The sequence below is a fragment of the Vicia villosa genome, unplaced genomic scaffold (genome assembly GCF_029867415.1).
Source record: "Vicia villosa cultivar HV-30 ecotype Madison, WI unplaced genomic scaffold, Vvil1.0 ctg.001486F_1_1, whole genome shotgun sequence".
NCBI classification, from domain to species: domain Eukaryota; kingdom Viridiplantae; phylum Streptophyta; class Magnoliopsida; order Fabales; family Fabaceae; genus Vicia; species Vicia villosa.
The window spans coordinates 108,871-180,959 of NW_026705636.1; positions in this window are offsets into that span (position 1 = coordinate 108,871).

Here is a 72,089-nt window from a genome sequence, read left to right on the forward strand (position 1 = left end):
ATTCCAGACTCTGACTGCTGGATTAAGAGTTATTGACAAGGGATACACAAAAGCTGATCACGTCAAGAAGATAATTAGAAGTCTACCTAGAAGATGGGGACCAATGGTTACAGCATTCAAGATTGCAAAGATTTTGAATGAAGTATCTCTTGAGGAGCTTATAAGTGCTCCGAGGAGTCATGAGATTGAGCTTGATGCAAATGAGCCTCAGAAGAAAGGTAAGTCTATTGCTTTAAAATCTAAAAATAAACATTGTGCTAATGCTTTTCAGGAAGAAGAAGAAGGATCTGACGAATCAGAGTCAGAAGAAGAAGATGAATTGTCTCTCATATCCAGAAGGGTGAATCAACTCTGGAAGAGCAAGCTGAGAAGATTCAAAAACTTCAAGAAACCTGAAAAAGGGAGAATCTTCTGAACACAGAAGATCTGGCAAGAAGAAGGTAGTGTGCTATGAATGCAAAGAACCTGGACACTTCCAGAATGAATGTCCTAAGCTTCAGAGGGAAAAGCCTAGAAAGAAGTTTGAAAAGAAGAAAGGCATGATGGCTACATGGGATGACTCTGATTCATCTGATCATGAGTCAGACTTTGAAGATGAACAAGCCAACATAGCACTCATGGCAACAATTGATGCTGAAGAAGAATCTACTTCTGATTCAGACTCTGAAGAGGTATTTTCTGAACTCACTAGAGAAGACTTAGTTTCTAGCTTATCAGAACTTTTGGAAGTCAAGAGTAAACTTAGTCTCAAATACAAAAAGCTCAAAAAATTTTTTGCATCTGAAACTAATAGATTTGAAATAGAAAACTCTGAACTTAAACAAAAGGTTTTAAAATTAACTAAAGATGTTGAATCTTTGAAAACATCTTCAAGTTCAGACATGTCTTTTCAAAGCACTAGCAATATTCTGAAAGAATATGACTTGAGCTTCAGAACGTTCTTATCTAGAGCTATAGGCAGAAGTTAGCTAGCCTCTATGATATATGGTGTTAGTGGAAACAAAAGGATAGGTATAGGTTTTGAGGGAGAAATCCCATATAAACTAGAACCTGTTGATAAAATGGTCATTGAAATACAAACCATTGTATAAACAGTTTAAGTATGGTCATTTTCATGATTTCAAACACACATCACACTCTAATAGTTTCCATATCACACACTCAAAGAAACATGCTGTTGCACATTCTAAAAAAAAATTTTGTAAAATCTCAGTTCAATCAGAACATGAGAAGGACGAACCCCAAAGGACCCAAAAGAATGTGGGTACCTAAGGATAAGATAATTCCTGTTGCAGATCTCTTTCAAAGTACAAAAGACAAACATGTCATGGTACCTGGACTCTAGGTGCTCACGTCACATGACGGGAAGAAGGTCTATGTTCCAAAGTCTGGAAGTTAGATCTGGAGGAGAAGTGAAGGTTGGATGGAACCAGAAGGGAAAAATCATAGGCTCTGGAACCATATGTATTGGTAATTCTCCCTCTATAACTAATGTTCTTTTAGTAGATGGATTAGCTCAAAATTTATTGTCCATAAGTCAATTAAGTGAGAATGGTTATGACATAATCTTTAATCAAAGGTCCTGTAGAGTTGTTAGTCAAAAGGATGGTTCAATCCTATTTACACACAAAAGAAAGAACAACATTTATAAGATTGATCTTTCAGATCTTAAGATTTCTCAGATTAACAAACTCAATCTGGTCAGAGGACTCCCCAATCTGAAATATAAATCAGATGCTCTTTGTGAAGCATGTCAGAAAGGGAAGTTTTCAAAACCTGCGTTTAAGTTTAAAAATGTTGTTTCCTCTTCTAGGCCTTTAGAACTTCTGCACATTGATCTATGTGGCCGAGTCAAAACAACATCAATCAGAGGGAAGAAATATGGATAGGTCATTGTAAATGACTACAGAAGATGGACATGGGTAAAGTTCTTTGACTTCTGCAATCAGATTCAATCTGAAAAGGAATGTAAAATCATAAAAGTCAGAAGTGATCATGGTGGCAAATTTGAGAATAGATTCTTTGAAATTTATTTCAAAGAAAATGGTATCGCCCATGATTTCTCTTGTCTTAGAACTCCACAACAAAATGGAGTTGTAGAACGAAAGAATAGGACTCTCCAAGAAATGGCCAGAACCATGATCAATGAGACTAATATGGCTAAGCATTTCTTGGAAGAAGCAATTAACACAACATGTTATATTCAGAATAGAATCTCCATTAGGCCTATTCTCAATAAGACTCCTTATGAATTGTGGAAGAACAGAAAACCCAACATTTCATATTTCCATCCATTTGGATGTGTTTGTTATATTCTGAATACTAATGATCATCTGAACAAGTTTGACTCCAAAGCTCAGAAGTGTTTCCATCTTGGATATTCTGAAGGCTAAAAGGGCTACAAAGTATACAATACTGAAACTTTGATACTTGAGGAATCAATCTATATCAGATTTGATGATAAGCTTGGCATTGAAAAGCCAAAGCAGAATGAGAATTTTGCAGATATAGACATTCCTGATCCAGATCATGAAGAGCCCAAAGGAAAGGAAGTGTCAGAAGATCAAGTTGCAGCTTCTTTAGAGAATCTCAGAATATATGGAGAGCCAACACTCAGAAGATCTTCAAGAATTAACTCTGCTCATCTAGAAGATGTTATAATTGGAAAGAAAGAAGATCCCATCAGAACAAGATCATTTCTAAAGAACAAGTGAAGGATAGAAAAACACTTAGAAAGGGGGGGATTGAATAAGTGTGACTTTAAATCTTGGACGATAAAAATAAAATGCACAATTATTTTTATCCTGGTTCGCTGTTAACGAAGCTACTCCAGTCGACCCCCGCAGAGATGATTTACCTCAACTGAGGATTTAATCCACTAATCGCACGGATTACAATGGTTTTCCACTTAGTCCGCAACTAAGTCTTCCAGAGTCTTCTGATCACACACTGATCACTCCAGGAACAACTGCTTAGATACCCTCTAAGACTTTTCTAGAGTCTACTGATCAACACGATCACTCTAGGCTTAGTTCACTCCTAAGACTTCCTCTAGAGTATTCTGATCAACCTGATCACTCTAGTTACAAACTGCTCAGCCAACTGCCAAGACTTCCTAGAGTATACTGATCACACGATCACTCTAGTTCCTTACAACTTAATGTAATCTACTCAAGAGTTTACAAATGCTTCTTAAAAGCGATAATCACAACTGTGATATTTCTCTTAATCGTTTAAGCTTAATCTCACTAAGATATTACAACAGCAATGTAGTGAGCTTTGATGAAGATGAAGATTCTGAGTTTAGATTTGAACAGCGTTTCAGCAAGTTTGATATAAGTTGTTTTGTTGCAGAATCGTTAACCTTGCTTCTCATCAGAACTTCATATTTATAGGCGTTGAGAAGATGACCGTTGAGTGCATTTAATGCTTTGCGTGTTCCGTACAGCATTGCATTTAATGTTATACGCTTTTGTCAACTACCTCGAGCCTTGTTCACGCTGTGTCTACTGACGTTGCCTTTAGTAGCTTTAACGTTCCTTTTGTCAGTCAGCGTAGTCTGCCACGTGTACTTCCTTCTGATCTGATGTTTGTGAATACGACGTTTGAATATCATCAGAGTCAAACAGCTTGGTGCATAGCATCTTCTGATCTTCTGACCTTGAAGTGCTTCTGAGCGTGATACCATCTTCTGATCTTCAGTGCTTCTGATCTCATGTTCTTCTGATGCTTCCATAGACCCATGTTCTGATTCTGCTTCGACCATCTTCTGATGTCTTGCCAGACCATGTTCTGATGTTGCATGCTGAACCATTTGAGACACAACTTCTGAGCGCTGAATTATGCGTACTCTTTATATATTTCCTGAAAGGGAAATTGCATTGGATTAGAGTACCATATTATCTTAAGCAAAATTCATATTATTGTTATCATCAAAACTAAGATAATTGATAAGAACAAATCTTGTTCTAACAATCTCCCCCTTTTTGATGATGACAAAAACATATATAAATGATATGAATTTGCGATCAGAAAGAGTAGACGGCAAAAGACAAATTACACAGCTATAGCATAAGCATATGAGTATGTCTCCCCCTGAGATTAACAATCTCCCCCTGAGATAAATAATCTCCCCCTGAAATAAATACTCGAAGAACTTTGATAAAAGACTTCCCTGATTATTTCGGTAGAGACGATCATATAAGCTTCTGCCTTCAGAGAATTCATAGCTTCTGATTTCTGCTTCCATTGGACAGCTTCAGGACTTGAATTTCTTTAGATCCTTATAACACTCACAGCTTCTGATTCCTGCTTCCATCGTGGACAGCTTCAGAACTTGAATTTCTTTGATCTTCAGAACATTCACAGCTTCTGATTTCTGCTTCCATTCAGGACAGCTTCAGAACTTGAGTTTTCTGGATCTTCTAGAACATTCACATCTTCTGATTTCTGCTTCCCTCGGATAGCTTCAGAACTTTGAATGTCTACCAACATCACTTCATGCTAGATTTGTATCAGAACATTGTTGAATGTACCAGAGCATCATCAGAGCATCTCTACATCCTGAAATGTTACAGAACAAAAAACTAAACGACAAAAGTCAGCATGAACGAGTTAAAACATAAAATGTATGTTTGAACACATTATATGTATCAGAGCCATATAGGCTGATATAATGTATCAGAGCAAATAATGTATCAGATCCATAACATTATATGTATCAGAGCAAATAGAATTTTGTCAGAACAGGATAGACAATGATATTCAAATTCTATTATCAGTGCTTCTGATTCATTCTTCTTTCTTGCTTCTGATCTCTGAAGCTTGACAGCACTCAGCTTGCTTCAGTTTCCAAGAGCTTATTCCTTTTACAGAATAACGCTTCTTATGGTTTTGCTTCTGAAGATTCACTTCACTTCTGTGTACCTGCAAAACTCTTAAACCATATAGAACTTGCAGTTCTTGTTAGTGAATGTGTGGGAGCCTTTACCCAGCCACTGATGGATTTAATCAAAACATTTATCATTTATCTTCTCCCCCTTTTTGTCATAACATCAAAAAGAATATTTAAAAAGATTCAGATGCATAAAACGACAAAAGAAAGCATTTACTGGAATGTAAAACACAAAGAAACTTTTCATTGATAATCAAAAGATATTACAAAAGGTTCCTATGTTTAACAAGATGAGAAACATTCCTAGCAAATACAAAGTAGAATTTCCAAAGAGGAAATGACTACAAAAATAAAAAATACAATATTCGGTCAAGAAACTCAACATAGAAGTTGAGCATATCTTCCCACAACTCAAGAAAGTCTTCTGTCTTTGGATGAAAGTTGATAACAACATCAAAGAAGGATCTGACTTGAGAGGTATTAGAAGAGTCATCCCGAGATGCACAGAGATCTGTCGCCTTTGAGTCATGGAGCTACAACAGGCTTAGGGTGAACGCTAGGTTTTGAGAGACGAAATGAAAAACGAGAGAGAGAGAGAGAGAAAAAAAAAACTTTAAGAGGAAAACAAAGAGATAGGAAACCAAAAACCATTTTGAAGAGTATTTAAAAGAAAATAAAATGAAACGAATGATGACTAGCATTTAATGTTACGTGACGTGAGGAGAGATAATAAAGACAAATGAGGTGACTAGCACAGATACCTATGGTCGGCGTCCCTTCAACTGCACGCGCGCTTATCCATGAATAGTAACGACAGGTTTACCATCCCGAGATAAAACGTAACAGCTGTTTTGCTTTAAAAGAGGTTCTGAATCAACTTAGACAATGAAACGTTAGTAATAACCGAATCATAATTTCTAAAAGAATTCAATCAGAACTTCTGATAAAAAAAATGTTCCACATTCATTTCAGAAGATACTCATACATGAGAACTTCTCATCTTCTCATTCTGGGCATAAATCCATACTGATGTTCTTCAGAATGAACTTAAACCTATCTTCAGCCAGGGGTTTTGTAAAGATATCAGCCCATTGATGGTCTGTATCCACAAAGTTTAAAGAAATAACACCCTTCTGAACATAGTCCCTTATGAAATGATGTTTTATCTCAATATGTTTAGCTTTTGAATGAAGAATAGGATTCTTAGATAAACATATAGCAGAAGTATTATCACAGAATATAGGAATGTTACTCTCAAATATCTGATAATCTTCCAACTGACTCTTCATCCAGAGCATCTGTGTACTACAACCAGCAGCTGCGACATATTCTGCTTCTGTTGTTGATAGAGCAATGGTTGCTTGCTTCTTGCTGTACCAGGAGATCAGATGACTTCCAAGAAATTGGCAACTTCCTGAAGTACTTTTTCTTTCAATTCTGTCTCCAGCATAATCAGCATCACAGAATCCTACTAAGTTGTATTCGTTAGATTTTCTGTAAACTAAACCAACATTAGTAGTACCTTTCAGATACCTTAGAATTCTCTTAACAGCAGTTAAATGAGATTCTCTAGGATCTGATTGGAATCTAGCACACAAACAAACACTGAACAGAATGTCAGGTCTAGAAGCAGTCAAATATAGAAGAGATCCAATCATACCTCTGTATAACTTCTGATCTACCTTCTTACTTACCTCATCCTTACCTAGGATGCATGTTGGATGCATAGGAGTTTTGGCTTCTTTGCAGTCCAGAAGATTAAACTTCTTCAGAAGTTCCTTCACATACTTGGTTTGATGAACATACGTTCCTTCTGATGTTTGATTTATTTGTATTCCAAGGAAATACTTGAGTTCTCCCATCATGCTCATTTCAAACTCAGCCTGCATAGACTTAGCAAACTCCTTTCCAAGTGTAGCATTAGATGTTCCAAAAATAATATCATCTACATATATTTGACAGATTAAAATATCCTTTTTAAAGGTTTTACAAAAGAGAGTAGTGTCCACTTTTCCTCTAGTGAAACCATTATCCAGAAGGAAAGAACTTAAACGTTCATACCAAGCTCTGGGAGCTTGCTTCAATCCATATAATGATTTCTTTAGTTTAAAAACATGATTAGGAGACATAGAGTCTTCAAAACCAGGAGGTTGGTGGACATAAACTTCTTCATCTATATAACCATTTAAGAAGGCACTCTTAACATCCATCTGATAGAGAGTGATGTTATGTTGAGTGGCAAAAGAAATTAATAGACGAATAGACTCTAACCTGGCCACTGGTGCAAAAGTTTCTGTATAGTCAATCCCTTCTTGCTGACTATAACCCTGAGCCACCAGTCTGGCTTTGTTCCTTACCACTTCACCTTTCTCACTGAGCTTGTTTCTGAAGACCCATTTTGTACCAATTATATTGAATCCATCTGGTCTAGGAACAAGATCCCAAACATCATTCCTTGTAAACTGATTTAGTTCTTCTTGCATAGCAATTATCCAGTCTGGATCTTCTAGAGCATGATCAACAGAAGTTGGCTCGATTAAAGATACAAGACCTAATTGACAGTCTGCATTGTTCCTAAGGAATGCTCTTGTTCTGATTGGATCATCCTTCTTTCCAAGAATGACATCTTCTGAATGACCAGAGATGAGTCTGGATGATCTTCTGACAGATGGTTCTTCAGAAATGCTTAGATCCTCCAGAGAAGCTGATACTTGATCTTCCGATTCTTTGCTTCTGAGAAGCTCTGCTTCTGATGCGTTGCTTCTTGGCTCAACAACTTCTGATATGTCAATATCATAACCTGCAAAATTATCAAACTGCTTTGGTTTTTCAGAACCAAGCTTATCATCAAACCTGATATTGATTGATTCTTCTACAACCAATGTTTCAGTATTGTATACTCTGTAGCCTTTTGAGCGTTCAGAATATCCAAGAAGAAAACACTTTTGAGCTTTGGAATCAAACTTACCAAGATGATCTTTAGTGTTCAGAATAAAGCATACACATCCAAAAGGATGGAAATATGAAATGTTGGGCTTTCTATTCTTCCACAATTCATAGGGAGTCTTATTTAGAATAGGTCTGATAGAGATTCTATTCTGAATATAGCATGCAGTGTTTATTGCTTCTGCCCAGAAATGCTTAGCCATATTGGTTTCATTGATCATGGTTCTGGCCATTTCTTGCAGAGTCCTATTCTTTCGTTCTACAACCCCATTTTGCTGTGGAGTTCTAGGACAAGAGAAATCATGGGCGATACCATTTTCTTTGAAGAATTCTTCAAAGGATTTGTTCTCAAATTCACCACCATGATCACTTCTGACCTTTATGATTTTACACTCTTTTTCAGATTGAATCTGAATGCAGAAATCAAAGAACACTGAATGAGTCTCATCCTTGTGTTTCAAGAATTTTACCCATGTCCAGCGGCTATAATCATCTACGATGACTAATCCATATTTCTTTCCTCTGACAGATGCTGTTTTGACTAGTCTAAACAGATCAATGTGCAAGAGTTCTAATGGCCTTGAGGTAGAAACAACATTCTTAGACTTGAATGCAGGTTTGGAGAACTTGCCCTTCTGACATGCTTCACAAAGAGCATCTGATTGGAATTTCAGATTAGGGAGTCCTCTGACAAGATTCAGTTTGTTAATCTGAGAGATCTTTCTCAAACTAGCATGACCTAATCTCCTGTGCCAGACCCACTGCTCTTCAGAAACAGACATAAGACAAGTCACCTTCTGACTCATAAGATCTTGCAGATCTGTCTTATAAATGTTGTTCTTCCTCTTGCCTGTAAATAGGATTGAGCCATCCTTCTGATTTACAGCCTTGCAAGACTTTTGATTGAAGATTATATCATAACCATTGTCACTTAATTGACTGATAGATAAGAGGTTATGTGTTAATCCTTCTACAAGAAGTACATTAGAGATGGAAGGAGAGTTACCAGACTTTATAGTTCCAGAGCCAATTATCTTGCCCTTCTGATCTCCTCCGAACTTGACTTCTCCTCCAGACTTAAGCACCAGGTCTTGGAACATAGACCTTCTTCCTGTCATGTGTCGCGAGCATCCAGAGTCCAGGTACCATGACATGTTGTGCTTTGTCCTTTTTGCAGTCAAGGATATCTGCAATAGGAATAATCTTATCCTTAGGTACCCACATCTTTTTTGGGTCCTTTCTTGTTAGATTTTCTCAAGTTCTGATTGAACTTGGATTTAACATTGTAAGTAATAGGAGGAACAGCATGATAATTCTTAATGTGAGTTTCATGATATTTCCTAGGTTGTGTCACATGCTTCTTAGTGTGTGTAATGTGAAAACTTTGTGCATGTGAAGTGTGCCTAATATCATGAGAGTGGCCATACTTGAACTGATCATACAATGGCTTGTATGTGAGTTTCATTTCATCAACAGGTTCAAGTTTGTATGGGGTTTCACCCTCATAGCCAATGCCAACTCTTTTGTTTCCAGATACGGCATATATCATAGAAGCTAGCTGACTTCTGCCAATACTTCTAGATAAGAACTTCCTGAAACTTAAATCATATTCTTTCAGAATATGGTTTAGACTGGGAGCGGATTTTTCTGAATCAGAAGGAGATCCAACATTATTGGATAGTTTTAAAAGTTTTTCTTTTAATTCAGAATTCTCCAACTCAAGCTTCTTTGTTTCAAATTCAAATTGCTTTTTCAGCTTTTTGTATTTGAGACTAATCTGAGACTTGAGTTCCAGAAGTTCAGTTAGACCGGAAACTAACTCATCTCTAGTAAGTTTAGAAAATACCTCTTCAGAATCTGATTCTGATGTAGATTCTGATCCGTCATCTTCTGTAGCCATCAGCGCACAGTTGGCCTGCTCATCTTCTGAATCATCTTCTGACTCATCCCAGGTTGCCATAAGACCTTTCTTCTTATGAAACTTCTTCTTGGGACTTTCCTTCTGAAGATTTGGACATTCATTCTTGTAGTGTCCAGGCTCATTGCATTCATAGCACATGACCTTCTTCTTGTCAGATCTTCTTTCATCAGAAGATTCTCCACGTTCAAATTTCCTTGAACTTCTGAAGCCTCTGAACTTCCTTTGCTTGGTCTTCCAGAGTTGATTTAGCCTTCTGGAAATCATGGACAGTTCATCTTCTTCTTCAGATTCTGATTCTTCAGGATCTTCTTCTCTAGCCTGAAAAGCGTTAGTGCATTTCTTGATATTTGATTTTAATGCAATAGACTTACCTTTCTTTTGAGGCTCATTTGCGTCCAGCTCAATCTCATGGCTTCTCAAGGCACTGATAAGCTCTTCCAGAGAAACTTCATTCAGATTCTTCGCAATCTTGAATGCAGTCACCATCGGACCCCATCTTCTGGGTAAGCTTCTGATGATCTTCTTCACATGATCAGCCTTGGTGTATCCTTTGTCAAGAACTCTCAATCCAGCAGTCAGAGTTTGAAATCTCGAAAACATCTTTTCAATGTCTTCATCATCCTCCATCTTGAAGGCTTCATACTTCTGGATTAAGGCTAGAGCTTTAGTCTCCTTGACTTGAGCATTTCCTTCATGAGTCATTTTCAAGGACTCATATATGTCATAGGCCGTTTCCCTGTTAGATATCTTCTCATACTCAGCATGAGAGATAGCATTCAGCAAAACAGTTCTACATTTATGATGATTCCTGAAAAGCTTCTTTTGATCATCATTCATTTCTTGCCTTGACAGCTTTGCGCCACTGGCATTTACTGGATGTTTGTAACCATCCATCAGAAGATCCCATAGATCACCATCTAGACCCAGAAAGTAACTTTCCAGTTTATCTTTCCAGTATTCAAAGTTTTCACCATCAAATACCGGCGGTCTAGTATAACCATTGTTACCGTTGTATTGCTCAGCAGAGCCAGATGTAGATGCAGGTGTAGGTGTAGACTTTTCACTTTCATCAACCATCTTTTAAATGAAGCGTTTTTCTCTTCCTGAATCTTTTCTAAACACGGTTAAGTGCTTGCACCTTAGAACCGGCGCTCTGATGCCAATTGAAGGATAGAAAAACACTTAGAAAGGGGGGGATTGAATAAGTGTGACTTTAAATCTTGGACGATAAAAATAAAATGCACAATTATTTTTATCCTGGTTCGCTGTTAACGAAGCTACTCCAGTCCACCCCCGCAGAGATGATTTACCTCAACTGAGGATTTAATCCACTAATCGCACGGATTACAATGGTTTTCCACTTAGTCCGCAACTAAGTCTTCCAGAGTCTTCTGATCACACACTGATCACTCCAGGAACAACTGCTTAGATACCCTCTAAGACTTTTCTAGAGTCTACTGATCAACACGATCACTCTAGGCTTAGTTCACTCCTAAGACTTCCTCTAGAGTATTCTGATCAACCTGATCACTCTAGTTACAAACTGCTCAGCCAACTGCCAAGACTTCCTAGAGTATACTGATCACACGATCACTCTAGTTCCTTACAACTTAATGTAATCTACTCAAGAGTTTACAAATGCTTCTTAAAAGCGATAATCACAACTGTGATATTTCTCTTAATCGTTTAAGCTTAATCTCACTAAGATATTACAACAGCAATGTAGTGAGCTTTGATGAAGATGAAGATTCTGAGTTTAGATTTGAACAGCGTTTCAGCAAGTTTGATATAAGTTGTTTTGTTGCAGAATCGTTAACCTTGCTTCTCATCAGAACTTCATATTTATAGGCGTTGAGAAGATGACCGTTGAGTGCATTTAATGCTTTGCGTGTTCCGTACAGCATTGCATTTAATGTTATACGCTTTTGTCAACTACCTCGAGCCTTGTTCACGCTGTGTCTACTGACGTTGCCTTTAGTAGCTTTAACGTTCCTTTTGTCAGTCAGCGTAGTCTGCCACGTGTACTTCCTTCTGATCTGATGTTTGTGAATACGACGTTTGAATATCATCAGAGTCAAACAGCTTGGTGCATAGCATCTTCTGATCTTCTGACCTTGAAGTGCTTCTGAGCGTGATACCATCTTCTGATCTTCAGTGCTTCTGATCTCATGTTCTTCTGATGCTTCCATAGACCCATGTTCTGATTCTGCTTCGACCATCTTCTGATGTCTTGCCAGACCATGTTCTGATGTTGCATGCTGAACCATTTGAGACACAACTTCTGAGCGCTGAATTATGCGTACTCTTTATATATTTCCTGAAAGGGAAATTGCATTGGATTAGAGTACCATATTATCTTAAGCAAAATTCATATTATTGTTATCATCAAAACTAAGATAATTGATAAGAACAAATCTTGTTCTAACAACAAGATCATTCCTAAAGCCACCAAACAATCCACTAAATCTCAACCTTCTGCTTCCACCCACTCTAAAGGCAAACAGCCTATTCATTCCTCTGAACCCATTCTTAATCCACAACCTTTGAACACCATTTTCCCACCTCTACCTAATGAAAACATTTTCTCTTCTGCTCAACCTCAACCTTCTCAACCCAAACCTTCTGAACCTCAACCTCAACCCACCTCACCATTATCTGATCCCCACCCAGAAGTTGACATTCCCACCTTCTGTAACTTTTATGACCTATCATCACCATCATCATCTGACTCTCTCATTCACAAACACCGCCCCTCTGAACCTACCCCTAAAAATCCTTCATCTGAACCAGTTGTTGTAGTCTTAGACTCTAACAACGAAGCAAAATCCTCTAACCCCTCATCCTCTTCAAACACTTTTTTTCTGTTTGAAAGACCCTCTTCCCCATATCTCATCTCTCACCCCCATGAAAAAATTTCCTTCATGAGACCCAACCTAACCCTACCTTCTGTTGATATGTGTTTTCAATTATTAAAACATAAGGTACGGACTGGGTTAAATTATCTAAAGGTTGCCTATGACTCCAAGCTGGATCATATGGCTGCTGGAAAGCTCTGGAAGGATTTCTTTGAGGATATGAAAATAGACTTTCTGGATCTCCAAAATGACTGTCTTGCTGCTGCTCCTGGTCCTGCTGGACTGGCTCTAGAGTATGGTAATGGGAGATATTTTCACCCCATCTTGAACTGGGAGTGTCATACCCCAAAATTTTCCCATCATGTTCCAAGATATTTTGACCCGCCTGACTCTCAATTGGTCAAGGCAATATATGAACTGAGCACACTTACTCCTTCCAAAGCAACAAGATCCAATTAGGGTTTTAGCTTCTCTCAAAGATCAAATCAAGTTCTAAGACCTCATGTGGACCTCATGGCCTCTCACATGCTTCAAAGGATCTTCATGCCAAATTTCAAGCCTTGATTCCCAAGATTACTCAATCAATAGCTCAGATAGTCAACAGTCGACTAGTTTTGCCTAAAAGTCAATTGTGGTCAAAGTACAGTCAAAACACCTGATTTTTTGTCAACATCCTTATTTTGAGGTATCATTCATCATTTGATCAAGGATTTTGCAGATATATAGGTCATTGTAAATGACTACAGAAGATGGACATGGGTAAAGTTCTTTGACTTCTGCAATCAGATTCAATCTGAAAAGGAATGTAAAATCATAAAAGTCAGAAGTGATCATGGTGGCGAATTTGAGAACAGATTCTTTGAAATTTATTTCAAAGAAAATGGTATTGCCCATGATTTCTCTTGTCTTAGAACTCCACAACAAAATGGAGTTGTAGAACGAAAGAATAGGACTCTCCAAGAAATGGCCAGAACCATGATCAATGAGACTAATATGGCTAAGCATTTCTTGGAAGAAGCAATTAACACAACATGTTATATTCAGAATAGAATCTCCATTAGGCCTATTCTCAATAAGACTCCTTATGAATTATGGAAGAACAGAAAACCCAACATTTCATATTTCCATCCATTTGGATGTGTTTGTTATATTCTGAATACTAATGATCATCTGAACAAGTTTGACTCCAAAGCTCAGAAGTGTTTCCATCTTGGATATTCTGAAGGCTAAAAGGGCTACAAAGTATACAATACTTAAACTCTGATACTTGAGGAATCAATCTATATCAGATTTGATGATAAGCTTGGCATTGAAAAGCCAAAGCAGAATGAGAATTTTGCAGATATAGACATTCCTGATCCAGATCATGAAGAGCCCAAAGGAAAGGAAGTGTCAGAAGATCAAGTTGCAGCTTCTTTAGAGAATCTCAGAATATATGGAGAGCCAACACTCAGAAGATCTTCAAGAATTAACTCTGCTCATCTAGAAGATGTTATAATTGGAAAGAAAGAAGATCCCATCAGAACAAGATCATTTCTAAAGAACAAGATCATTCCTAAAGCCACCAAACAATCCACTAAATCTCAACCTTCTGCTTCCACCCACTCTAAAGGCAAACAGCCTATTCATTCCTCTGAACCCATTCTTAATCCACAACCTTTGAACACCATTTTCCCACCTCTACCTAATGAAAACATTTTCTCTTCTGCTCAACCTCAACCTTCTCAACCCAAACCTTCTGAACCTCAACCTCAACCCACCTCACCATTATCTGATCCCCACCCAGAAGTTGACATTCCCACCTTCTGTAACTTTTATGACCTATCATCACCATCATCATCTGACTCTCTCATTCACAAACACCGCCCCTCTGAACCTACCCCTAAAAATCCTTCATCTGAACCAGTTGATGTAGTCTTAGACTCTGACAACGAAGAAGAATCCTCTAACCCCTCATCCTCTTCAAACACTTTTTTTCTGTTTGAAAGACCCTCTTCCCCATATCTCATCTCTCACCCCCATGAAAAAATTTCCTTCATGAGACCCAACCTAACCCTACCTTCTGTTGATATGTGTTTTCAATTATTAAAACATAAGGTACGGACTGGGTTAAATTATCTAAAGGTTGCCTATGACTCCAAGCTGGATCATATGGCTGCTGGAAAGCTCTGGAAGGATTTCTTTGAGGATATAAAAATAGACTTTCTGGATCTCCAAAACGACTGTCTTGCTGCTGCTCCTGGTCCTGCTGGACTGGCTCTGGAGTATGGTAATGGGAGATATTTTCACCCAATCTTGAACTGGGAGTGTCATACCCCAAAATTTTCCCATCATGTTCCAAGATATTTTGACCCGCCTGACTCTCAATTGGTCAAGACAATATATGAACTGAGCACACTTACTCCTTCCTAAGCAACAAGATCCAATTAGGGTTTTAGCTTCTCTCAAAGATCAAATCAAGTTCTAAGACCTCATGTGGACCTCATGGCCTCTCACATGCTTCAAAGGATCTTCATGCCAAATTTCAAGCCTTGATTCCCAAGATTACTCAATCAATAGCTCAGATAGTCAACAGTCGACTAGTTTTGCCTAAAAGTCAATTGTGGTCAAAGTACAGTCAAAACACCTGATTTTTTGTCAACATCCTTTTTTTGAGGTATCATTCATCATTTGATCAAGGATTTTGCAGATATATAGGTCATTGTAAATGACTACAGAAGATGGACATGGGTAAAGTTCTTTGACTTCTGCAATCAGATTCAATCTGAAAAGGAATGTAAAATCATAAAAGTCAGAAGTGATCATGGTGGCGAATTTGAGAACAGATTCTTTGAAATTTATTTCAAAGAAAATGGTATTGCCCATGATTTCTCTTGTCTTAGAACTCCACAACAAAATGGAGTTGTAGAACGAAAGAATAGGACTCTCCAAGAAATGGCCAGAACCATGATCAATGAGACTAATATGGCTAAGCATTTCTTGGAAGAAGCAATTAACACAACATGTTATATTCAGAATAGAATCTCCATTAGGCCTATTCTCAATAAGACTCCTTATGAATTGTGGAAGAACAGAAAACCCAACATTTCATATTTCCATCCATTTGGATGTGTTTGTTATATTCTGAATACTAATGATCATCTGAACAAGTTTGACTCCAAAGCTCAGAAGTGTTTCCATCTTGGATATTCTGAAGGCTAAAAGGGCTACAAAGTATACAATACTTAAACTCTGATACTTGAGGAATCAATCTATATCAGATTTGATGATAAGCTTGGCATTGAAAAGCCAAAGCAGAATGAGAATTTTGCAGATATAGACATTCCTGATCCAGATCATGAAGAGCCCAAAGGAAAGGAAGTGTCAGAAGATCAAGTTGCAGCTTCTTTAGAGAATCTCAGAATATATGGAGAGCCAACACTCAGAAGATCTTCAAGAATTAACTCTGCTCATCTAGAAGATGTTATAATTGGAAAGAAAGAAGATCCCATCAGAACAAGATCATTTCTAAAGAACAAGATCATTCCTAAAGCCACCAAACAATCCACTAAATCTCAACCTTCTGCTTCCACCCACTCTAAAGGCAAACAGCCTATTCATTCCTCTGAACCCATTCTTAATCCACAACCTTTGAACACCATTTTCCCACCTCTACCTAATGAAAACATTTTCTCTTCTGCTCAACCTTAACCTTCTCAACCCAAACCTTCTGAACCTCAACCTCAACCCACCTCACCATTATCTGATCCCCACCCAGAAGTTGACATTCCCACCTTCTGTAACTTTTATGACCTATCATCACCATCATCATCTGACTCTCTCATTCACAAACACCGCCCCTCTGAACCTACCCCTAAAAATCCTTCATCTGAACCAGTTGATGTAGTCTTAGACTCTGACAACGAAGCAGAATCCTTTAACCCCTCATCCTCTTCAAACACTTTTTTTCTGTTTGAAAGACCCTCTTCCCCATATCTCATCTCTCACCCCCATGAAAAAATTTCCTTCATGAGACCCAACCTAACCCTACCTTCTGTTGATATGTGTTTTCAATTATTAAAACATAAGGTACAGACTGGGTTAAATTATCTAAAGGTTGCCTATGACTCCAAGCTGGATCATATGGCTGCTGGAAAGCTCTGGAAGGATTTCTTTGAGGATATAAAAATAGACTTTCTGGATCTCCAAAACGACTGTCTTGCTGCTGCTCCTGGTCCTGCTGGACTGGCTCTGGAGTATGGTAATGGGAGATATTTTCACCCCATCTTGAACTGGGAGTGTCATACCCCAAAATTTTCCCATCATGTTCCAAGATATTTTGACCCGCCTGACTCTCAATTGGTCAAGACAATATATGAACTGAGCACACTTACTCCTTCCTAAGCAACAAGATCCAATTAGGGTTTTAGCTTCTCTCAAAGATCAAATCAAGTTCTAAGACCTCATGTGGACCTCATGGCCTCTCACATGCTTCAAAGGATCTTCATGCCAAATTTCAAGCCTTGATTCCCAAGTCAACAGTCGACTAGTTTTGCCTAAAAGTCAATTGTGGTCAAAGTACAGTCAAAACACCTGATTTTTTGTCATCATCCTTATTTGAGGTATCATTCATCATTTGATCAAGGATTGATCATGATTCATCAAGGAAAGCTCAGAAATCAACAAAAGGACAAGTTTCTAAATTAGGGTTTCCAGGTAAAAGCCAACCCAACTTTGACCGATGATATCTCTCTGATACTTTCTTAGAAATTCCCCAACCAAAGCTCATTCTCAAGGAAATTCAATTCTCTACAACTTTGATGTTGGGCCCAAGGTCAAGAAATGCTTCCGCCTAAGAGATATAAGTCAAAACATTACAGGCCCTTCTAGAAGCTCGCACAAAGCAGTTTTTTGTCAGGAGCCATATCATCAAGATAAAATCTCCAAATGAAAAATATGTTCCAAAGTGGCTTGTAGAAGACATCCTGAGCTTTCCAAAAAGCCCTAGATCATCCTCATCTGACCGAAATTGAACGAGTTATGGCTTGCACAAGTTGGTCGATTTTGAGAAATTACACCTAAGGTAAAATGGAGAATTTTGATATCTTGAGTTCTTGGGCTTAGGTTTTGGGTTTCAAACATACATATGACTCAAACAAGGACCTTTAAACCCATATGGCAAAATAAATTAAATAAAATATGAGATAAGTGAATTAAATCATATGGTTTTATTGTTAATCATCCAAAGGCCCAAGAGAAGCCCGATAAGGATCCAAATTCGTGCTAGCATGGTGTTGTAAAGAAATATCCAAAAATAGAAGGATTTAAAATTATAATTTCTTCAAATTTTCAAAGAACTTCACAAGCAAATACCCAAGCCCTAAACTTGACCTAATTAATCCTTATATATATACTGGTTATATTGCAGCCACGGGCGGGGGGGGAAGGGAAGAAAAATAGGATTTCACAAAAAGAAAAGTTTCTCCAAACTAGGGCACAACAAAAAAATTTACTTCAGCGAGTATCAGCTAGAGATAAGTATTCAGACATCTCCCTGGAGGTCCCAGGAAGCCGTCCCATTCAGATTACCAAGGCCAAAGCATCCTAAATCAAGCCATTCAAGTGTCACCGGTGGGGTAAAAGTTTTGAATTCGAGTTTGTTGATTTATGCTTTGTAAACATGTTTGATTTGTTCATTCGTGTTCAGGACCTCCTTTAGAACAGGTCCAACGTTTTACATGTGAGATTCGAGGCCTGTATCGCGAAAAGCCATTGCTAGGGCATCAAGAACCTCCGCATTCGTTCCCTTAATTGCAGGTTATTTTAGATGAAACTAACCATACCATTAGATTCGTGGCCCCCGATTTATGGGATATGGGTGGTTTCTTTTTCTGTTTTGATAATTTTCGCAGGTTTTGGTCATTAGCTCTGCCAAAGAAGACAACCGAAATCGCACCGGCCCGGCGGCTCTGTTTCTTTGGAAAAGACGATCAAGGACGTGGCACTTTCCAGCAACCTCATTCGTCAGTCAACAATGGCAGCATCTCTCTCCCTCTATCATTGGTGGAAACGTAAAGGAATGTGGGCCCGGTTTGACTTATCTTAAGAATCAACGCGTTTTCCTTTTTTAACGTGACGTTTGGCTTAACTAATAGTTTAAACGTGCAGCCTAGGTGGAATGATGGAGTGTTGGTAATTGTAATACCATGGGTTCGATCCCTGGGTGGCTCTTGTGTTTTATAAATTTTTTTCTTGTTTACACTTGCTTACAGATCATGTATACGCAGTCCTACATGCGCCCACTATGAAACCTTTCCATCTACCGTCAGATACGTGTACAGATAGATCTAACGCGCCAGAGACTGTGGGCATACCATGAACCATCAAGAGCCTGCAGCATCTAATCCAGCGCCACCTATTCCTGGTTCCTTTTTCTTTCTTTTATTGTTACTTATGTTTTCTCTCTTTTTCTTTATTCTATTTTAAATTCTTTTTATTCATTCTTTTTAAAATTAATTTTAGTTAATTAGGTTAATATTAAGATTTAATTAATATTTAGGATTAATTTTAGGTTAATTAATTTTTGGATAGTTTAATAATTTAATTTTAGAATAATTGAGTCAATTAATTTAGGTTTTAATTAGGTTTAATAATCAATTTAGTTTTTTAACTTGTTTCTTTTTATCAACCATGGTTAACTTTGCCCCATTTGGGGTTTGCCTCTCGCCTTGCCTTATTGGTTTATTTCTATTAACTGTGGTTAATTTGTCCCCATTTGGGGTTTGCTCTTTTGCCTCGTTTCATTCGCCTTGTCTTATTTATTCTGTTAACCATGGTTAACATGTTCCCCATTTAGGGTTTGCCTTTTACAATGTTTGTTTTATTCATTTGTCTAATTTTTGTATCTGCCCTAAAGCCTTGTAATAGCTTAGGGTTTCTATCATTTTGCCTCTGCAGGTGTTTATTGTAATAGAGTTAGGATTTTATTTTCTTGCCTTTATTTTTCTACCCACAGGTGTTTATTGTAATAGCGTAGGACTTTTAAATTCTGCCTTTATTTTAATTACATGGTTAGTGATCCTAGAGAGTGCAAGATAATTAATCGAATGTAACTAACATTAAATTCAAAGATAAATATCTGATTACTATCACATGATTGCCACACACACACCTTTAAGGTAACCACTCTTATGCTGCCTTCTCGATCAAAAATAGTCAAGTTGCTCGGATATGGGGATACCTTAGCTTGCTGCCTTCGATTCAAAATCACCACATCCCTCCGATTCAAAGATCATAGTCCTTTCGACGACGCCTTCGGTATAAATGATCTAGTCCCTCGATTAAATGGTGATCGTCCCTTCGATGGCTAAAGTATCCTTACTGGTTGCCTTTATGACTATTCATTTCTTGTAGGACTTCCTACCCTCTTTATGGTATGGATAGCCCCTATGAAGATTCGATGACCCGCACATCCAATTAAAAGACTTCCTGCCCTCTCATGGTATGGATAGACCCTTTCTCCTGAAAGACTTAAAGAACAAGAAAGACAATCTTAGGGTAGGTGTTCTTAAATGCTTACTCACATTCTATTAAAAATTCAAAATGCTTTTCACACCTCCTTTTCAAATTACTTTCAAAAAGGCTACGCTTATTTTACAAGCTAAAGTCCTTATTCAAATCTTTTCCTATTCACACACGACACTTTTCAAACAATTCAAAACAAACAAGTGAGCTAAGAAATTAAGAGCCCGTGGATAACCATGGATACAAATGGTGCTTACACCTTCCCTTTGTATAACCTACCCCCCGAACTCAAAATCTTTCAAAGGTCTTTCTTGTTCTTTTTGCCTTTCTAACTAAATAAAATAAAAGTTGGTGACGACTCTTGCTATCCGCAACATTTCAAAAAGTCAGATCTCCCTCCGTATTACAGGGAGCCTCTAGAGGAAGCTCCGCTTGTAGATGAGATGGAACTGGATTCTGATGATATGGACCTTGATAACCCTCTGTCGATGGTAGTCTGGACTCCGAAGAAGCCTCTGGATGCTCCTAAGGAATTTGTAGTTCTGACTGGAGACATGGAGACGCTGTTTGATTGGTTCAAGGAGAACCCTGTTACTGCTCAAATTGTTCCATCCTCTGCTCCAACAGATGTCCCTTCAACTTCTGTAGTGTTGGATACTCTGAAGGAACTTTAACAAAATCAAGACTTGGATGCAGAGATCTGAAGAATCTTCCAAGATGCAAGCAGAAGACAATGCTGAGATCAAGAATCTACTAGCAGCCTTAGCCTCTAAGCTTACCCAGTCTTAGTCTGTGTCTTGAGTCGTTTACAGTTTTCTTTGTTTCTTGCATCTGCTTTCGTTTGTCCATTGCATCTAACTGTAAACACTCTGTTTCTTTATCAATGAAATTTTTTCCTTCATCTTTTGTGTGTCTTTCATCTGAATCTTTTATATATATGTGTTTTGATGTTATGACAAAAAGGGGGAGAAACGTATTATTTGAATTGATTTATTATATCATTTGGCGGGGTTAAGTCTCAACATTCCTAACAAAAAATTGCAAGGTTTTGTCTCTGATAGTTTTGCAGGAATGTGATAATCTGAATAAGCTCAAAAAGGGGAGAAACGTATCTTGAGAAAATCCTCCAAAGATTTGAAGCAAATAAAGTTTAATGCTCTAATACAAGAATTTGCAAAGATCTGAATTAATCCACTTTGATGCTCTGATAAGCTAAGTGTTCTAAAGGAAAATTCAAAGCTTTGAAGCTGTCCAATGGAAGCTCTGAAAGAAAGCTCTGAATCATCTGAAGATAAATCTTAATGTGAAAGTCTCTTCTGAAATGGGAAATACTCAGGGAAGTCTTTTATTTATAAATTCTTCTAGTATTAATTTCAGGGGGAGATTGTTAATCTCAGGGGGAGACATATTCACAAACTCTGATTAATATGCTTTTATGCTAAATCTGTGTATTGTTTTTTTCATCTGTTATTCTGGATACAAATTCATATCAATTCTGTATGTTTTTGTCATCATCAAAAAGGGGGAGATTGTTAGGACATGAAATGTTCTGATCAATATTTCTAGTTTTGATGATAACATTATATATGAATTTTGTATAAGACAATGTGGTACTCTAATTATTCACGTACAAGATGAAAAAGCTACAACGTCAAATCTGTCTGACTGACAAAAGGAACGTTAGAAGCTACAAAAGGAAAAGTCAGCAAGAGTAGTTGAAACAAGGCTCGAGGCAGTTGACAAAAGAGTGAAACATTAAATGCAGTAATGTACTATTCACGTAGAGCATTTAATGCTATTCAACGGTCACATTTCTCACTACCATATAAAATAGAAGCTCTGGTTTTTGAAAATGTTACACACAACACATGATAAGAGAGAACTTACGTTGCCAAATTGGTTCACAACGTTATCACAGAAACAACAAAGAAACTTCACCTTCAACCTCACAAATCTTGTAATATCTTAGTGAGTGTTAGAACTTAATTTTGAGAGAAAAATCACTTGGTGATAATAGCTTATTTAGAAGCACATTAAACTCTTGTAATATTGTTTACTAATTTTTCAAAAGGAATTCCTATAGTGATCAAGTTGTGATCTGTATACTCTAGAAGATTTAGAAGTTGTCTAAGTGGAAAACCATTGTAATCAAGGTTGATTAGTGGATTAAATCCTTAGTTGAGGTAAATCACTATGTAAGGGGAGGATTGGAGGTAGTTTGATTAACAACGAACCAGAATAAAAATAACTGTGTAATTATTTTTTATCTACCATTTTTAGAAACAACCCTTATTCAATCCCCCCCTTTCTAAGTGTTTTTCACTCCTTTAGTGTCATAATGCAATAACGTGCTCTTAAGAAACTCGACCTTTGGAGACTTATGCAGGGGAGATAGGAAAGTAATAACATGCTCTTAAGCGCCATAAGGCAAAAGAAAAAGAAAGTGTGGTTTGTGTTTTGATTGGGAACATACAAACTAAGGGAGATCTCTTTCCTAATATTATCATACAGTGATGGACCAAAGGTCAAGGATGAAAGGGAACTCTATCCAGAGTTAGAATGCATGGATATCAATCCTAAGGTCTATCTCAATTCCTCTTAATAAATATGGAACTAATAGATCCTAAGGGAGCATGGAAATCACAAGATAAAGGAAAGAAGTAAGAACTTCTCAAGATGAGATAACAAAGCAACAAATTAATCATTTAACAAAATAACTAAGCATAAGCAACAAACAAGCTAGAGGTTACAACCACTCCTTGAGTACTTCACAAGTCTCAAGGACATTTTTACTTCACAAGTAAGAAACACGCTAAAGGATTAATATCCTACTTTGAGTACATCACAAGTCTCAAAGAAAAGATCTTACTTCACAAGTAAGATACAAGCTAAAGGTTACTATTCTAGATAAAGGATTACTATACTACTTTAAGAACCATCACAAGTTCTCAAAGAATAAGATCTCTATCTACCAAGGGAAGATGCTAGCTAAAGGTTACTACCCTAGCTAAAGGATTACTATCCTACTTTGAACACTTCACAAGTATCAAAGTAAAGATCTTTACCTAACAAGGTAAGATGCTAGATAAAGGTTACTACCCTAGCTAAAGGATTACTATCCTACTTTGAACACTTCACAAGTGTCAAAGAAAAGATCCGTAACTAACAAGGAAATATACTAGCTAAATGTTACTACCCTAGCTAAAGAATTACTATCCTACTTTGAGCAACTTCACAAGTTCTCAAAGAATTCCATACCTAACAAGGCAAGGAAACAAACAAGTGTACAAGACTAAGGTTACAACCTATTTTGTACACACCTCGAGCACTAACAAGAGCTCATAGTAACATATGCTTTACTAAGAAATACAATCATACAATTTTTCGTTCAAGTTTAACAAAACTTAAAACAATGCATACTTAACAAAGTATCGTCACAACAAACATGCTTTTAGGTAACAACCAAACATACCTCAAACATTAACAAATACTTGAAGAAAAACACTTTACAAAGTGTTAGAGATAACAATCTCAATTTAGTTTAACAAAACATGGCAAAGAAATCACTTAACAAAGCAATCGACACATTTGTTACACTTAGGTTACAACCTAACATGCTTACAAGCAAAAGATTGAAGGATAGAAAAACACATAGAAAGGGGGGGTTTGAATAAGTGTAGCTTTAAAACTTGTAAGATAAAAACAATTTGCACAATGATTTTTATCCTGGTTCGTTGTTAACTAAACTACTCCAGTCCACCCCCTTGGAGTGATTTACCTCACCTGAGGATTTAATCCACTAATCACACAAGATTACAATGGTTTTCCACTTAGATAACTTCTAAGTCTTCTAGAGTATACTGATCACAACTTGATCACTCTAGGAACAAACTGCTTAGATACCCTCTAAGACTTTCTAGAGTATTCTGATCAACAACCTGATCACTCTAGTTCTTACAAATTAATGTAAACAAATTCTTTTAAGAGTAACAATGCTTCTTATAAAGCTATTATCACAACTGTGATTTTCTCTTAAGTTTAAGCTTAATATCACTAATATATTATAACAGCAATGTAGTGAGGTTGAAGATGAAGTTTGAGAGCTTTTTGAATTTGACAGCATTTCTGTATATTTGCGCAAGTGTTGTATTCAGCTTCTCATCAGAACTTCTATTTATAGGCGTTTGAGAAGATGACCGTTGGGAGCATTTAATGCTTTGCGTAATCCGTACAGCATTGTATTTAATGTTTCACTTTTTTGTCAACTACCTCGAGCCTTGCTTTCGATGTGTCTACTGACGTTGCCTTTAATAGCTACTAACGTTCCTTTTGTCAGTCAGCGTAGCCTGCCATCTTGTACTTGCTTCTGATCTGATGTTTGTGTAAACAACGTTTAAATATCATCAGAGTCAAACAGCTTGGTGCATAGCATCTTCTTGTCTTCTGACCTTGAAGTGCTTCTTAGCGTGATACCATGAGAACTTCAGTGCTTCTGCTTCTGATCTCAAGTCCTTCTGATGCTTCCATAGACCATGTTCTGATTCTGCTTGACCATCTTCTGATGTCTTGCCAGACCATGTTCTGATGTTGCATGCTGAACCTTCTGAGTCAGTGCTTCTTGCGCTGATTTTGTGCACACTCTTTATATAATTCCTGAAATGGAAATTGCATAGTATTAGAGTACCACATTATCTCATACAAAATTCATATACATTGTTATCATCAAAACTAAGAATATTGATCAGAACAAATCTTGTTCTAACAATCTCCCCCTTTTTGATGATGACAAAAACATATATAAATGATATGAATTTGCAATCAGAATATCGGACGACTAGAGACAATTACACAGTTATAGCATAAGCATATAAACATAGTGTGTGAATATGTCTCCCCCTGAGATTAACAATCTCCCCCTGAGATAAATAATCTCCCCCTGAAATAAATACTGGAAGAAATTTATAAATAAAGGACTTCCCTGAGTATTTTCCATTTTAGTTGAGACGATCACATATGCTTAGATCTTCAGAACATTCATAGCTTCTGCTTCTTGCTTCCATAGGACAGCTTCAGAGCTTGAATTTCTTCTTGAACCATTACATGCTAGATTGTATCAGAACATTGTTGAATGTACCAGAGCATCATCAGAGCATCTCTACATCCTGAAATGTTACAGAACAAACTACACGACAAAAATCAGAGCATGAATGAATCAGAACATAAAATATGTATCAGAACATATAATATGTATCAGAGCATAACAATAATGTTTCAGAGCATATTTAGAACAAAAACATGCATCAGAACATATAAGGAATAAGAATGAGTTGGAGCATATTCTATCATCAGAATATCATAACATTCTTTTTTCTTGCTTCTGATCTTAAGCTTCACAGCACTCAGCTTGCTTCAATTTCCATGAGCTTGTTTCTATACAGAATTGCTTTTCCCCATGTCTTTGCTTCTCATGTTGAGCTTTTAAGATTGTCTTCAATCCTGCAAAACACTTAAAGACACATAACTTGCAAATTCTTGTTAGAAATATGGAGACTTTCTCCCAGCAACTGATAATATAAATCAGATCACTTATCACATTTTCTCCCCCTTTTTGTCATAACATCAAAAACACAAAAGATTCAGATGATAAACAAAACAGTATGAGAGAAAAGAAGATGATTTTCATTGATAGCAAAAGAGAATTATCAGAAGGTACAAGGAAGATGTATAGAAGACAGATGCAAGAAACAAAGAAACAACTAAGACACAAAGGACTAAGACGACCCTAGCTTAGACATAATCTTGGCCAACATGTCATGAATCCCAACATTGCTCTCAGTCTGCCTCTCCATGAAAGAGCAGAACTCAGCATTGATGTCTTCTTGCTTGTCCATTCGAGAAGCTATCTCAACTTAGTTCTTTTGAATAACCTCTAGAGTCTTCACCAGAAGAGAGGGTTCACCAGAAGAAGCTTCACAACTTCTGTTCAGAGGGACAGCAATCTCAATTGCAGCTTCCATTGTCAGATCATCATCATGATTTTCCTCAACAGGAATAGTCTCAGCAGGATGATCTTCAGCATCAGCTTCTCCCATATAAGCATGTTCTTCATACTCAGGAGCAGGAAGATCATAATCTCCATTCTCAAGAGCTTGAAGAATGGCAGCAAGATTCCTTTGAGCAGAAGGACCTTCAACTTCTGGAGGATCAACAACTTCTAGAATGACCAAATTGGGGTCCTCCTCAGAAGGATTTTCCCTCAGAAAGTCAAACAATGACTTGAAGTCTCCAGTCAGAACTGGATACTTAGGTCTCCAAACCACAATCTCCCTGCAAGGATTGTCTTCAATATCCGCAGAAACTCGTGCTTCTGCAAGTTCATCAATGAATTCCTTTTCTTCAAGACAATATCTTCCCCCAAGACGACTGAACCAAAAATCTTCATAGGGCCTCAGAATTCCACAAGGTCGTGGAGCAAGTTCTACACAAATTTCCTAGAGTTCTTGAAAACAAGCATCTGCTTTTATTCTGAAGAGTCTCCAAAATATTCGCATAGCAACATCATTTAATCCAGCATGATGAGCTATTCTGAGAGTGTCAAAGATACTTCTAAGATTCCTCTTTACCATTTCATAGATTACACCAGTAGGGTATGCTCGGTGAGAATTTATTTTGGTTATGGGAGAATCTGGTTTTGGGACAGAATAGGGTTGAGGCTCTCTATCAAGATAGAAGGATGATTTTGCTTCATTCTCAGAATCTAACACTACCAGCTCAGCTTCAGGACGAGGCTTGGGTGTGTAATTGCAGTCACGGAGCCATTGCTCATGTGATGCAGAATCTGGGAGATCTAATATAGAAGGATTATTTTGAGAGGTGGAAGGAATGGGTTCATAGTTTGCATGAGGTGGGGGTTGAGAAGAGGATATATTTGTGTGAGGTGGAATGAGAGTTGGAAGGGGTTGAATATCAAGAACAGGGTTTTCAAGGACCTGGTCAGAAGAAACATTGGTTTTGGATGGAGAGGGAGGAATGGAAACATTTTCGATGGGTGAATGAGGAGGGGTAAGAGCATTGGTCAAAGGAGAAGAAGGAGGTGTGAGAACATGGATGTTTATGGGTGATTCTGATGGGGTTGTTTCTGGTTGATTTACTGGTTCAGGGGTTTGAGCAATAACTACTGGTGCAACTTCTGAACGTAAAGCAGGAACAGACACGGGTTCATAAAGATGTATACCTTTAAACACATTCTGAATCGCTTCAAACACAGCCTCAAGATTTCTCTACTTCTTGCTCTTCTTCTTCTCTTCCAAAATCTTTGCCTTTCCAAGAGAAATTTCTCTTCTTCTGGCAGATTACAGTCCCTCCTTCTTATTATCAACAGCCTTCTGACCTTCAACTACTTGAGTTGTTGGTCCTTGAATAATTTCTTCTTGCTGATTCACAGCTTCTTCTTCTTCATCCGAATCTTCAATGATCAATTTTCTTTTTCTTGTCTTCTTCTTTTCAACAGCCTTTCCAACTTCCACATTCTTATTTTTCATCTTTCTCTTCTTCTTCTTCTTCTTCTTCTCAACAGTCTCTTTTTCACTATCTTTAGTTTCAACTAAAACTTCCTGAACTTCCTCAGCAATAACTTCTTCTTGAGCAGCTTTCTCAACAACAATAGTAGCAGCAGCTACACTTTGGACTATCTTCTCCTGGTTAACAGAAGGATGATCAAATTTTCGCTTTGTCCTTCTTTCCTTCTTGACAACAGCATCAGGTGCAGCTTCTGAAACATCTTCTGAAGCGGCAGGCCTGGAAGAGGAGACTTTCTTGCGACCACCTTTAGCAGGAGCATCTTTGTCTTTTTCTTCCTTGAGTGAGTTCAGATATTTAGTTCTGACTCCTGGAAGCTCACTTCTGAAGAAGGATTCAAAGTCAGCAAGAATAGGATCTCTTCTGCTTCTTGCTCCAGGAAGAGGTTGAGGGGTTTGTCTGATAGCTTCAATAACATTCATCTTTCTCAAGGTGAGAGCATTCAAGCAGCTTCCGGTATCAACAACAAGATCTTTGATAATCCCTAGAGCTTCCAAGTCCTCAACAATCTTGGAATGAACCAAAAGGTGTCATACCCCAAATTTGTCCTACCCTTTAACTTCTAACTGGCTTAGGCTTTGCATTCATGTACATACATCACTTAGGTCATAATCCATATCCATGCATTCATATCATTGGTGCTATTCAAAGGGTTATCAAGAAAAAGCTCCATTGCAAAGAATGGTGATCATAGAATAAGGAGACTGAGGTATAATCATGTGGATCCCTGTTCATTTGAAGCCCTCCTGGCTTAGGGTTTTTCTCAATCTCAATTAAAGGCATTGATTGAAAGGTACAAGCTTGCAAGTCATCTGGTCCCCTAAATCAGGGTTTTCTTTGACCAAAGTCAACCAGTTGACTTTCTGGTCAACATTTAATCAGGAACGGTTTCTATGTGTGAAAAACTTCCCATACCGACTGTGTGGGTGTGTCTGTTTGACTGGATTTGGCTGGAAGAGATTTAATCGGGAATTTCATCAATAGTCGGAAAAATCAGAACAGTTGACTTTTGGGTCAAAATCGGAAGAATTATTCAAATATTGACTTTTGATGAAAAATCGGGCAAGAAAAGTCAAAGAATGGATAAAATCGGGAGTTCGACAAAAAGTTGCCAAAAATAGCAAAAAAGACAAAAATGGAAACTTTTCAACACTTAGAAAAATTTTTGATCCTTTGAATCTAGCTGAGCAGTCCACTTCAGCCCTGATATACACGTGGCAAATGGCATTTTTTGGAGAAATTGCCAACATCAAAGTTGTTCCTCTCATGGAGGAGAACAACTTTGTAGTTGGACACTTTTTCATTTGAAGCTTGTATGAAGAGATAAAGTGGGTTGAAGTTACTGAAAATCCATTCAACCTAAGTCATAATCCTAGTCACAAGCCAGGTCATGACCAGGCATTTCGTCAAGCACATGGCATGCCAAATCTCAAGTCAGTTTCAGAGCTCTACAAAAATGCCATGGAAGCAAACTTGGTATCATTCTAATCCTTGCCATGTCTTCTTTCTAACAAGCCAAGAGTTGAGTCAATTGAACAAATATTGAATGAATTGCAAGCTTTTAAAGTCATGCCCTTGCACTGACCAGATCGAGCATCCAGCCAAGGCAAAAAATCCAGGTCATGCGCATGCATATCATCGAACACATGGTGTGCCAACTTCAGGTTCAATGTTCTCCTTCCGCAAGGCCCCATTTTGAGCAAGCTTGATCTTTAACTACTCTTTGCCATGCCTTCTATCTAACGAGCCCAAGATCGTTAAGTTTGGATGTGCGTGGACCAAGATAGAGAGGCTCAAAGTGGCTCCCTGACCAAGTCACGTTTAACCAAGGTTACAAGCCAGAAGTGGGTCATGCGCATGCAACCATTATTCATTTGTGTACCACCACATTCCAAGCATTTTTGTCATCCATCCAGGTGTTATTTCAAAAGAGTTTTAACATATTAATTCATTACTGCCATCATTTCTTTACAAAGGACTTGAATTTGAATCAAATGGAAGCCTAGAAAAGGAGTTACATGTGTGCAAAGTCATGACCATGGACCATCTATTCTTAGCATAAGGTGTTTTCCATGCAATGTAATAGTTCCACAAAAAGCCATGCAATTTGCTGGGCACGTGAAAGAGAAGAAGGACCTTGCTACAAATGTACCAACCTTACTCACTAAGGCTGCAAGTCCCACACCCAAGAAAATCCTGTTGCACTTGCTCACTAGGTGAAAAGTTGTGAGTCCCACACTCAAAGGAGCTCTCTCACTCTCCTCACACTTGCCCTATAAAAGCAGCCCCACACTCTCACTTCATTTTGGATTTTCATTCACGATCCACTTCCCTCACTCTCTCCCTCACTCATACTTTCTCCTCTCTCTCATTCTGCATTCACTTCTCTCTACATACTCCTTCACTCAGCTTACATCTCCTCCACTCGCCTGAGTTTGTTACAAACCGTAACAAACTCCGGCCACCGCTATTAACCACATCTTCAACTCGATCTCTGCCGCAGCTTCATCTCTTTCATCAAGTAGCCACCACCACGGTTCCCTCCTCTCTCCTCAACCTGCACCACTGTTATCATCTAAGCGCTAAGGTTCTTCATCAAGTTCTCACATCAACATCGTCATCAAGCGTAGCTAGGAGTTCGTGGAAGCATCCTCATCATTTCGCTCAAGATCTCATCAGGTAAGCCTCATAAACTCATTCTGCATCTATAGGTATATTGCATGATGCTGCTAACGCTTTTACCATGACTATGCCTGAGAGGAATGCAAGATATCCATTGTATGCTTTTTGTTTCTCTTTTGAATTCTGTTAAGATGATAATGTAGCTTCTTGGATGATTACTTCACGAATATGCACTCTAGAATCCATAAGAACTCCATTGATGTGCTTGCTTTTGAGTTTTAGCGTAGATCTTGAATGTTAGGGTTTTAGATTCATGCTCGGTTTTGAAGTTTGAGGAAGAGTTAGAGAAAATTAATGGTAGATCCGTGATCTACGTGAGAATCCGAGTGGATTGGTGGTGGTCCGGTTGATTTCAGGAAATTTCAAGGTGTCTCCGCCGCCGGAGTGGCCGGAGAAGATGACTGAGCAAGGGATCTCCGGCGCATGTGCTTTTTCACGTTTTCCTCAGGCCTGCGTACGTGTCTTCAAGTGATTGGCACTGGTTTTGTTTTCTGATTATTATTTTGTCCGTTTCTCAATCATTAGCCATTGATTTGTCACGTTTTGATTGGCTTGTGCAGTGATTTTGTCTTTAGTGACTTAAACTCCCCCATGACCAATTGATATTTCATGTTGCATGTGGTACGTTCCAGCATTATTAAAAAATCATAGTGTAAATGAATAATTAGAAAAATGGAAATATTTGGTGAGACGTTGGGCCACCAGCGCGTGGGCCTTGCTCCGTTTTTGAACCACACCCCTGTTTTGCTTATACACACGCGTCCTATTAGACTTGGGCCTGAACGCCCTGCTCTTTGCACCCCCAGTATCAGGCCCAGTTTTCTGCTTGTAACTGTTTTTAGTCCATACAGAAAATGCTTCTACACCCCCTTCTGCAGTAATAAAAACAAATATTAAAAATTGATTTCTTTTAATTCTTTTGCACATTAATCCACTTCTTTTTCTTAAATAAAAATAACAAAAAACATTTTCACTTAGTTAGACCTTTCGGAATATTATTTCTAATTGTTGTTTTCCTTGAGTTTTAATTGGTTGATAATCCACACAAATAAATTGTCTTTCTTTGTTAATTTTCAAAAATAGCTTTAGAACATGAATAAAAAATGCATTTGCTTGTGAATATTTTCATAAATAATTTTAATTCTTTTCCTTTTGTGAATATTTCCCATATATTGTGAAATGCTTAAACTTTTCTTCTTCATTTTCCCTTAGAATAACCAATAACATAGATTTAGAAATTAGGCTAGCCCCCCCTATTTTCATTTCTTTTTCTTTTACAACTCTAAAACATCTAACAAATATCAAAATAAATTCCCCATAAAAACACAAAGAAAATACTTAAAACACTAATAAAAAAGTGAAAATCTTAAAAAGGGAATGGAAGCTTGAACACCCCTTGCTTTAGGGAATGTTCGAGTGCTTGGATCTCCCTTGCTTTAGGGTCCCATTCAGGCGTAAGTTCCCAACTTCTAAAAAACACAAACCATAGAGCAACTCGAGTTTCCCTTGCTTTAGGGATTTCCTCGAAACGCTCAAACTCTCTCTCTTCTCTCTCCTTTCTTAAGGGCATTGTTATCTCCGCTCTATTGCATCCTAGGTCGATCCCTTACGCATGAGCGCGAGCGTTAACTCCGCCCAACTAAAAAACACAAAAACAAACAAAACTATGGAGCCGAACTACGGCGCTCTGATTCCTGAAAAGGATACGTAGGCATCAAGTCGCGGGGCTTGAACGAGCACATTTGTAAATATTCCTTCTTTTCCCCGTATTTCTTTTGCATTCATTCGCATGTAGACATAGACATAGTACACACCCTTTAAATAGAAACAAACATAGGTGGATACCATCGAGTACGATGGGCGTGAGGGGTGCTAACACCTTCCCCTTGCGTAACCGACTCCCGTACCTAGATTCTCTAGTCGCGAGACCCTGTTCCTTCCTTTGTTAGGTTTCCTGATATTCCTTTCCCTTATGGGATAAATATTGGTGGCGACTCTGTTCATTTTTCGCGAGCGTGCGACAGCTGGCGACTCTGCTGGGGATGTTGCTAGACCTATTGCGGGTCCATTATTAGCGAGTCGATCCTAGCCTGCGTTTGTTTGTTTATTTACTGGGTGTTTATTTGTTTTATGTCTATATCTTGTATATATGTTTGCATGTTTATTTTCTGCTTGCATATCATGTTTATTTCTGCTTGCACATCATGCATATGGATTATATTTTGTGTTCCTTGGGGTCTTCTGTTCTGTTTTGCAGGTGGGGGGTTTGTGTGAGGTAAAAGGCCCACTACCCAGGCCAAGTGACACATAGGATTAGCGTGGATGCTCATGTTGACTCCCGTGGCCCTTGCTACGATCGAGTTCAACATGGGGTACCACAACTGGGCGAGGTTCTTTCATGGAACACTGTGTCTGGCACCCTTGCTGCCACAAACACTTTGTACCCCATGGGAACTGTAGACCCTAGTGACCATTAGGGACCACCTGTCCGTGTCTAGAATTCATACCCGTGAGTTTGGGGTGGGACAGGATACTAGCCTTCATCATACCCTGATTTCCATTTTGCAATCTGAAGCCGGAATTTTGAACCTGCTACATTCAGTATTACCCAGTTATTCAGAGTTGCGAGGGACATTCAGTCTCTCACTGTATCACACACATGACACATGACACATCATGCTATTGCATCCACCTCACTTCATTCGTGGAGAATCCTAAAGTCTATTTCCAAAAAAAAAAAGAAGATGTATATACTCTTTTGGCAAAAAAGAAAAGAAAAAGAAAAGAAAAAGAAAAGAAATAGTGAAAAGACTTTAGGATTCCCCCAATGAAATGCATTCCGCCATATCATTTAACATGCATGTTCATTTTTTTTCAGGAACTTTTGGCTTTGTCTCCGACCAACACATGGCCACACCAATGAAGACTGTTAGACGCAACCCCTCTTATTCTTTCCTGAATCCGAATCTGGATTCCATTGGGTGTTTAGCAAAGAAGATTACGCCAGATGAGACAACCAACTTCAGAAAGGAATATGGGTACATTCTGAGTCTTCTCAAGATGCCGTTCACCAAGTACGAGCAAGAGGGAGTTCATACTTTGCTGCAATTCTATAATCCTTCCCTCCGCTGCTTCACGTTCACCGACTACCTCTTGGTTCCTACATTGGAAGAGTATTCCCTATTTCTTGGCATCCCTATAAAGAAGGAAGTGCCATACTATAGCACCATGAAGGCCCCCGATTCCATTGAAATTGCTAAGGCTCTTTATTTGAGCAAGTCGGTCGTGGAAGCAAATCTCACCAAGAAGGGAGGAGGTTTTGGTTTTTGCATGGAGTTTCTGGTTAAAAGGGGTTGTGAGGCTGCTGAAGCAAAGGAATGGGACACATTTAGGGCTATCTTGGCTCTAAGTATATATGGCATCGTGTTGTTCTCAGACGTTCCTAATTTTGTTGACATGAATGCAATTCATATATTCATCTTGCAGAATCCGGTTCCCACACTTTTGGGGGATGTTTATCACTCCATTCATCACAAGGGTATTCAGAAGGGAGGTAAGGGAGGTCTGGTTAGATTCTATGCTCCGTTGTTATATCGATGGTTCAGGTCACATCTGCCTGAGCGTGGCGCTTTCGTTGATAATAGGCACACATCTAAGTGGGCTGAGAGGATTATGGGGCTGAGGGCTAAAGATATTGTCTGGTATAATAAAGCTTTAGAAGACAGGGAAGTTATTATGAGTTGCGGAAAGTTCAAAAACGTACCTCTCATGGGTCTTAGGGGCGGAATCAACTATAACCCCGTCTTGGCCAGAAGAACATTTGGATATGCTTTTATCAGTCCACCTGAGCAAACAGAGATAGCTGAGAACATTTTCTATCATGTGGTCACCGATAATGGGCAGATGGCAGAAGCTGTACAAGCCTGGAAGAGTATTTGTTGGAGAGATAAGAAACATTTTGGTCAGCGAGATTGTGCTACTTATGAGGATTATACTAAGTGGATCGAGTCTGTGGTTGCTGTTCAAGGGATGCCTTTTCCTCCTAAGGACCCTTTGTACCCTCCTGCTGGTAAACAACCCTACATTGTTTCCATGCCCCGTTACAACCAAACTGTGGAAGAGAATCGAAAATTGACTGAACAAATGGAAACAATGCAAGTTAAGATGAATACTGATAGGCAAGAGAAGCTTTCTGCTCTTCATAAGTTGAAAATGAGAGAAATAGAGCTTGAAGAATTGTATGCTAGAGGAAGTACTTCTCAGAAGAGGCCAAGAATAACTGTGAATTCTAAAACTACTGAAACCCAAGAGAAGAAGATAAAGGAACATTACGAGGCTCAGTTGGCAGAATTGACTAAAAGACTCCAGATTCAGACTGAAAATGCCAATTCAGAGAAATCTCGTCGCAAGAAAGCAGACAAACTCTTGTTGGATCGCCAGAATACCATAGAGAAGTGTTATGAAGAGATCAGAAAGCTGAAAGGCCAGATAAGAGAAAAAGACCAAGACAATACCCAAGTTCAAGAGGAGGCTAGGTATTGGGAGGTGAAGAATCGCCATATGGAAACGATGCATTTCAGAAAAGACCTGCTGATTCAAGAAATCATTAAGAGGCCCACCCGTGCTGAGACCAAGGAGCTCTTTGAAGAAATGAAAACTTGGAGTGATAAGAACATTGGAGATAGCCCTCTTCGTCATTTGGACATGGGAGATCCTGCTTAGTTTTGACTTTTGTTGTAGAATCACCACCAGTTTTGTTGGATGGGGTTCTTATTTCCATTTCTGTATTTGTTGGCTCATGGGAGCAGAATATTTTGTACTTCAAAAACTTGGTTGTGGAATTAATCGATTATGCTTCCTTATCCTGTTTGCTTATCTCGGTTGTGCTTATCTTGGTTTTACTTCACTATCTTCTCCGTTATCTTGTGTTGTTGGTTTGAGACAAAGCTAAAAAGACTTGAAAATAATAAAACATGCACACATGCACCCATGCACTCATAGCATATTGCATTTACAGGTTTTTATCATATTCTAATTGGGGTCCCTTCCATCAGATTTCTTTCCCGACGACGAAGCTGACTTTCTTACATCCTTACCGCACCAGGAGCAACGAGAGAATCATGGATCAATTTGAGCAGAATCAAGCTGCCCTCCGTAGGGATATGGATGTTATGGGGGAAAGAATGACCCAACTTATGGAGACTCTCCATGTCGTTGTCCAAGGACAAGAAGAGCTCAGAAAGAGCGTTGCTGGATTGATTAAGGATACTCCTACTAACTCTGCTGATGGGGGAGTAAAAACTAAGGAGATTCCTGTTGAGGGGATAGCAAAGGTAGTAGATGACCACCATGAGGTTATTGATCTTGAACATGATCTTACTGCTAAGTTGACCGAGACTGCTAAGATGTACCAAGCTCTCGAAGAACGCCTTAAGGCCGTTGAGGTTGCTAAAACTTCGAGTTTCGACACCGCTGCTTTGAGCTTGGTACCTGGAATTGTTATTCCACCGAAGTTCAAGGTGCCAGATTTTGATAAGTACAAGGGAGTTACTTGCCCAGAAACTCACATTCGTTCTTACTGTCGTAAGATGGCCGCTCACGCCGAGAACGAACCTCTGCTTATGCATTTCTTCCAGGACAGTCTCACAGGAGCCCCGTTGGAGTGGTATATGAAACTTGAGAGGGCCAATGTCAGTACTTGGGGAGGACTTGTTGATGCCTTCTTGAAACAATACCACTACAATACTGCCATGGCTCCTAGCCGTGCCCAACTGCAAAATATGTCACAAAAGTCCGAAGAATCTTTCAAAGAATACGCCCAGAGGTGGCGTGAACTTGCTGCTCGCGTTCAACCTCCTCTTCTTGACCGAGAATTGATTGATCTGTTTATGGGTACTCTGAAAGGGCCGTACCTTCAGCACATGGTTAGTAATACTTCTCCGTCCTTCTCAGATGTGGTCATCATTGGTGAACGGGTTGAGAACTGTGTAAAAGCTGGTACCATTCAGGGTGTTACTAGTCCTAGCAACTCAAGTGGTAATGGTAAGAAGCCGTATTCTGGGTTTGTGAAGAAGAAAGAATCGTCAAAATCGTCAACAGAATCCTAGGCCTCAAGGTCAAAGAGCTCCACAAAGGCAGAGGTACCCTGATAGGCGTATAGATCCGATTCCGATGCCATATGCCCAGCTCCTTCCCCAATTACTTGCTGGTCAGTTGGTGCAACTCCGTGAAATGGGCCCTCCGCCTAGTCCTCTTCCTCTAGGATATGATGCTAATGCTCGTTGTGAATTCCACTCAGGCGCTCCAGGCCATACGATTGAAAAGTGCAAAGCGTTAAAATACAAAGTCCAGGATCTTCTCGATGACAAGCTCATCTCGTTCACTCCTACTGGTCCTAATGTGCAGAATAATCCTATGCCTCCCCATGCAGGTACGACCAATGCTGTTGAATTGTGTGACAAACAAATCCTGGTAACTGATGTGAATGAAGTCAAAATGCCGCTTGCAATGGTCAAAGAACATCTTGTGCAACAAAAGGTTTTGTGTGAACTACATGACTACTGTTTGCAATGTTCTTCCAATCCAGAGGAATGTGCCAGGTTGAGGGATGAGATCCAAAAGCTGATGGATGAAGGTGTCGTTAGAGTGGAAAAGATTGTTCCTGATGACGAAGTGGCTATTCTAGAAATCCCTTATTCTCCTGCTGATACGACAAAAGCCCAAAGTACTCCTTTGATCATCCATACCCCGAATACTCCCTTGGTCATTCAAACTCAGAGCACTCCTTTGGCCATTCAAGCACCAAGGACCCCGTTGGTTATTCATGCACCGAGTGCTCCATTGACTACCCAAGCTCCGAGAATTCCGATGGTTATTCAGGTTCCACATGCTCCTTCGACTCCTTCAACCCCGTCTCTTGTTCCCTCTCCTGTGAATGATTCTAAGGCTGGTCCTTGGAGTTATAATGCCGTGTATATTCAAGGGAAGAAGTTTGACTGTCCTCCAGTGGGTAATTCGAGCATCACCAATATTACTGGCACTAGTGGCATTACCCGCAGTGGGCGGATCTTTGCTGCCCCTCCTCCGCCTTCTAAAGAGACCAGTAAAGAGGCTAGTACACAAGCAAAAGGAAAGCAAGTTGCTGTTGATCCTCCTGTGACACGTAATGCACAAGATGTCGAGCAACTCTTGAAAATCATTAAGAAAAGTGACTACAAGGTGATTGATCAACTTGACCAAACTCAAGCTAAAATCTCCATCTTGTCCCTTTTGGTGCACTCAGAAGCTCACCGTGATGCTCTTATGAAAGTTCTGGCTTCCGCTCACGTAACGCAAGACATTACCGTGCCTCAGTTTGAAGGGGTTGTGACCAACATTGCTGCTGGTAATTGTTTGGGTTTTAGTGATGATGAACTTCCGTCTGAGGGTAGAGCACACAACAAAGCGTTGCATATCTCTGTCAAGTGTCTGGATGCTGTGTTGTCTCGGGTTCTGATTGATACGGGTTCTTCTCTTAATGTGATGCCCAAGACCACTTTGTTTAAGCTGAGTATGGATGGGATTATGATGAGACCATGCACCATGAGTGTCAGAGCGTTTGATGGTTCTAGAAGGTCCGTAGAAGGGGAGATTGATCTGCCTGTCTTGATTGGCCCTCACATGTTCTATATTGCCTTCTATGTTATGGATATACGTCCTTCATACACTTGCCTCTTGGGTCGTCCTTGGATCCATGCTGCTGGGGCTGTGACATCTACCCTCCATCAGTGTTTGAAATTTGTTGTGAATGACAAGATTGTTGTGATCACTGGTGAAGAGGATTTGATAGTCAATAATCTGGCATCATACCGTTATGTTGAGGTGGAGGGAGAGATACAAGAGACACCTTTTCAAGCCTTAGAGATTGTGTCGGTCGATAAACTCCCCGTGGTTGAGAATAAGAAGGAACTCGGAGCACCCCTCTCGTCTTTAAATGATGCTAAGGCCTTCTTAGAAGCTGGTACTCCCCATAGTTCCTGGGGCAAGCTGATTGATGTTCATGAGAAGCGAGATAAGTATGGCCTTGGGTATCAACCATCCTCTTCTACTCAGCTCAGCATAATTCCTGGAAAGAAGGTGATTCCCCCCATTTCTCAAGTGTTTGTCAGTGCAAGCACTAGTTCTGGAAGTCAAGTTCTCGCCGTGGATGATGATGAAGAAGAAGATCTCTCCAAATTCGTTTGCCATGCTGCGCCTGGACAGAAACTCAACAATTGGACTATCTTGGACATCCCTAGAGTCACTTTCATGGAGATGTAATTTTCTTGTTTCGATAAGTCATATGCTTCGCCCTAAGCATTTTGACCACTTGTATAAAGAAGGGCCCCCCATGTTGTTTCAGTTTGTTTAATATTGAATGAAAATCATATCTTCGCATGCAATTACTGTTCCGTTTCTTTCATTTTTTGTTTTTTACTTTAAAAACTTTTTCAAAAATGGAAAAGCTTTCCTTTTTTCCTTTTTATGTGTTGCATTCTAAGGTATAAATCATCCATCGTGCAGATCTGGCTCGAACTCCATCAAAAATGATAATGTTACAGTTCCACGTCCTGATATCCTTGAGAATCCAATTGACCAAGCTGATGAGGATAGTGGGGAGGATTGTGAAGTCCCTGAAGAATTGGCAAGACTTTTGAGACAAGAAGAGAAATCTATTCAGCCACATCAAGAAGCCATAGAAATCATCAACCTCGGTACAGAAGAAGTAAAGAGAGAAGTCAAGATAGGCGCCGCTTTGCAAAGTGATGTAAAGAGAAGGTTGATTGAGTTGCTTCGAGAGTATGTTGATATCTTCGCCTGGTCATATGAAGACATGCCTGGTTTAGACACGGATATAGTTATGCACAGGCTACCTCTCAAACCAGAATGTCCGCCTGTAAAGCAAAAACCACGAAGAACTCGACCTGATATGGCTTTGAAAATCAAGGAAGAAGTTGAAAAACAGTTGAAGGCTGGTTTCTTATCTGTGTGTGAGTATCCTCCTTGGATTGCAAACATAGTACCTGTTCCTAAGAAGGACGGAAAGGTACGCATGTGTGTTGACTACCGAGATTTGAATAGGGCAAGTCCGAAGGATGATTTCCCTCTGCCTCATATTGATGTGCTAGTCGACAACACTGCTCAGTATTCGGTGTTCTCCTTCATGGATGGTTTTTCTGGCTATAATCAAATAAAGATGGCTCCTGAAGATATGACCAAGACTACCTTTACCACTCCGTGGGGTACGTATTGTTATAAGGTGATGCCTTTTGGTCTTAAGAATGCTGGTGCAACATATCAACGAGCTATGGTGACTCTTTTCCATGATATGATCCATAAGGAGATTGAGGTGTACGTCGATGATATGATTGCAAAATCCCAAACTGAGGAGGAACATTTGGTATACCTTGAGAAATTGTTTGCTCGTTTGCGAAAATTCAAGTTGAGGCTTAATCCAAATAAGTGCACTTTTGGAGTGCGATCTGGAAAGTTACTTGGATTCATTGTGAGTCAACGAGGGATTGAGGTCGACCCTGACAAAGTAAGAGCAATACAGAATATGCCGGCACCAAAGAATGAAAAAGAGGTCCGAGGGTTCCTTGGGAGATTGAATTACATAGCCAGGTTCATTTCTCATCTCACTGACACCTGTGAACCCATCTTCAAACTGCTGCGCAAAAATCAAGATATCCGTTGGGATGATCATTGTCAGGAAGCCTTCGAAAAGATCAAGTAGTATCTCCAAGAGCCACCAATTCTCATGCCTCCGGTTCCTGGGAGGCTGCTTCTTATGTACTTAACTGTGCTTGAAGGATCTATGGGGTGTGTGCTGGGCCAACATGACGAGTCTGGTCGAAAAGAGTGCGCCATTTATTACCTGAGCAAAAAGTTTACCGATTGTGAATCCCGCTACTCACTACTCGAGAAAACTTGCTGTGCTTTGGTATGGGCTGCTCGCCGACTGAGGCAGTATATGTTGGCTCACACCACTCTATTGATCTCCAAAATGGACCCGATAAAGTACATCTTTGAAAAACCGGCTCTTACAGGAAGACTAGCCCGATGGCAAATGCTTTTATCAGAATATGATATCCAGTATGTCACACAGAAGGCCATCAAAGGAAGTGTCCTTGTAGATCATCTTGCTCATCAGCCATTAGAAGAGTATCAGTCAATGAAGTTTGACTTTCCTGATGAAGATATCATGAAACTAGATGATAATGAAGGACCTGAACCAGGAGAGCGATGGACTCTCACGTTCGATGGTGCATCAAATGCTATGGGCCATGGTATTGGGGCAGTTTTGACTTCTCCTCGTCAGACTCACATCCCTTTCACAGCTAGAATATGCTTTGACTGCACGAACAATGTCGCAGAATACGAAGCTTGCATAATGGGTCTCGAAGCAGCCATTGATATGAGGATCAAGATCCTTGAGGTGTATGGGGACTCTGCCTTGGTTATACATCAAGTGAGAGGTGATTGGGAGACAAGACACCCTAATTTAGTCCCTTATAAGGACTATATCTTGGAGTTGCTGCCCGCTTTCGAGGAAATCACTTTCAATCACATCCCCCGAGAGGAGAATCAATTGGCAGATGCTTTGGCTACTTTGGCAGCTATGTTCAGAGTTAGCTCCCCTAAAGAAGTGCCAGACATAAGGATCCTCCGTTACAAAGAACCTGCACATGTATTCCCTGCCCACTGCCTCACTACTGAAGATGTGTATGATGAAAAGCCATGGTATTACGACATCAAGAGGTATGTTGAGAAGCAAGAGTATCCCGAAGATGCTACGATTGGTGATAAGCGAACGCTTCGAAGGTTAGCATCCAAATTCTTCTTGTCAGGAGACGTCCTGTACAAAAGAAACTATGATTCAGTTTTGCTCAGATGCGTGGATAGACACGAAGCAGAATTGATCATGCGGGAAATTCATGAAGGATCTTTTGGAACTCATTCCAGTGGACATTCTATGGCCAAAAAGATCTTGCGAGCAGGGTATTATTGGTTGACAATTGAAAGTGATTGTTATGTGTATGTGAAGAAATGTCACAAATGTCAGGTGTATGCTGACAGAATTCATGTTCCTCCAACTCCTCTGAATGTCCTGACGTCGCCTTGGCCCTTTGCTATGTGGGGCATAGACATGATTGGACAGATTGAGCCACAAGCGTCAAATGGGCACAGGTTTATTCTTGTTGCTATCGACTACTTCACCAAATGGGTTGAAGCTGCTTCTTACAAGAACGTAACCAAACAAGTCGTTACTCGCTTCATCAAGAAAGAGATCATATGCCGATATGGGGTTCCAAACAAGATCATCACTGATAACGGGTCCAATCTTAATAACAAGATGATGGCAGATTTGTGTGAAGAGTTCAAGATTGAACACCACAATTCATCACCCTATCGACCAAAGATGAATGGCGCAGTCGAAGCTGCTAACAAGAATATAAAGAAGATCGTCCAGAAGATGGTTAGAACGTATAAAGATTGGCATGAGATGTTGCCATTTGCTTTGCATGGCTATAGAACTTCGGTTCGTACTTCAACTGGGGCAACTCCCTTCTCTCTTGTCTACGGTATGGAGGCCGTACTACCTGTCGAAGTGGAAATTCCTTCGTTGAGAGTCTTGATGGACGCCAAACTCGATGAAACTGAATGGGTTCAAACGAGGCTTGATCATCTCAATCTAATTGAGGAGAAACGCTTATCTGCTATCTGCCATGGCCAGTTGTACCAAAAGAGGATCAAGAAAGCGTATGACAAGAAAATTCGGCCTCAAGAATTCCACACAGGTGACCTAGTCGTAAGGAAGATCTTGCCAATTCACACCGATCCAAGGGGCAAATGGACTCCCAACTATGAGGGACCATACATTGTGAAGAAAGCATTTTCGGGTGGTGCTTTAATCCTGACAAAGATGGATGGGGAAGACGTTCCGCTTCCAGTCAATTCTGACTCAGTCAAAAAATACTACGCATAAAAGACCCGCTAGGTCGACGTACCTAGGCAAAAATAAGGGCATCCCGGCAAACCAAAAGGGTTTGGGCAAAAATTAGGGATAAAACAAAAAAGAATAACCCGCTAAGTTGTAAACCCGAAAGGGCGACTTAGGCAAAAAAGGGGGCATCCCGCTGGATTGAAAACCCGAAAGGGCGATCCAGGCAAAAGTTAGGGACCAAAAGCGAGAGGCTGCAGTCTGAATATCCTTCACAAAGACCACTATACGCCCTTGGCAGAACAGACGGATCAGTCCAACCATTGCCCTTCTGAAGCAAAGCATTGAGAGGATCGAGGATATGGGAACTGTAGCAATATCAGTTTTAATGGAAATCCGAGCATTTCTCTTTGCCATTTTGCTCTCTGCATTTGTATTTTCTTTTTCGCAACTACCTCATTTAGGAGTTGCTTCCTTGTACAGAAGCCTGTTCACAGGCATTCCATCAATAAAATGATCTTTTGATGCAAAAGCTTTCTTCCTTTCTTTTCATTTTTACGCAGGCGAGGTGTGATTTAATTCGTTATTAAACATTGCATTGAAAGCATGGGGGCGATAATCACAAAATCAAAACGAAACATGATGTTACATAAACATAAAAGTGCTCTAAGGGGCACCATTTGCATCCAAACGTTGTTTTCTGTGCAGGTTGCAGGTTCTAGCCGTCATCTTGGCTCATAGTATGTCACAAAGGTCATCATCATCCCGCATGAAAGTTCCAGAGTATAATTCATCAGTACTGGTAAGCATGGAGCACATGAAAAGGTCCATATCCCTCTTCCATATGGCAGACGAAGAGCGGTCTCTCAAAACTCATGACTCCCCAAGCAGCATAGGATGTAAGGAAAGTCGAGCAAAATCATTTCATCCCCAGCAGGGCTATGTTCCAACCCTCAACGCAGTTACCAATAATCTTTGGTACTGTAGGGTTTCCAATATCAATTCACAATGATGGTTCAAGATCACAGGCAACGGACCCCAATGGTCCTACTCTTCTGATCCATCAAGGGCCTTTATTTGGCACTTCATATAGTCTCCATTGCACATAACATTGCATCCTCAAAAGCATAGCATATCCGTCAAAAGCGGAACATTACGCCATAGAAAAAGTCAAACGTGCATACAAGGCATAAGCCAGATAATGCAAATCATCCCTCAATCAAGACAGTGATACATCCCCACAGAAAAGTTGTCCTTACAAACTCCAATTGATATCTGCTACTCCATTACAAGTCTCCTCCGCCCACGGTGCCGATACTTGGTTTTCTCAATTTCCAGCCTAAGTGTTTTCAATAATCTTCTCGTGCTCCGGCCTCGTTGTTTACCCTCATTCTTGTGGATCGTAGGTCCGTTGATCTTATCCTCATCTTTTCGTTTCTTGTGGATCGTAGGTCCGTTGACCTTATCCTCATCCTTTGCATTCCTGTGGATCGTAGGTCCGTTGACCTTATCCTCATTTTTTCATTTCCTGTGGATCGTAGGTCCGTTGACCTTATCCTCATCCTTTGCATTCTTGTGGATCGTAGGTCCGTTGACCTTATCCTCATCCTTTTCATTTTTGTGGATCGTAGGTCCGTTGACCTTATCCTCATCCTTTGCATTCCTGTGGATCGTAGGTCCGTTGACCTTATCCTCATCCTTTGCATTCTTGTGGATCGTAGGTCCGTTGACCTTATCCTCATCCTTTTCATTTTTGTGGATCGTAGGTCCGTTGACCTTATCCTCATCCTTTGCATTCCTGTGGATCGTAGGTCCGTTGACCTTATCCTCATCTTTTGCATTCTTGTGGATCGTAGGTCCGTTGACCTTATCCTCATCCTTTGCATTCTTGTGGATCGTAGGTCTGTTGACCTTATCCTCATCCTTTTCATTCTTGTGGATCGTAGGTCCGTTGACCTTATCCTCATCCTTTTCATTCTTATGGATCGTAGGTCCGTTGACCTTATCCTCATCTTTTCATTCTTGTGGATCGTAGGTCCGTTGACCTTATCCTCATCCTTTGCATGCTTGTGGATCGTAGGTCCGTTGACCTTATCCTCATCTTTTCATTCTTGTGGATCATAGGTCCGTTGACCTTATCCTCATCTTTTCGTTTCTTGTGGATCGTAGGTCCGTTGACCTTATCCTTATCTTTTTCATTTCTTGTGGATCGTAGGTCCGTTGACCTTATCCTCATTTTTTCATTTCTTGTGGATCGTAGGTCCGTCGACCTTATCCTCATCGTTTTTCATTCTTGTGGATCGTAGATCCTATCATCCCATCGAACCCGTATTTTCAAATTACAGTTTCATACGACAATCATTTCCATTAAGAACCTTGTATTGGCACCTTGGGCTACGTTACAAGCTATCTCCATTCGTCCAATTACTCACTGTAAATTCTTCCATCAGAAAAACAAAAATTCTCTTTCCCCAGCATATATCAAAACAAAAATAAGGATAACACTTACGCCATCTTCTCTTCAGGACAAATTTCTGGTCTTGATATTTAATCTTCTTTTACCTCGAATGTTCGAAAGGCTAACGCCAATCTCACCTTCAGGTTTAAGACGATTAAATAGGGGCAGCTGTCATACCCCAAATTTGTCCTACCCTTTAACTTCTAACTGGCTTAGGCTTTGCATTCATGTACATACATCACTTAGGTCATAATCCATATCCATGCATTCATATCATTGGTGCTATTCAAAGGGTTATCAAGAAAAAGCTCCATTGCAAAGAATGGTGATCATAGAATAAGGAGACTGAGGTATAATCATGTGGATCCCTGTTCATTTGAAGCCCTCCTGGCTTAGGGTTTTTCTCAATCTCAATTAAAGGCATTGATTGAAAGGTACAAGCTTGCAAGTCATCTGGTCCCCTAAATCAGGGTTTTCTTTGACCAAATTCAACCAGTTGACTTTCTGGTCAACATTTAATCAGGAACGGTTTCTATGTGTGAAAAACTTCCCATACCGACTGTGTGGGTGTGTCTGTTTGACTGGATTTGGCTGGAAGAGATTTAATCGGGAATTTCATCAATAGTCGGAAAAATCAGAACAGTTGACTTTTGGGTCAAAATCGGAAGAATTATTCAAATATTGACTTTTGATGAAAAATCGGGCAAGAAAAGTCAAAGAATGGATAAAATCGGGAGTTCGACAAAAAGTTGCCAAAAATAGCAAAAAAGACAAAAATGGAAACTTTTCAACACTTAGAAAAATTTTTGATCCTTTGAATCTAGCTGAGCAGTCCACTTCAGCCCTGATTTACACGTGGCAAATGGCATTTTTTGGAGAAATTGCCAACATCAAAGTTGTTCCTCTCATGGAGGAGAACAACTTTGTAGTTGGACACTTTTTCATTTGAAGCTTGTATGAAGAGATAAAGTGGGTTGAAGTTACTGAAAATCCATTCAACCTAAGTCATAATCCTAGTCACAAGCCAGGTCATGACCAGGCATTTCGTCAAGCACATGGCATGCCAAATCTCAAGTCAGTTTCAGAGCTCTACAAAAATGCCATGGAATCAAACTTGGTATCATTCTAATCCTTGCCATGTCTTCTTTCCAACAAGCCAAGAGTTGAGTCAATTGAACAAATATTGAATGAATTGCAAGCTTTTAAAGTCATGCCCTTGCACTGACCAGATCGAGCATCCAGCCAAGGCAAAAAATCCAGGTCATGCGCATGCATATCATCGAACACATGGTGTGCCAACTTCAGGTTCAATGTTCTCCTTCCGCAAGGCCCCATTTTGAGCAAGCTTGATCTTTAACTACTCTTTGCCATGCCTTCTATCTAACGAGCCCAAGATCGTTAAGTTTGGATGTGCGTGGACCAAGATAGAGAGGCTCAAAATGGCTCCCTGACCAAGTCACGTTTAACCAAGGTTACAAGCCAGAAGTGGGTCATGCGCATGCAACCATTATCCCTTTGTGTACCACCACATTCCAAGTGAGAATCCGAGTGGATTGGTGGTGGTCCGGTTGATTTCTGGAAATTTCAAGGTGTCTCCGCCGCCGGAGTGGCCGGAGAAGATGACTGAGCAAGGGATCTCCGGCGCATGTGCTTTTTCACGTTTTCCTCAGGCCTGCGTACGTGTCTTCAAGTGGTTGGCACTGGTTTTCTTTTCTGATTATTATTTTGTCCGTTTCTCAATCATTAGCCATTGATTTGTCACGTTTTGATTGGCTTGTGCAGTGATTTTGTCTTTAGTGACTTAAACTCCCCCATGACCAATTGATATTTCATGTTGCATGTGGTACGTTCCAGCATTATTAAAAAATCATAGTGTAAATGAATAATTAGAAAAATGGAAATATTTGGTGAGACGTTGGGCCACCAGCGCGTGGGCCTTGCCCAGTTTTTGAACCACACCCCTGTTTTGCTTATACACACGCGTCCTATTAGACTTGGGCCTGAACGCCCTGCTCTTTGCACCCCCAGTATCAGGCCCAGTTTTCTGCTTGTAACTGTTTTTAGTCCATACAGAAAATGCTTCTACACCCCCTTCTGCAGTAATAAAAACAAATATTAAAAATTGATTTCTTTTAATTCTTTTGCACATTAATCCACTTCTTTTTCTTAAATAAAAATAACAAAAAACATTTTCACTTAGTTAGACCTTTCGGAATATTATTTCTAATTGTTGTTTTCCTTGGGTTTTAATTGGTTGATAATCCACATAAATAAATAGTCTTTCTTTGTTAATTTTCAAAAGTAGCTTTAGAACATGAATAAAAAATGCATTTGCTTGTGAATATTTTCATAAATAGTTTTAATTCTTTTCCTTTTGTGAATATTTCCCATATATTGTGAAATGCTTAAACTTTTCTTCTTCATTTTCCCTTAGAATAACCAATAACATAGATTTAGAAATTAGGCTAGCCCCCCCTATTTTCATTTCTTTTTCTTTTACAACTCTAAAACATCTAACAAATATAAAAATAAATTCCCCATAAAAACACAAAGAAAATACTTAAAACACTAATAAAAAAGTGAAATTCTTAAAAAGGGAATGGAAGCTTGAACACCCCTTGCTTTAGGGAATGTTCGAGTGCTTGGATCTCCCTTGCTTTAGGGTCCCATTCAAGCGTAAGTTCCCAACTTCTAAAAAACACAAACCATAGAGCAACTCGAGTTTCCCTTGCTTTAGGGATTTCCTCGAAACGCTCAAACTCTCTCTCTTCTCTCTCCTTTCTTAAGGGCATTGTTATCTCCGCTCTATTGCATCCTAGGTCGATCCCTTATGCAAGAGCGCGAGCGTTAACTCCGCCCAACTAAAAAACACAAAAACAAACAAAACTATGGAGCCGAACTACGGCGCTCTGATTCCTGAAAAGGATACGTAGGCATCAAGTCGCGGGGCTTGAACGAGCACATTTGTAAATATTCCTTCTTTTCCCCGTATTTCTTTTGCATTCATTCGCATGTAGACATAGACATAGTACACACCCTTTAAATAGAAACAAACATAGGTGGATACCATCGAGTACGATGGGCGTGAGGGGTGCTAACACCTTCCCGTTGCGTAACCGACTCCCGTACCTAGATTCTCTGGTCGCGAGACCCTGTTCCTTCCTTTGTTAGGTTTCCTGATATTCCTTTCCCTTATGGGATAAATATATTGGTGGCGACTCTGTTCATTTTTCGCGAGCGTGCGACAAAAGGTTTGTAATAATTCTTCCACAAGGAATAATAGTACACTTCTTTGTTCTGAAGGCATTTTTGGAATCCCTCAAAGCAGTCCACATGTGGTTGAAGATTATGTAGATAACATCAACCTTCTTCTGAGTGGCAATGCAATACAGAATGTATTTCTGCTCATTGTTGACAAAATCTGTAGAATGGGTTGATTTCCTGTGATAGAAACACCCCAGAAGAATCTTGGTCCAGATTTTGAAGAGATCCTTCATGCCCTTGACACGATTGGTTTTCTTCACGTCTGTATATAGAGTAGCCAATACCTCATCCCAATCAGCCCTTAGATCAATTTCATGAGCACCCACAGGGTTTCTTAGATCAAACATCATTCTCAGGATGTTTTCAGTAACGACCACAACCTTCCCATGAACAAAAGACAAAATAGATTTAGGAGCTACAACAGCGTGCACCCAAAATTCTTTTACAAGATCTGGGTAAACTGGTCCACAGAACTCAGCAAATAATGAAGTTCATCCTTGAAATATGATATCTTCTTTAAGAAGAAATTCATGTTCTTCAAGACTATCAAAGTCTACCATAAGTTCACATATAACTTCCAAATCCTTTTTGGGAATAGAGCAAGAGATCACAGGAACAATCTGTTGTTCTTCTTCTTGAAGATGAAGAGGAACAGAGGAACCAGCGTTGAGAGATGATGAGGCAGCCATTGAAACAGTACTGAGATTACAAGAAATATTTCTGGGTTTGTGCTTAGGGTTAGAGAAAAGGGCAAAGAGGTTGCAAAAATGCATGCACAAAGAGAGAGAGAGAATGGGAGCGAAAAAGTTAAACGTTATGATTTGAAATATTTTTATAGAGGCGGACTTGAAAGAGAATGCAATAAACTTACGAGAAAGAACAGTTACAGAATCAATTGAAATCAAATGCATTAAATGATTAGTGACGTTAGGTGAGAGAATGTGGTAATTGAAATGATTTAACACAGTTACCTAGGGCGGCGTCCCATCAGTTACTCACACTTTTACCAACCGTGCAAACACGTGTTCACCATCAGAGGACACTTGATGTCAGCTGTGTTGCATTGCATTTGCTTCTGATGATGAATAGAGCTTTTCATCTTCTGATTCTGATCACCGATTCTGACTACCATTCTTTAGAAATGATCTAGTTCTGATAGGATCATCTTTCTTTCCAAGAATCACATCTTCTGAATGAGCTGAGGTGAGTCTAGAAGATCTTCTGACTGTTGGCTCTTCAGAAATTCTGAGATTCTCTAAAGATGCAGCAACTTGATCTTCTGATTCTTTGCTTCTGAGATTTTCAGCTTCTGAAACTTTGCTTCTTGGTTCTACAGCTTCTAATATATCAATATTTGTATCTGCAAAATTCTCAAACTGCTTTGGCTTTTCAAGACCAAGCTTATCATCAAATCTGATATTGATTGATTCTTCTACAACCAATGTTTCAGTATTGTATACTCTGTAGCCTTTAGAGCGTTCAAAATATCGAAGAAGGAAACATTTTTGTGCCTTAGAATCAAACTTACCAAGATGATCTTTAGTATTCAGAATAAAACAAACACATCCAAAAGGATGAAAATATGAAATGTTGGGCTTTCTGTTCTTCCAAAATTCATAAGGAGTCTTATTTAGAATAGGTCTTATAGAGATTCTATTCTGAATATAACATGCAGTGTTTATTGCTTCTGCCCAGAAGTGCTTAGCCATATTGGTTTCATTGATCATGGTTCTGGCCATTTCTTGTAGAGTCCTATTCTTTTGCTCTACAACTCCATTTTGCTGTGGAGTTCTAGGGCAAGAGAAATCATGGGCAATACCATTTTCTTTGAAGAACTCCTCAAAGAATCTGTTCTCAAATTCACCACCATGATCACTTCTGACCTTTATGATTTTGCACTCCTTCTCGGATTGAATCTGAGTGCAGAATTCAAAGAACACTGAATGAGACTCATACTTGTGTTTTAAGAACTTTACCCATGTCCAGCGGCTATTATCATCTACGATGACTAATCCATATTTCTTTCCTCTGACAGATGCTGTTTTGACTGGTCGAAACAAATCAATGTGTAGAAGTTCTAACGCCCTTGAGGAAGAGACAACATTCTTAGATTTGAATGCAGGTTTGGAGAACTTGCCCTTCTGACATGCTTCACAAAGAGCATCTGACTTGTATTTCAGATTTGGGAGTCCTCTGACCAGATTTAGTTTGTTAATCTGAGAAATCTTTCTCAAACTAGCATGTCCTAATCTTCTGTGCCAGACCCATTGCTCTTCAGAAACAGACATAAGGCAAGTCACCTTCTGCTTCTCAATATCTGAAAGATCAATCTTATAAATGTTGTTCTTTCTCTTGCCTGCAAATAGGATTGAGCCATCCTTCTGACTTATAGCCTTGCAAGACTTTTGATTGAAGATTATATCATAACCATTGTCACTTAATTGACTTATGGACAATAAGTTATGTGTTAATCCTTCTAAAAGAAGTACATTAGTTATGGAAGGAGAGTTACCAATACTTATGGTTCCAAAGCCGATAATCTTGCCCTTCTGATCTCCTCCAAACTTGACTTCTCCACCAGACTTAAGCACCAGGTCTTGGAACATAGACCTTCTTCCCGTCATGTGTCGCGAGCACCCAGAGTCCAGGTACCATGACATTTTGTGCTTTGTCTTCTTTGCTGCTAAGGATATCTGCAACAGAAATTATCTTCTCCTTAGGTACCCACAATTTCTTGGGTCCTTTCTTGTTAGTTTTCCTCAAGTTCTGATTCAACTTGGGTTTAGCATGATAAGTAACAGGAGGAACAACATGATATTCTTTAGGTTTGGCAGCATGATATTTTTTAGGTTGTGTCACATGCTTCTTAGTGTGTGTAGTGTTAAAGCTTTTGGCATGTGAAGTGAGCCTAATATCATGTGAGTGGCCATATTTGAACTGATCATACAATGGCTTGTATGTGATTTTCAAATCATCTACAGGTTCAAATTTACATGGGATATCACCCTCATAGCCAACGCCAATCCTTTTGTTTCCAGAAACACCATATATCATGGAAGCAAGGTGACTTCTGCCAATACTTCTAGATAAAAAATTTCTGAAGCTCGAGTCATATTCTCTCAGAATATGATTGAGGCTAGGAATGGATTTTTCTGATTCACAAGGAGATCCAACATCTTTGGATAATTTTAAAACTTTTTCCTTCAGTTCAGAGTTTTCCATCTCCAGCTTCTTAGTTTCAAATTCAAATAGCTTTTTCAGCTTTTTGTATTTGATACTGAGATGAGCCTTGAGTTCCAGAAGTTCAGTTAAACTGGAAACTAACTCTTCTCTAGATAGTTCAGAAAATACATCTTCAGAATCTGATTCTGATGTAGATTCTGATCCATCATCCACTGTGGCCATCAGTGCAAGGTTTGCTTGCTCGCCTTCAGAGTCTGATTCTGATTCTGATTCTGACTCATCCCATGTTGCCATAAGACCTTTCTTCTTATGAAACTTCTTCTTGGGATTCTCCTTCTGAAGTTTTGGACATTCATTCTTGAAGTGTCCAGGCTCATTGCACTTATAGCAGATGAGTTTCTTCTTGTCAGATCTTCTGCCTCCAGAAGATTCTCCTCTTTCAGGCTTCTTTGAACTTCTGAAGCTCTTGAACTTCCTTTGCTTGCTCTTCCAGAGTTGGTTTACCCTTCTGGAGATCATGGACTGTTCATCTTCTTCTTCTTCTGATTCTGATTCTTCAGAATCTACTTCTTCAGCCTGAAAAGCGTTAGTGCATTTTTTATAATTAGATTTTAATGCAATAGACTTACCTTTCTTCTGAGGTTCAATAACATCCAGCTCAATTTCATGACTCCTTAGAGCACTGATCAACTCTTCAAGAGAGACTTCATTCAGATTCTTGGCAATTTTGAAAGCAGTCACCATAGGACCCCATCTTCTTGGCAAGCTTCTGATGATCTTCTTGACATGATCAGCCCTTGTGTATCCCTTGTCAAGAACTCTCAATCCAGCAGTTAGCATTTGAAATCTTGAGAACATCTTTTCAATATTTTCATCATCCTCCATCTTGAAGGCTTCATATTTCTGGATCAAAGCAAGAGCTTTAGTCTCCTTGACTTGGGCATTTCCTTCATGGGTCATTTTCAATGACTCATATATATCATAGGCAGTTTCCCTGTTAGATATCTTCTCATATTCAGCATGAGAGATAGCATTCAGCAAAATAGTCCTACACTTATGATGATTTTTGAATAGCTTCTTTTGATCATCATTCATTTCTTGTCTTGTAAGCTTTACACCAGTAGCTTTCACTGGATGTTTGTAACCATCCATCAGCAGATCCCATAAGTCACCATCTAGACCAAGGAAGTAACTTTCAAGTTTATCTTTCTAGTATTCAAAGTTTTCACCATCAAATACTGGTGGTCTAGTATAACCATTGTTACCATTTCCATTGTATTGCTCAGCAGAGCCAGATGTAGATGTATTTGTTGGATCTTCACCAGCCATCTTGACTTAAGCGTTTTTCTCTTCCTGAATCTTTTCTAAACACGGTTAAGTGCTTGCACCTTAGAACCGGCGCTCTGATGCCAATTGAAGGATAGAAAAACACTTAGAAAGGGGGGGTTTAAACAAGTGTAGCTTTAAAACTTGTAAGATAAAAACAATTTGCACAATGATTTTTATCCTGGTTCGTTGTTAACTAAACTACTCCAGTCCACCCCCTTGGAGTGATTTACCTCACCTGAGGATTTAATCCACTAATCACACAAGATTACAATGGTTTTCCACTTAGACAACTTCTAAGTCTTCTAGAGTATACTGATCACAACTTGATCACCCTAGGAGTAAACTGCTTAGATACCCTCTAAGACTTTCTAGAGTATTCTGATCAACAACCTGATCACTCTAGTTCTTACAAATTAATGTAAACAAATTCTTTTAAGAGTTACAATGCTTCTTATAAAGCTATTATCACAACTGTGATTTACTCTTAAGTTTAAGCTTAATCTCACTAATATATTACAACAACAATGTAGTGAGGTTGAAGATGATGTTTGAGAGCTTTTTGAATTTGACAGCGTTTCTGTATATTTGCGCAAGTGTTGTATTCAGCTTCTCATCAAAACTTTTATTTATAGGCGTTTGAGAAGATGACCGTTGGGAGCATTTAATGCTTTGCGTAATCCGTACAGAATTGCATTTTATGTTTCACTCTTTTGTCAACTACCTCGAGCCTTGCTTTCGCTGTGTCTACTGACGTTGCCTTTAATAGCTACTAACGTTCCTTTTGTCAGTCACCGTAGCCTGCCATCTTGTACTTGCTTCTGATCTGATGTTTGTGTAAACAACGTTTGAATATCATCAGAGTCAAACAGCTTGGTGCAGAGCATGTTCTTGTCTTCTGACCTTGAAGTGCTTCTTAGCGTGATACCATGAGAACTTCAGTGCTTCTGCTTCTGATCTCAAGTCCTTCTGATGCTTCCATAGACCATGTTCTGATTCTGCTTGACCATCTTCCGATGTCTTGCCAGACCATGTTCTGATGTTGCATGCTGAACCTTCTGAGTCAGTGCTTCTTGCGATGATTTTGTGCATACTCTTTATATATTTCCTGAAATGGAAATTGCATAGTATTAGAGTACCACATTATCTCATACAAAATTCATATACATTGTTATCATCAAAACTAAGAATATTGATCAGAACAAATCTTGTTCTAACAAAGATGACTCAAATGAATTCAAACATGCATAACCATACGAGTAGATGAATGATAAATGAGTTGGGGCAGAAGTAAATCAAGCATTTAGGTGTCTTAAAATAATTACCAAAGACCATGGCATCAAAGTAGTACATGAATCAAGACTTGTTCAAGTAGCAAACATATGACATTTAGGTAACAACCAAACATGTATCTCAAGCATTAAAAAATACTTGAAACAAAATACTTAACAAAGTTTTAGATATAACAATCTCACCTTAAGTTTAACAAAACTTGGTAAAATATACACTTGACAAAGTAAGAGTAATCCACACAACTTCAAACCTTTTACATAACTATGCATCCAGAGGAATCATATTCTAACAAGAATGTATGTAAAGAATCAAAGCATTTCAACATGTCATAATGATCAAAGTTTCACAAAACTTATAAGTTGTGAACCTAAACATGCGTACAATTCTAGTCTATCCTAACAAGGATGACATTCAAGTTCTATCCTAAAAAGCATGACATGAAATTTGTAACAACAAAGCATTAGAACCAAATATCAATCAAGGTATCACTTAATGTCAACATACATCTCATACAAGAAAGATAAAGTGAGGTACCTAAAGCAAAAATAACATGTCAAGTCACAAGCTTACCACTTAAACAAACATGACATAACTCAAATGGATAGCTCAAAGGAGCTCATGGATTTGTACACAAGTATCTCAACACATTTACAAACATGAAGAAGAATATTTAGGATCACCTAACAAGGTTCTACTTAACAAAGTCACAACCTAAACATGCTAGCCTAGCATTCATACCCTAAAGAGGTGAGGTGATGGCATAACAATGCAAATAGTAGCATAATGAGACATGTGAGAAACCCAAACATGATTTACCAATCATCTAACATGATACACCTCTATTACAGCCCCTAAACATACTTGAGAAACAACCTAAAAAGGGAGGAAACAAACTCACAATATAAACACAATTGTTTCACTTTACAAGTTCAAGGTGATTTACATTCAAGTTAGGTTCCTAAGTTTAAGCTTACAGTAAAAACTCAAGCATCATGTCAAGGCATCAAGCATTAGCTCAAGAGGTCTCACAAAATCATATATATCATCATGGTTTTAACCATATATAAGTGGCTAACAAAACATCACCAAGTTTCCAATATCATGACAAAGGCCTCAACATAAATAAGGGAAGTGAACACTTCTGTCATACCCCAAAATTTACCCTTCCGTTTTAGTACTTAACGTAGTGACTCTATCTTTAAACTAATTTACGAGAGGTGTATTTGAAAAAAATAAGGGTGTCTAATTGGCTTAATATCTTGATTATTAAACTCATTCCCTTATAGACCTTTCAAATAAATACGGGTGCATATGTTACACTTTACTATATGGGCTTATTATTTAAAATCAATATGGAAGGCCCATTTAATAATTTAGTTTTTTGATTGCTCAACAATATATCTATCTTATTACTTTCTACTATTTTTTTTGTTACAATTCTTTTATTTATTTATTTACTAGTTAGAGTTTGTTTAAAAGGGTTCATTTCTAACAAAAGGGGTGTCTAACAAACTAGTGGGCTTAACATTCAAATTGTTAAGCCCGTTCTCTAAGACATTCAATTCAAAAGGTGGGGGGTGTATTTTTGTAGAAAATTATTTGGACCCAATTAGAATTTGAACCACTTAGAGTTAATTAAAACAAATATAAACCATAAACCTTACTGTAATACTCTTACAAACATTAGAGACATGAAAACCTTAAGGAAGGGTGAAGGGTGCCTAATACCTTCCCTTAACCCTAATTTCCCGACTTACCTAGAATCATCTCTGTTTAGGGTTTTTCCCATATTTACCCTTTATCCTTAGGATAGAATAAATATAGGTGGCGACTCTGTTATGTAGGTTATCAAACTTAAAACTAAAGTCGGTCGTAACAGCTGGCGACTCTGTTGGGGACCTTTAGGACAAAGAAGCATTTAAGGTTTGAGACGTGTATCTTTTGTTTTTAGGGTTTATGGGGTTATTTATTTTATGGTTTATTTTATTATTATTTGGCAAAATAAATATATCTTTATTGTATTTTATTATTGTCGCTACCGCGAAAATTAACAGAGTCGCCACTAACATATTTGTCATGAAAAGGAAGGGGATGCCAGCAAACCACAAAACAAAACAACGATCTCACGACCAGAGAAAAGGGTAAGGGAGTCGGTTACGCGAGGGGAAGGTTTTAGCACCCCACGCGCCCATCGTACTCGATGGTATCCACGCCTGTGTCTAAATCTATGGGTGTGTAACAAATCTACGCTAATCTGGACTAAAATGAATGCAGAATGTAGGGAAAAGAAAGGATTGTGCTCTCACGGGCCCGACCCCGCTGCCTACGTATCTGTTTTGCAGAATCAGAGCTACCGTAGCTCGGCTAACTAGTTTCTGTTTGTTTTGTGTTTTTTAGGTGAACGAGTTACATTCACACTCCGCTGCTCGACCTTTGGAGACTTATGCTTGGGAATGGAGCGGAAATAACAAGCTCTTAAGAAAAGAAAATCAAAGAGTGTGGTTTGTGTTTTAAAGAATGCATGAAGACCTAAGCTAACGGGGAAAGTTTTCTACTTAATGTTATCATACAAAGGGTACAATGTTTAAACTAAACTAGTAACCTACGAAGCAGAGGGAAAGCAAACAATAATATCACACAAACGAGCTTCGCTCGTAAAGCAAACAAAACCAACGGTACTGACCGAGTGGAAGAAAAGTGGTCCCGTCATAGCCAAGGGGAGCGAATCACCCGAGTAAACCAAGCATCAGACCTCGCGAAAATGATCGGGCCATAGACAAGAGGAGCGGATCCCTCTCAGAAACCAAGCCGTCACGGGTCGGAAAGGAAAACGGTGCGTGCGTACACCGAGCATCAACGTCGAACAACGCGAGCTATAAGAAGTGTGGGGGTCCGGTTGCATGAACCTTTTTCCTGACATACTCGATAACAAGATCTTGCGCAGGCTCAGAAGCAAGCAACGCGTGGTGTGCGCATACTGAACGGACTCGATGAGACTGGGCGGGGGTTGATTGTTAACCCTTTCCGTGTGCCTTCCATGAGGACTGAACTGAGTGCCATATAGGACTTATTACACCGTGACTCCCTGCCGCAAACCACAAATATAAACACACCAACAAAAACAGAGCCTCTTTCGAGGGCTTGGCCAGATGCATGTCTAGGTCCTACTTCTCATGTTAAAGGATGTCTAGGTCCTATTTTTTATGGTATTTTATCAAAGAATTAAAACTAAACAATATAAAAAAATATTTAAATTCTAACAAGCAAAATATACATGTTTTTATTATCATTTTATCATGCTAAAGGAAACTAACAAAAATTATTGTTTTTCAAACATTCTATTATGCTAAAAATGTAGAGAAAGAAACTATTAAAAGAAAACTATTTAACATGAAATATTATGCATACAAGGGGGTGAATGTTTGAAAATATGCTGTAGATAGGGAAAAGGGCGCGGAAGGCCCAATGGCCCAAGGAAAATGTTTTTGTTACAATCTTCATTCAACCAAAAAAGTATACGGGCCTGAGAGGGGTGTGAACAGTGATTCATGTGGGAGGCCCAAGGTTGAATTGATTCAATCAAATATCATGCTAATCTTTTCAGATTTTCGTTAATCTCAATTCAAAAAAACACTTAATTCCAGATTTCTTTTTTATATGTTAATTAACATGATAACAACAATTAAAAAAAACAGATTAGAGGGGAATTAGGTTTACGTGAGGAGCTCAATTTCTTCCTCTCTTTTTGCACGACGGCGGCCGGATTTTCCCTCAATCTCTCCGGTCAATGCAACGACGACGAGTCTCCCCACTCTTCTCCGATTCAACACTCCCACTCTCTCGGGCTTTCGAATGTCATTCTCGACCTCTCTGCTTCTCGTGAACTCGCGACGGCGGCGCCGGAACAAAGCTCTCTCTCCGATCACACTTCTTCTTTCATCTTCATTGCTCAGGCCTCATGACTCGGGTTCATCTTTTCGTTCGTCTACTTGCCGTTTCAACAAAAAAACTCAACTCAAATCGGAGAAGAGATAGAGGCTTAACAACCAGAGCAATCCCGGTGATTCTTTGACCTGGAGTGATCCGAAGATAAGGCTGGTTATTCAGGTATGCGCTCTTTACTTTGAACTATGCTCATTCTTTGTCAGCGATCTTCTTCTTCTTTCGAGTTCGCGTTCATACTTTGTGTGATTTCTGAATCCATTGTTGTGCGATCGATGCAAGTTGCTATGTGTTCTTGGTGATTTCAACTTAATGTTGTTGTTGCTGTTTGTAGATGATGTTCTGATGCGTGCAGTGTTGTTGTTGCAGTTGAAGATGATGAAGATGGATTTTGTTTTAAAGAGAGTGCGGAGATTATGGTTGCTAGAGGTTTTGAATCGATGAAGGATGAAGAAGATGAATCAAGGTTCCCCGAGAGAGAGATTGATTTTTTTCAGTGAATAGAAGAATTGAAGAGGTGATGAAGATTCAGCTATCGTTATTGAGATTGAAGAGGTGAAGAGGAGATTGAAGATGGAGGAGATGCTTCAGATTCGTCGATTCCATGGAAGAGAATCGTGCGAGAGTTTTTCTTGATGAAGGTTTGTAACACTTTCTGTTATGGATTTTTTCCATTCTGTTGTTTTCTGATTTTTTCTGTTATGACTCTCCCTCAATTCTGTTATCCGATTCTAGATATCCATTTTCTCTTTTTTTGTTATGCTGTTTCTCCTTGAGCCATCTCTCCTATTGTTAATCTTCAATATCTCCTTTTCTTCTTCCTTGCTTTTTGCGATTTTGTTAAGCATTTTTCTATGAACCCGGTTTTTCATGGTGTTTGGCTTGAACCAGTTTATTGTTGTGTACTTGCAGGACCGGTTTAGCATTGAAGCAATTGTCTGATGTTGATGAGTACAGGGCTCTTCTTCACACTGCAGATTCTGTTTCTATTGATGTAGGAAGATGACGGTTTTTTTTTTTGACAAAGCATGAAGGGCCAATCCTCTTTTGTGTAATTTTTTGTAATGGGACCTCTATGTTATAATGGGCCTTTTCCTTTGTAATGTACATTTGTATATAATGAATTTTGTGATGGAATTTTGGATGGAGCTTGTAATAATGAAGTGAATTTTGACTTTTGTATGGAATTGGTTTTGGATTTTGAAACTTGTATGCTAAAATCTTTATGAATGAATCTTCCAAATTGAATCAATTCTTTGACCAATCAAATGCTAAAGACCTTGAATGCAATCAAATAATGTTGGACTTAAATTGAATTTATGGAATCAAACTTCAAACCCCGATCATCTTATTCTTTGAATGCATTTTTAACTTCAATCGCTAAGCCAAGTCAGACACATATTGCAAGCCGAAAGTAAATGCAAGAATAAGCACGCCTTGAACTAAATGAACCCACAAGCCTAACTCTCACGCCATGTCATGCACTGTACTTCAATCTGACATAACAATAAAGCTTTGAGGAATTCTTGAGGAAGAAAAGAATTGAAGCACATAAGATCACCTCGACATGAAATCCAATGAATCCCAGTTGAATTAACGATTGCAGACACCACGTACAAATGGAACTCTTTATTATTTTCTTTGATTTCTGAGAGACGAAATAAACGTCTTTCATAACTTATAGCACGGAGAAAGAGGGTAAATTTTGGGGTGCAACAGCTGCCCTTATTCAAACTTCTTGAACCTGACGAGCGAGAAACGAAAGTTTCGAACCGTTGACGTGGTAGGAGATTGAATACCAGAATGAACTCGAAAATTTGTGCTCTTGATCAATAGAAGGGTTCCATCTTGTAATAAGAAGGCACGTGCCACCCTGCAGGCAGGGAGAAAAAACTTCAATTGACCTGGATAATTAAGTAGCTCCAACTTGCAATAAGAAGGAACAGGCAACCCCACAGGCAGGGAGGAAACTTCAATTGATCTGGGCATCAAGAGAAGGAATATCTTCGACTAATCAGGGTATCAGACGTAGTAGATGTCTTCCGAACAGGAATCAGGGAAAGATGTCTAGGTCGATCTGGGAATCGAAAGGAGATATTTCGGTTGATCTGGGCATCAACGGGTAGTATGTATCTCTGATCTGGGTATCAAGGCGACATCTCCATCTGATGCAATTAAATGATCAGGCAGATATTCCAACTGATCTGGGTATCCGCGGCTTGCTCCTTCGTAAGATCGACGAGATCTGAAGGCGGTTCACTCAACTGAAAGTCTGGTTTATCAGGACAGGAACAATATCTCTTCCGAACTGTGTACGCCGGGAAAGGAAGTCTTTAAACTAATCTGGGTGCGATGCCAGAAAATAAGTAGAACAATCCTCTTCTGAATGACAAAGTCAATCAGGCAGATATCTCCATCTGATCCGGGCATCAATAGCTTGCTCCTTCGTAAGATCGACGAGATCCGGAGACGGTTCCCTCAACTGAAAGTCTGATTTATCAGGAATAGGAACGGATATCTCTTCCGAATTGTGTGCGCCGGGAAAAGAAAACATCTTCAACTGATAGTAAGCATCAGGACTGGGTAGACGAGTTCTTCTTCTGAACGAAAATAAATCGTCAGGACGTAGATATTTCCAACTGATCTGACGCACCAGCAGGCTTGCTCCTTCGGAAGATCGACAGAGATCCGGAGGCGGTTCCTTCAAATGAACTGGAATCAGGACAGGAACAAATATCTTCAACCGATCTGAGGGCATCGGGAATAAGAATGCATTCAACTGATCTGATGATGTCAAGATAGGGAAACAAACTTCTTCTGATTTGAACATCAGGATAAGCGCCTGTAATGATTAGGCGAGTTGCTCTCTGGGAGGCATTAGAATATCCTGATGACTTTCCTGTAGAAAGACACAGATATGATATGATTTATGCATGATGCATGTATGAATGTTTATGGAATAATGTCCCCAAGAAGGAAGACGCTACATGCTTTTGAGAATGTAATGCGAATGATGCATGATTCGGACGCTGCTTAGGAGAACAGCGGAGGAGCACTGAATTGCTGAAGTAGTCCTAGAGAGAGCATGGAACTCTGCGGGGAGGACAAGACGAGTGACTAGAAGTCACAACAATGAGCTGGCAAAAACGGATCAGAAATCTGCTGGAGATAATCAAATCTAGATGCGAGCTCTGGTTGGGGAATAAACCCTACTTGGGGAATACTCAAGTAACTTCATAGGAGAAGCAAATTCTCGACACTCTAGGGAGGTGGAGACAAGGGCAAGTCATGGAGACAACTGTGATGAGGGAGTAACCAACTTGCTTGTGGAGGACGCACTCCGTTGGGGAAATCCTTGCCGGAAACAGACTCTGCTGAGGATACAAGTTACTCTCTGCTGAGGAGAGACTCAGTGGGGAACATGAATACTTCTGCATAGCGATCCGCTGGGGAGGTAAGAGATCCGCCGGGGATAAGGAACTTGGCATAGAAACCACTTGTTAAGATAACTCCACTGGGGAATAAGATGACTCTCTTGGGGAAGACATGTCAATTTGCTGGGGAGAGAAACGCTCTACTGGGGAAAATGAGGAGCTCGGGTAAGGAACCGCATTAAGAGCTTGCAAGGGAATCAAATATCATCCAATCACGCTTCAACTAGGGAGCAGACATTCCACCGGGGAATGATACTTCTGAGGCACGGAGATTGCATTGAGATGCGCTCTGGTGAGAAGATGAGGATCTTGGAACGAAGAAAATATCATCTGGGTGCACTCAGCTGGGGGGGAATGAGAATCTCTCACTTGGCTAGATCCGCCAATACGCTGATATGGTGCTCTTGAAAGGATGTACCTGCGAGGTAAACCAATGAAAATGCCCCAGGATGTAGCATGACATCTTTACGGGGTTTCCTTACATGATAGAGGATAGTGATGTTCACCCACAACAGGAAAATGCAAGAGCAAACAGATTTTCAGACATCTTGGCTTTGAAACTTTCCAAACAAGCAATGGATTCAAGGAGTTGACAGGCAAGGAGGGACTAGAATACCAAACAAGTATTGGCCAGAGTATCAAACAGGTATTGGTACTCCCAAAGAATTCCACTAGGAAGTGGACCTAATTGATCAAGCAAGCGTTGACTTCAAAGAGACCAAACAAGCAATGGCTTTCATAGTGTTCTGCATATTCGTATTGGTTGTAAGAATGCCAATAAATATTGGAATTTCAGCTTCTAATTGCTGAGGATGACGACCCTGACGGTTCTCAAGTTCATAAGTTGTTTAGCTCACACCTGAACTTTAAATTGAACACCTCCCGATGAGGATAAAATGCCAATGCATAGTGTCTTCCCCCAGCCTGTAGGGACTTTGAAGAAATTTTCCTCGTAAGGACTTCTGATATTCATGCTTATCAAAGCCAACTTGCCCCAGTATCATGAATTTTGAAATTGTGCCCCTGATTGATAAGTGTTGTAGGTAGCTTCAATTGCACTTGGGCAAATGCCTCTGATTGCTTAGCACTTTGAGAGATTCTTTAAATCTTGACCTGATTGCCTCAGATTGAGTGAAAACTTGCTCGACACAGTATTCAAATGCTTATGTGCCCCTTAGGGTGATCAGACTTTGAAATATTGCTGCCTCTACTCAACGGAGTTCTGAAGACAACTTGTCCTTCGGGAGGATAAAACTTTTCATCTATAGTTCATGATGGAAGCTTTCTTGATGTTAAGCACTTGTTCATATGCAAAGAATGTTTATTATGAGAAATATAATTTTAATGCAAAGAGTATGTTTGTCTTGAAGTTTAAAGAAACTTTTTGAAAGGATGTCGTAACATCGATTTTTGTAAAAGAAAGATGGTGTGATACCAACTCAAGCATTTAGCGGATCTCCTAGGAGTCAGTTTACCATATGCATAGTCTGCTTTCGAATTAACCCATGTTTCAGTTAGGACTTTTGAGGGTTGTAACGTGGCCAGGTTCACGGTTTGAGAAAAAAAGGATTTTTTAGGCTTAAAATTTTATTGGTGCCCACCCCCTTCATGATGTTCTCCAGTCCTAAGTTCAGTTAACTTGACACGAGCACTCATCTTTCAAGAGGAATTTGGGATGGTTGAGGAATCCAGGAGGTATTTGGACACAACAATCACTTTACCTTTTGTTTTTGGTGTCTGATCACACGACTTTGTTCTTTTAATGAGGATTTTTATTTTATAATCCTTGTTTGCTTTGCTTTGCCTTTCTTTTTTTTTCGTTTCCCTAACTTTTGCCTAGACAAATTCAGTTGAATTTTGATTTGGATGTCCAGCGGGATGCCCTAACTTTTGCCTAAGTCACATGCTTTCAAGTTGTTGACTTAGCGGGCTTTTTATTTTTTTTCTTCATTCTTTTTTTTCCTATTCATTCTTTTCTTTTGAACAAGTCGTGTGATCCTGAATCTCTGATTTGTTGGAAGTGCATAGTGACTGCCTGAGTCATTGATTGATGAAGAATTACCATTGTGGTATCTTCATATTTTGACCTCCTGATGTGAGATAACCACAAGGGATTTGATGTCGATCTCGACCTTCTGATGTGAGGAATAATTTTTATGTCTCAACCTCCTAAGATGAGGGATAACCATTGTGGTTTTAACTTTCCTCAACCTTTTGAAGAATAACCATTGTTGTATCCTTAGATGTGTGCTCCTGATGAATTTTGAATGCTCAATCAGGTTAACTGAATACTATCCGCCCCTGGGTTAAATGTGAGGGTTTTTTCGTATACAAAATAAACTCCTACTTCGAAGGATCAAAGGGGTTAACGAGGGTTTCACTCCCTTATATCTCTAGTGTTTGGGGATTTGAAACAATGCCTATACATCATTAACAGGGTTTCACTCAAAAGCATACCATTGAAGGTTCTTGGTATTATGTGTTCATCATCCTCCCTTCGGAGTTATCATGCTTTATTAATAAGAGTTGAGCACCACAAAAAGCATAGAGAAACATATAAGAGAAAAAGCGAATGGATTTTTTCAAGACAAACATATCCAATACATTATTATTATAGTTCAAAAACAAACAAGTTTTGCATGCAACAATATTGAACAAAGTAAGAAAGCTTAAACATGAACATGCATGATGAATTAAGAATTGTCAATATTGAGGAGATCCTCTCCGTATGGACTTATTGCTTCAGAAGATCCGCTGAGTCGGAGGAGAACTTCAATTTTGGCCTTCAGGTGTGAATGTGATAGCCTTTCAGTCAATCAGGTCCTGTACCTTGTCTCTGAATGATTGTCAGCCTTCAATCAGATAACCAAGTGCCCCAGAGTGGAAAACACACCAAGCATTGCATATGTTCCTGTAGAACACTTTAGATTACTTCCCAGCAGAAGATTCCGGCAAAGTCATACAGAAATAGTAAGTGCTCAGCTTTAGGGATTTGAGTCGTGCCAGTGGTGAACAAACTCAAGATACAAGGAGTCTTGCTTATCCCTCGGTCGGGAACCCTAAACAACAGCGACTAGAGTTTATGAATGCTTTAGGGATTTGAGCTGCCAACGATGCGAACTCAAGAACACAGATTCTTGCTTATCCCTCGGTCGGTAGCCCCAAATATAGCTGCTGAAACAGTAATCACCATTATGAATGGAGGAACAAACACACAATGGGTGTTGGGAAAGAAGCCTCTGGTAGTACAGGTTGCAAGTGATTCTCATGAGTTACTTCCTCGAGGAAGAACAAACATTCTTCTTGCAGCAGATGAAATGGGATTGAGCAATAGAAACCATAAACTCAAACATCTATGTATCGAGCAAGTTCTGGACTCTTTGTACTTCAACACCTTGTAAAGCTTGACATTATGATCAGGTGCCCCCATAATGGAAAACACCGAGTATTGTCATCGAAATCAGGAGAGCTATCTGTGGTGAGAAACATCCAAAGCACGAATCTTAACCAACTGCAATTCCAACAAGCAGGGACGCAACTGGACACAAGGGCATTGGGATCACATCAGCTTGTTTCTCATATTCTTTTCAGCCTCTGTTGACAAGCAAAGATTGCTGAAGAGGAAACTCTTGGAGGAGGAGGTAATTCGGAATATGAAGCAGAACCTTGAGAATGAGAGGTGCCTTTGCAAAACACTTTTGATTACCGCCTGGCAGAAAATTATGGTGAAGTCACATAGAATTTGTAAGTGCTTTAGGGATTCGAGCAATGCAAATGGTACAATGCTCAAGATAGACAATGTCTTGCTTATCCCTCGTTCAGGAGCCCCAAGCAACTTCAAAGACTTGCAAATCCTAACATCACAACCAAGTGCCCCAGATTAGAACTCACACCTAGTGTCATCATCATCAAGCCGAGAATTTGCAAACATCCACACAGTACGGAGCTTAACCAGTTGCAAATAAAGCAAGCATAGAAGCAAATGAGCATAAGACAAGTCTTCAAAAAGAACCCCGACTGAGATTTCTTCTCGGTAAAATCCCCACAAAGTTGTTCCATGACTAATCTCTAAACAAACAATAAGAAAAAGTCGAGTCTGTGAGTCTGGAGAGAATACCAAGTCTGAATAAAAAATCCTCAATTCTGAACACCTGTTATGCATGAGATGTATGGGATGCATGATATGAACGCAATGCCATGTTCACTCGATTTCCAAGGAATCCTCGTGTTTTGATTTTTAGCAAGTAAGAGAAGGAAAAGCTTGGCACGAGGCTTAAAGACATAATTTCTTGTAAATGAATGGAACATGTATGCTAGTTATTTTTTGTACATCATTTTTTCAAAAGTAAATATGCAATGATGCAACTTGGTGGGAACCACAATAATGGATATATTTGGGATGCCGAGAAATTACACGGCACAAGTTCAAAGGTTTAGCGTAGTTTCAGACCACCACACAAACCACAAGTCACCAACGGAACAAGTTACCATCGGAACCAGAACATATAGTAACCAACACACTGGAATAGAACATAGATTACCATTCGAACAAGAACCATAGTACACCACGAACAGGAACCAATAGTACACTCGAACAAGATTAACGGTAACCCACGAACAAGAACAGCGGTAACCCACGAACGAGAACAGCGGTAACCCACAAACGACAACAGCGGTAACCAACAATGTACCTGTTATATGATCATTGATTCTCTCCCCACTCACAGGTAAAATCCAGGCCAGGGTAAGGTCATGAAATGCAGTATATGGTCCACCCAAAGGTAAGCACCGTTACAGCGCGGATGTGGGTGACGATAATAGCTCCGTTTGAAACCACTACTCTGCTCGTGATCACATAATCCATCCCGAGGCGTACACCTCGAGACAAACCATGCTCCCACTCTGTCCTAGGGTTCCTATGGTTCACACATAGCCTGGGTATTGGGCCTTATACCTCTTGTAACACCCACCCAACAGACAGAAATCCAGACAGTCCAGAATATGCTGCATAAAAGTAAAAGCGCACATAGAATGCAATGAAAACAGGCAAATATGCAAAGAAATAGAACACCCAGAGATAAACACACAAGCGCTAGGATCGACTCGCTAAGTCCGGACCCGCAATAGGTCGAGACGTCCCCAACAGAGTCGCCAGCTGTCGCTACCCCGCGAAAATAAACAGAGTCGCCACTAACATATTTGTCCTGAAAAGGAAGGGGATGCCAGCAAACCACAAAACAAAAGAACGGTCTCACGACTAGAGAAAAAGGTAAGGGAGTCGGTTACGCGAGGGGAAGGTGTTAGCACCCCACACGCCCATCGTACTCGATGGCATCCCCGCCTGTGTCTAAATCTATGGGTGTGTAACAAATCTACGCTAATCTGGACTAAAATGAATGCAGAATGTAGGGAAAAGAAAGGATTGTGCTCGCACGGGCCCTACCCCGCTGCCTACGTATCTGTTTTGCAGAATCAGAGCTACCGTAGCTCGGCTAACTAGTTTCTGTTTGTTTTGTGTTTTTTAGGTGAACGAGTTACATTCACACTCCGCTGCTCGACCTTTGGAGACTTATGCTTAGGAATGGAGCGGAAATAACAAGCTCTTAAGAAAAGAAAATCAAAGAGTGTGGTTTGTGTTTTAAAGAATGCATGAGGAAGACCTAAGCTAAGGGGGAAAGCTTGCTACTTAATGTTATCATACAACGGGTACAATGTTTAAACTAAACTAGCAACCTACGAAGGAGAGGGGAAGCAAACAATAATATCACACAAACGAGCTCCGCTCGTAAAGCAAACAAAACCAACGGTACTGACCGGGTGGTAGAAAAGCAGTCCCGCCATAGCCAAGGGGAGCGAATCACCCGAGTAAACCAAGCATCAGACCTCGCGAAAATGGTTTGGCCATAGACAAGAGGAGCGGATCCCTCTCAGCAACCAAGCCGTCACGGATCGGAAAGGAAAACGGTGCGTGTGTACACCGACCATCAACGCCGAATAACCCGAGCTATAGGAAGTGCGGGGGTCTGGTTGCATGAACCCTTTTCCTGACATACTCGGTAACAAGATCTTGTGCAGGCTCAGAAGCAAGCAACGCGTGGCATGCGCATACTGAACGGACTCGATGAGACTGGGCGGGGGTTGATTGCTAACCCTTTCCGCGTGCCTTCCATGAGGACTTAACGGAGTGCCATATAGGACTTATTACACCGTGACTCCCTGCCGCAAAGCACAAATATAAACACACCAACAAAAACAGAGCCTCTTTCGAGGGCTTGGCCAGATGCATGTCTAGGTCCTACTTCTCATGTTAAAGGATGATGCGGAAAGCGGTAAAAGGGACAAGGAGACAGTACCGAACGGATAGCAAATCCACATTGAGCTAGGAAGCGTAAGCAGAGAAGTCCGGAATACTTCGCGTAAGCCATCATCAAGCAAAGCGAGTCAGAAAGCGTCGTCGTGAAAATAAATCACGAGCGACATGTGGTACACGTCGAGCATAACCACACGAGCAACCTGCAAGAGAAACAATCTAGACAAGTACAAGAGTATACATCTCAATGAATGAGAGATCAGGTGAATGGCATCGGAAATAGGTTCGTGTCCCACAAATAAAGTGGAACACGACGCAAATCAAGTCGTAAGACAAGTCGCACTGGAAGCGAATTCGTGTCCCACAAATAAAGTGGAACACGAAGCATGTCGAATAACAATTGAAGGCTCTCTCGAAGTATCTCGCACATCTCAGCAAACAAATCAGTAATAACAAGGAAGCACGCTATAGAAAATGCTAGCAAAAGATCTAAGTCCTAAACAAAAATCTAAGAAAATTAAATTGTTCTTTTATGGCATTTTCATCTAAAAGTAATAGAACAAAACTATGTGACTAAACATCAAATCCTAACAAGGAAAAAATTACATGTTTTTTATTATCTCTTTTTATCAATGTGAGAAATCTAATCAAACATAATATTTTTCATGGTATTTTATCAAAGAATTAAAACTAAACAATATAACAAAACATTTAAATTCGAACAAGAAAAATATACATGTTTTTATTATCTTTTTATCATGCTAAAGGAAACTAACAAAAATTATTGTTTTTCAAACATTTTATTATGCTAAAAATGTAGAGAAAGAAACTATTAAAAGAAAACTATTTAACATGAAATATTATGCATACAAGGGGGTGAATGTTTGAAAATATGGTGTAGATAGGGAAAAGAGCGCAGCAGGCCCAATGGCCCAAGGAAAATGTTTTTGTTACAATCTTCATTCAGCCAAAAAAGTATACGGGCCTGAGAGGGGTGTGAACAGTGATTCGTGTGGGAGGCCCAAGGTTGAATTGATTCAGTCAAATATCATGATAATCTTTTCAGATTTTCCTTAATTTCAATTCAAAACAACACTTAATTCCAGATTTATTTTTTATATGTTAATTAACATGATAACAACAATTAAAAAAAACAGAGTAGAGGGGAATTAGGTTTACATGAGGAGCTCAATTTCTTCCTCTTTTTTTGCACGACGGCGGCCAGATTCTCCCTCAATCTCTCCGGTCAATGTAACGACGACGAGTCTCCCCACTCTTCTCCGATTCAACACTCTCACTCTCTCGCGCTTTGGAATGTCATTCTCGACCTCTCTGCTTCTCGTGAACTCTCGACGGCGGCGCCGGAACGAAGCTCTCTCTCCGATCACACTTCTTCTCTCATCTTCCCCGCTCAGGCCTCATGACTCGGGTTCATCTTTTCGTTCGTCTACTTGCCGCTTCAACAACAAAACTCAACTCAAATCGCAGAAGAGATAGAGGCTTAACAACCGAAGCAATCCCGGTGATTCTTCGACCTGGAGTGATCCGAAGATAAGGCTGGTTATTCAGGTATGCGCTCTTTACTTTGAACTACGCTCATTCTTCGTCGGCGATCTTCTTCTTCTTTCGAGTTCGCGTTCATACTTTGTGTGATTTCTGAATCTGTTGTTGTGCGATCGATGCAAGTTGCTGTGTGTTCTTGGTGATTTCAACGTGATGTTGTTGTTGCTGTTTGTAGATGACTGTCGTCCTCGGTTTTTCTCGTGACATACGAACTGACTCTTCTTTTTATTTTTGAGTTTTGAAAATCAGAGAGTCGCCACCGACTTTTATTTTATCCAATTAAGGAAAGGTTTATAAAAGAAACAGAAAAAGACCTTTAAGAGATTTTGGGTTCGGGGGTAGGTTATACAAAGGGAAGGTATTAGCACCCCTTTGTATCCATGGTTATCCATGGGCTCTTTGTAACACCCCTTACTAACCCCGCGGCAATTTAAAACAATTATTCAGAGTACATGAAATAAGGGTGCCACAATTCATAATAAATAAACATCATTCAGTCATGTCATGCATTCACTGAGGTAATCATCATAATTTAAAACGGTTCATGTTAACACAGCAGAAATTTATCAAAAACGGACTAAGTTTAACATCTTCAAAACTTATCCTTCAAAACATCAAAACATAACTAGAGTCATAATCATAAACTCTAAACAATCGCGTCCCCAGTGTTACAACTATCAGAGCATGACACCTGACGCTACTAAAACACTGACTCATGAGCTAATCCTCACCGAGTCGAACAGCCGCTATCCTCAATCTGAAAATGACAACATGTAAGGGTAAGTCTCATTATAATTAACAAATGTTATAAGGTTATAAAGCCATAACACATCATAGTTGTATCATTCACCCAATTGTTTCATAAACAGACATTCACAACAAGCAAACCAAAATCAATACATCATTAATATTTACAACACTGGAATACATCCAATCATGTTATAAATTATGCATATGTATGAACTGACACTATGCATGTGGTACCAATCATCATCAAATGGGAATAACCCATGACCGATCCAACATCGTCCAAGATACGGCCCTGCCAGCACAGATTCCACACGATGGGAATCATGCCCTTCACTGATCCAACACACCCTTATGGATACAGTATCATCAATGAGCATGAATGAATGCAACATATACAACATACTTCTACTATCATCATCATCAATCATCAACATCATCATCATCATTCAAGTATGTTCATATATATTAACATCATTCAATTACAATTCCATAATCATCATACACAAAACATACACGTATTTGCATCAACCATCATACTCAACAAGAATAGCATACATGTATTTTCATCATTCTAAAAACCAATCAATCATCATCATCATATAGATTATCCTACAAGGTTCGTTTAGCTCAAAACGGTGCATCAAACGGACCAACGGTTAAAAAGTTATGCATCTTGAACCTTTTTAAAATATCTCAAAACACCAACAGCACGCGGCGCCATCACCCGTTCGCGGCGCGCACTGAGCGTCCCAAAATTCATTGGCTCTCTGCCAAGCTGTTCGCGGTGCAAACATCCACACGTGGCGCGAAACGAGAAAAAAGTTACGCCTTCGCGGCGCGAACACAGGTACGCGGCGCGACCTGAGCGTATCACAACTTCCTGGCATTCTGCCCACCTGTTCGCGGCGCCACCCTGTGCACGCGGCGCGAACCGGTAATTTCAGAAACCCTAACCTGTAGAAAACAACATTCTATGCATTCCAAACACACCCAAACCATACCAGTACGAACCTAGAGAAATAGAATGCACAAACAACACAAAATACGTCTCATAATACACCAATTACACATCAATTGAGACCATAACAACGCAGACATCATAGATTCAAACATAGAGATCAAACATCATACAATTGACTCAATCCCTAAACCTATCATATGACTCAATCGACCCGAATTCCACATCTATTCAGTATTATCAACCCCTAACCTGATAATAGATGATAATCAGATAAGTCCCCCCTTACCTTAGACAAATTCTTGATTCTTGGTCTCTCCCTCTACCGTTCTCCTTCACGTTCCTCGTTCCTCAGACTTCTGTTCTTTCACGTTCTTTCTTTCTTCCCAATTCCAATTATTTTATGAAAATAATAATAATATTAGTAAAGGGCCTTCCTATATCACACCCCTCCTTTTACTATTTCTCACATGGCCAAATGCCATAAAACATTATTTATTTATTATTTTCACAAAATCCTTAATAATTCTAATTATTAATTCAATATTCTTGATTAAATTAATATTAAAATTATACGGGCGTTACAACTCTCCCCCACTAAAAGAGTTTTCGTCCTCGAAAACATACCTCAGGTAAAGAGCTCTGGATACGAATCCTTCATCTGGCTCTCTAGCTCCCAGGTAACATTTCCTTCAGCTGGTCCTCCCCAAGCTACTCTGACTAAAGCTATTTCCTTGCCCCGCAATTGCTTCAGTCTTCTATCTTCAATCCTCACAGGTAACGTTTCAACCGTTAAGTTGTCTTTCACCTGTACATCATCCACTTGGATCACGTGGGACGGATCCGAAATGTATTTCCTCAATTAAGACACATGAAATACATCATGCAAGTTGGCAAGCATTGGCGGTAACGCAATACGATATGCCACTTCTCCCACTCTTTCTGAAATTTGGAATGGTCCAATAAAACGCGGAGTCAACTTCTTTGACTTCAAAGCTCGACCAATACCCGTCATAGGAGTAACCTTCATAAACACATGATCTCCCTCTTGAAACTCAAGTGTCTTCCTCCTCTTATCATAATAACTCTTTTGACGACTCTGAGAAGCTTTCATCTTCTCTTGAATCATCTTAATCTTCTCCGTAGTCTGTTGTACAATTTCTGGTCCAATCACAGCACTCTCACCAGCTTCGTACCAACACAATGGAGTTCTACACCTCCTACCATACAATGCCTCAAACGGAGCCATACCTATACTTGAATGATA